Below are 72,089 nucleotides of genomic sequence, written 5' to 3'. Positions count from 1 at the left end.
ACGCTAATTTAATTAATTTCAAATAAAATTAAAACATCATTACTCATTATGAAATGTAGAAATGTATTGTTGGGTCAACTAAATAACTTGTTTTGATTGCTAATCCGATAAAGCAAAATAATCCGATATTTATAAGTTAGTAGTACTGTTTGGGTTTACAGTGAACGTTGTGACTCATCTCACTTTTTTCAGTGTCTCGTGCAGGGCTGCTGCGATTCTAATGTTGCTGCCTCACGGAAATGTCAACCTGCCCGGGCTGAGCACATATCAGGCTTAGCAGTTTAACTATGTATTTCCCATTGGTTAACAATACTATATTGAAGGCAGAGACAGTTTAATTATTTTAGTTTGACTTTAATGCATGATTTTATGATTTACGTATAGATCTACTTATGGTGCTATTTAGGCTCATACATTAGCTCACTGTGAACTATATTCCCTGCTATTTTGAGTGGTCTTTGACGCACATCCATTGCAACAAACATTCTTTATAATACATATAACCGAATATTACAAACTGTTACCATGCACATCCGTAGAGGTAGATCCTTTTGCTGAGTCTTAAAGCTGTCGTTTTATGTAGCTGACTACTATTTCCTTGCACGGCGGCTGGAACTCTAAAAAAATATAATGTTATATTTCCTAAAACAATTCTAAAAGTGAATTATTTAAAAAAAAATTCATGTTGTCATTTCATGATATCTAATGTTGAAATGGAATGACATATGTTTATAAAATTACTAGGGAAATGACGGATAAAATTACACCATGACAAAAACAATTCCAGTTCAACAGAGTGACAGATAATGATTATTTGTAGTGCAAATTCTGATTGGGATAGAAATGGGGAATAAAATAAAAACGTATAATCATTATAAGAAAATAACAATAATGTAATAATGGTTCGTTTATGCTGTTAAACGCTGTCTTATGGATCTCACAGAGCAATATCAATAACACCAATGTAATATTATAAATGTACAGTTTGTAATTTCATGTGTACTCAAATGTGGCAAAACCAACAGAAGCAGTGTGTGTGTATGTGTCTGTGTGTGTGTGTGTGTGTGTGTGCTGTGTGGAGACAGATTGCTCTTTTGCTTGCCTGTGACAGGGCAAGCTGTTAAAGAGCCTTCACATGCAGGAGAGCTGGCCATAGTGCATTGATTTGGAATTATCCAGGAAGCTGCATCTGTGCATTCAGTGCTGACCAGCGGTCAGGGGGGAGGGACCACACACACACACACACATTGCCACAGGCAATGTCAGCGATCGGATGTGATTATTGGTGGATGGGTCTCTGGGAAGGAACACGTTGATGTTGTCCAGGTCTGTGGAAGTCCAGAGCAGGCCAATCACTGCGCTCGCTCTGGAAGTGTGCGCTCTAAAGTATACTGCTGTGATTTTAGACACATGCTGCACAAGTATTATGGATTCGTTCTGAAGTGAGTTCTGAACACTGGCTGGAATAGATCGGAACCTTTGCGATGTGTCCGGGGACATTACACTGACTCATACACCACAAACATACACCACAAACAAAAACTACAATTAATTGTAAAACTAAACTAAAACTGACAAACACGGTTTGCAAAATAACTCAAACTAAATTAAATAATAATTTTAATTTGTAAATGAAAAAGAAAACAATTTTAAAAACTCAAAACTATTTTAGCCTTGGTCCTGTCCTCTGAGACATGGACAAACAACAGATGGCACACAGACTGCAAACACCAATACCTCAGAAGACAAAATTTGTGTTCAATAAGAGTACAATTCTTGTGGACTGCAGCTGTACAGCCCCTGTCAAACCTTGAGTTTTTTATGCAGCAAAAGTGTGTTATTGTCTAATAAGAGACTTGTGACCACACCATCTTAATGCGTGGGCATGTTGAAGGTCCTTCTACTTGTTTATGTAACAGTAATTGCAAGCTGATAGGACAGATGGGGGAGTCTCTGTTTTGCCAAACCTTTTAAAGTTAATCCAATGTTAGAAAAAATACCTGACCCCAAGCTTTTGCCCCAATCAACACAAGCCGATCATAACTCTCAACTGTCCCGTGCTTTTGCCCAAACCTGTCAAAATATCCTCCACTCTCTCTGTCAGACGTGTTGAGATGATGGCAACAAGACCTTGGCTGTAATTTCCAGAAATCTGTCGAAATTGCTTAAGTCTTAAATTACCTTTAATTGGCCCCTGAGTTGGGTTACAGGGAGTTGCTTCCAATCACAGCCACACGGACTGAAAGGCTCTACTCACTTCCAGCTGTGTAACAATGGCCAAACGAGTGCTCACCAACATCAGACCCATTGCCAAAGGTTACCGTGGACGTATTTGCCCACTGCATTGTTTATTTTGGTAAATGGTTGTGGCACAGCCCATCAGTACTGCTCAATAACCATGTGCCTGTTAGACAGTGCTGTCTTTTTAAGAGAATTCAACCCACTTATTAGGTAGAACATATCCGATAGACTTCTTAACTGAAGACACTGGAACAGCTGAAGCACATGGGAGCTTCAGGTAGGATATTTTCTCAAAGATTAAAGACAGAGGCCCTTTCACTTTTCACTCTGTTTTCACACTATAAGCTCTTTAACACCAGGCTCAACTGCTACCTGAAGCTCTCGAGTAACAAGTCTTTCAACTTATCATTGAAGGCTTGTGTTACCTCACTGCAGGGCTAGGCGATATAAAAACGCATATTCTTTTTCAGCCTTTTTAAATTTACATTTAAAAATTAAAAGTGACATTTATATCTTAAAATGTGTATGTATTTTCTGTGAAAAGTATTACATTTAAATGTAAAATTATTATTATTTTTTTTAAAACAGAGGATTTTGACAGCCGATAAGATTAATGATTTGCCAATACTGATTTTATGAGCTCTCTCATAAGTGGTTATGTATAAGATTTCTACTCACTGTTACTGTCCCTGTTGGTAATACCAAAGTTGTTGCCTAGTTTTTACTAACAAAAATACTGTAGGTTGGTTAACTGACAATCAAATAAACAAACATTCATAGCATTCATTAAAAAAAGAAAAGAAAAAAAGAAAATTCCAAGTAGGCCTTTAAAACATGTAGGATTGCATAAAAAGTTCTCTATATTAGTATAGATAGCCCTATAAAGAATAGAGTCTTAGTTTCAAATTGAAGTCGAACTGATAACCCATAGGTGCAATTAAATTTAATGTGACATTTTGGTTATATATTCATTGACACTAATCCATATAATATTATTATTCATTATTTTATTATTTATATTTTCTTTCTTTTTAAATTATTTAAATTTTTTATTAAACAAAATATGCAGTTTTTTTTCAGACTCGCAGCTGTACATCGTCATGCCATTTTTAAGTTAGCTCCTAGCCAATCATAGATAAGTTCTTACTTTAAATGTCTGCTTAAAACTTCTGAATTTGCTGGCAATCTCCACCTCCCCACTACCACCAGTTGAGACTCGTCCAGCATGGGACTGCAGGCTCCTCGCCCCCTGCATCCTACCTCTGGCACAATCTGATGATACTTTTCTTAAAGGAATAAATGAGTAACTATGGTAACAGTGTTTCACTTCCCTTACAAAAAAATCTAAACTTGTGGCAAACTTGCAGAAAATATGCTATTCATTATTTTCACATCAGGTGAGCTTTTGATTCCGCAAATGTTTGCCAGACGTTTGCAGCTCTTCACCGGTTGTGGTGAACAATGGACTATTTGCTGCAAGTTTGCAGCAAATTTGTCATGAACTCAATATATTTGTAAGAGTTTACCCTATGCTAAACCATGCCCCTAGTGTATGACGTGTTGCCAACTGCATCTATGGGCTTCACTCAGTTTTCCGCCAAAATAAAAGCTCCATGTAAATAAAATATTACAAAAATTAAATAAATATATCACTACTGTATAGTTTTGTTATATTCACTGTAATACTACTAATAATATTACTAATAATAATAATACATCAATAATAATTGTATTATACTTAAGTAATATCTTACATCTGTAATGCTCTGTTGTGCAGCATTTTAACTGATGAAAAACCTCATTATGTTGCATTTTGGATTGTGCTGTGAGGATCTACACTGCCTGATCAACAAAAAAAGTCAAACAACCAGATACTTAAGAGTCCATGATGTGATAATTATTGCAGTGATTAATACGTTTCAGCTGGCAACAACTCTTTTAACTGATGCAGTGTGTAGCTTCTCATTTCTTAAACAACCATGTCTGAAAACATATCCCATGGTCGTTGAAAAGATATTACTGTGTTTCAGAAGGGGCAAATTATTGGTCTGCATCAAGCAAAGAAAAAACTAAGGAGATTGCTGAAATCACTGGAATTGGGTAAAGAACTGTCCAATGCATTAATAAAACCTGGAAGAATAGTGGTAAACCATCAGCTTCACGGAAGAAATGTGTTCGGAAAAATCTTCGGAGATCACAAAAATTCTTGGTGAAGTCACATCTTAAAAATCGACAGTAGAACTCACGGCTATGTTAATAGTGAAAGTAAGAGTATTTCCATATGCACAAAACGTACAGGATTGGGACTAAACAGCTGTGTGGCCACAAGAAAGCCACTTGTTTGTAAGGCTAATCAGAAAAAACTACATCAATTTGCTGGGGAGCATAAAGATTGGACTATGGAGCAATGGAAAAAGGTCACGTGGTCTTATAAGTCCAGATTTACCCTATACTAAAGCGATGGCAACATCAGGATAACAAGGGAAGTGCATGAAGTGATACACCCATCATGCATAGTGTCCACTGTACAAGCATCCGGAGGCAGTGTTATGATCTGGGGTGGCTTCAATCTGTCAGGTGTATGCTCAGAAAAGTTATGCTGCAATAAACTGAAGTCAGCTGACAACCAGAATGTTCTGAATGACCAGGTTATCCCATCAATGGCTTTTTTTCTGAAATAATAAAAAAAAGGATTTCATAGGGTCCTATCTGTTAACAACCAATCTTATTCTGTTCATCTTCTGTTCATGAAAAATAGCATGACCCTTACATTTGCTAAATAATTCCTATTGAATGATAGCCTTAACATGTCGATTATTATAGAATTTCTATTTTACAAATAGTATTATTATTATTATTTTATACATTTTTTTTTTTTTTTAACAATGTCTTAGGTGACTGATAATGTCATAGTTGTAGTTAGTTGCTAAAACCAATAAAGTCAGCATGTCAGCGCTCTTGGTTTTGTTTATAGTGAATATTTTTATATAATTTTTGTATTTGTATTTGTGATATTTGATCATTTCCGACAGCTAAAAATTACTTTTTTATTATGTCTTTTTAGTGACAGTTGCTGAAACAAAATATAAATGCTGTCCTCAAATCATCAGAATTACAATATTGTATTTGAAAACGGCAACATTACAAAAAAGCAAAAAACAAAACAGGTACTGGTATCTGCGAGTACCAAAAAGGAAGTGTCGTGTCCCAAAAATGCTCTCTGGACATACCTAGTAATGTTTTGTATACTGTTTTAAATTAACACAAGAAAGATGTTGATTTTAAATTATATTATATTGAATGATAATATTAAAAAAGATGTATAAAATTATTATAGTATATTACTATTTTTAAAATTAATATTATATTAAAAATTTTTATTTATATGCACCAGATTAACAATATATAGTAATAAACAGCAAAATTTACTTATATATTTATTTTTCTTTTACATCCTTAAACATTTTCAAATGTTCCAGTACCCTGATATCGACACCATTCTGCCGAGTTACTGACAAGCAACCTTTCATCAATTCAAATGTGTTTACCTTTTCACAATGTTGTAGTAGTTTCTGAAGAGGTGGACATACTGAGGAATACATATGAAGAACAGACTGTTTGTAAAATGAGTGAAAAGAAATGGCTGTTGTAATTATAGTCCCACATGAATTTACAAAATGTATATCAGGGTAAGGGTATATCATGTATAGCTGGCATGGTGTACAGTGCACTACTAAGATTTATGGTATGGTAAACTGATGCTAAATATGTATTTAAATGTATAGATCTTAGACATGTTCTCATTAGCACATATCTTGTGTTACCATATAGCTTACGTAAGATGTAATGGCTATTTGTTTTATTTGTGTACTTAAATGTGCTTTTCTGTGTGTAGTGAAGTTGTTTTCCTACTTTTAAATGATTTGATATCATGAGAAAAAGGCACCACCGACAGCAGTAAAAGGCACACACACACACACATACACACAAAACTCGGCAAAAAAAGAAATGTCCCTTTTTCAGAACACTGTATTTTAAAGATAATTTAGCAAAATCCAAATAACTTAACAGATGTTTATTATAAAAGTTTAAACAATGTTTTCCATGCTTGTTTAATGAACCATAAACAATTAATGAACATGCACCTGTGGAACGGTCGTTACGACACTAAAAGCTTACAGACAGTAGGCAATTAAGGTCACAGTTATAAAATCTTAGGACACTAAAGAGACCTTTCTACTGACAGAAAAACACCAAAAGAAAGATGCCCAGAGTCCCTGCTCGTTTGCGTGAACGTGCCTTAGGCATGCTGCATGGAGGCATGAGGACTGCAGATGTGGCCAGGGCAATAAATTGCAATGTCCGTACTGTGAGACGCCTAAGACAGCACTACAGGGAGACAAGAAGAACAGCTGATCATCCTCGCAGTGGCAGACCACATGTAACAACACATGCACAGGATAGGTATATCCGAATATCATCTGAATATCACACCTGCGGGACAGGTACAGGATGGCAACAACAACTGTCCGAGTTACAACAGGAACGCACAATCCCTTCATCAGTGCTCAAACTGTCCGCAATAGGCTGAGAGATGCTGGACTGAGGACATCAGACATCACCGCCAACAATGTCACCTATGGGCACAAACCCGTCTTCGCTGGACAAGAGAGGACTGGCAAAAAGTATTCACTGACGAGTCGTGGTTTTTTCTCACCAGGGGTGATGGTCAGACTCGCGTTTATTGTCGAAGGAATGAGCGTCACACTGAGGCCTGTACTCTGGAGCAGGATCGATTTGGAGGTGGAGGGTCTGTCATGGTCTGGGGCGGTGTGTCACAGCATCATCGGACTTAGCTTGTTGTCATTGCAGGCAATCTCAATGGTGTGTGTTACAGGAAAGACATCCTCCTCCCTCATGTGGTACCCTTTCCGCAGGCTCATCCTGACATGACCCTCCAGCATGACAATGCCACCAGCCATACTGCTTGTTCTGTGCGTGATTTCCTGCAAGACAGGAATTCAGTGTTCTGCCCTGACCAACGAAGAGCCCGGATCTCAATCCCATTGAGCACATCTGGGACCTGTTGGATCAGAAGATGAGGGCTAGGGCCCTTCCCCATTCCATATATATATATATATATATATATATATATATATATATATATATATATATATATATATATATATATCAGGGTTTTTCCTGCATAGAGATTTATGAGGCGCCATCTCTGTCAAATTTTGTGCCGCCGCCGACTGTCAATGAAACTCATGTGCACAGATAGACCCCAAGTGGTGCTCAAGCACCCGCCCTCTTTTACAAGACAAAAGTGCCCTTTTTGCAAGTTTTTTTTTATTTTTATTGATATTTTAGTTTTTATTTAAATTTGGCCCTTGGCATCAATTCTCAATTAAACGTGTGCCCGATATCTGCATTTAAGTTGTAATTCTGCGAGACTACATGAGCCCCTCCCCCTCTTTGACATTCTTTGTTACAGCCTACACACAACATCGAAGTCTACCTGACCAGCCTTCATTTGTGACAGCCAGATAAGGATAATGTTAGCCCTAAACTTCGACATTGTTTTCCACTGCTGTGAAATTAAACCACTATAACAAAATCTCCATAGAACCAGCAGAACAGAGGCAATTGAAATATGTCTATAGCAGGGGTCGGTAACCTTTTTTCACTTAGGAGACAATTTTTTTTATTTTTGGTTAATGGATTTTTTTCAAAAGAGCCATACATACAAACAAATAATTTACTATTTTCAAAAACTAAAAAAATATGCAAAAATGAATAGGTAGCACGCGTTTGTGCGGGTTTCCATACAATTACTTAATTTTATAATTGTTCATGAAAAATGTAACTTCACTTTTGGGCTTGGCAGTAAGTAAAAAATATTTTAATGATAATCGCATTTAAAATATCACAATATCCGATTATATGGTCAACCCCCAAGTTCGGTGAATATTTTTGCATTATGCATTTTGCTCTAAAATTTTTATTAATTTTAACTTAAAATTAAAACTTATTAATGAATGAAAAGCTTAAAAGAAAATACATTTCTATATTCAAATTGCACTTTAAATGAAATGAAAAAAGCCATTTAAAATAACGAAGTGATTAAAAAATCTTCTATATAACCACCTCCCCAAATCCAAACATTTACCGTCGCCAACGACCCCATTTGACATCACAACAGGTGAAAATTTACTTATAGCCTACAAATTAAGAACTAAAGACAAATATAAGTGTAAAGATAATTTTAATAATCATCATAATAAATAAGCCTAATAAATTCCCTTGTGTTCCCAAATAATGTTGCCAAATGTGTGTTCTCATCGAATGTGTTTGTACTGTGTTTTTGTAATACAGTTTATACTGCCGAAAGAAAATGGAACAAAATTTTAGGTTCAAGGTGAACGTGTCGTATATTACGTTATGATTTCATCACTTTTGTCTTTGATACAAAGATTTCTTTATTACAAATAAACCTGTATATATTACTGAACCCGCAGAGTTGCGTTCACAATGTGGAAGAGTGAACTGCTCCATGGAAATAAAGTGAAACTCATAGCACCTCACGAGATGATCGGAGATCATTTGCAGCATTCTCATAGATTACATTATTCTTACAGTTTTCAGATGAATGAAACAGAGAAAAAGGAGTGATAACTCTTTACATGCTCTTGATCCATGAGACAGGGTCTTGCTGCATGCCTTGGAACAAACAACGAATCAGACACGAGCATTGACGGTGTAACGAATGAGCAGCGAAGGCAGACGAGGAGATGCGGATCCAGCTGCAGCTTAACTTTATTAAAGAAGACAACAGAATAAACAAAGGAAAACCCTCAATGGGGAAACAAACATAAAACAGCGAACATGGGCAGGGACAGCATACCAGGCTAAACAACATTCCACGATAGACAAGGACTGAACAAAGAACCAGGGTATAAATACATGAACATGGGACAAAGGGGCCAATGAACAAACAGAACTCAAAACAAGATAACAAGGTGATAGACAGAAACCAATGGTAAATTAACGAGAGCAGGTGAAAACAATGAACGGAGAACACGAACGCTAACAGGGAGACTGTGGAGCTACAAAAGGGACAAAAGTGAAAACTAAGGAATTACAAAAGTGACAAAAATGGTAAACAAAGGGCAACGGTGAAACAAGACAAGGTATACGTAAAAGAGCCCCCCCTCAAAGGATCGGATCCCAGACGATCCTAAAGAAAACAAAACCAAAGACAAGAAACCCACAGGAAACAAAATGCACAAGAGCAAGAGCAAGAAGGCAGTCCAAGGGGCACAGAGGGCAGGCAGGAAGTCCAAGGGGGCACAAAGGGCAGGCAGGAAGTCCAAGGGGGGCAACGAGGGGAAATGAGACAGTCCACGGGGGCACAAAGGGAAATGACACAGTCCACGGGGGCACAAAGGGAAATGAGACAGTCCACGGGGCCAATTAGGCAGTCCCTGGGGGCACAAAGGGACAGGTTTAGGGGGCCAGGGAGGTATCGACCGGGGAGGTGGCCACAGGACAGAGGCCGGTTTTGGTGGCCTAGGAGATGGCCGTGGGGCAAGGACAGGCTCAGGGGATCTGGGAGGTGGCCACAGGACAGAGGCCGGTTTTGGTGGCCTAGGAGATGGCCATGGGGCAAGCACCGGTTCAGCCGAGGGAGGCCTGGGAGGTGAAGCCGAGGGAGGCGATGGCTTAGGAGGCTCAGAAGGCGAAGCTGAAGGAGCCACTGGAGGCGGAGCCGGGGAGGCTCAGGAGGCAGAACCGAGGGAGGTTCAGGAGGCGGAGCCATAGGAGGGTCAGGAGGCGGAGCCGGGAGAGGCTCAGGAGGTGGAGCGGAAGGAGGCTCTGGATGCGGAGCCGGGGGAGGCTCAGGAGGTGGAACTGAAGGAGGCTCTGGAGGCGGAGCCGTAGGAGGGTCAGGAGGCGGAGCCGGGGGAGTCTCGGGAGGCTCAGGAGGTGGAGCTGAGGGAGGCGATGGCCTAGGAGGCTCAGTAGGCGGAGCTGAGGGAGGCTCAGGAGGCCGAGCCGTAGGAGGGTCAGGAGGCGGAGCCAGAAGAGGCTCAAGAGATGGAGCTGAAGGAGGTTCTGGAGGCGGAGCTGAGGGAGGCTCAGGAGGCGGAGCCGGGGAAGGCTCAGGAGGTGGAACTGAAGGAGGCTCTGGAGGCGGAGCCGTAGGAGGGTCAGGAGGCGGAGCCGGGGGAGGCTCAGGAGGTGGAGCCGAGGGAGGCGATGGCCTAGGAGGCTCAGTAGGCGGAGCTGAGGGAGGCTCAGGAGGCAGAGCCGTAGGACACTCTAGAGGCGGAGCCTTAGAAGGCTCTGGAGTCTCTGGGCGCAGAGCCGTAGGAGGCTCGGGAGGCGGGGCCGAAGGAGGCTCGGGAGGTGGAGCCGTAGGAAGCTCGGGAGGCGGAGCCCTAGAAGGCTCAGGAGGCTCTGGGAGCAGAGCCGTAGGAGGCTCTGGAGGCGGAGCCGTAGGAAGCTCGGGAGGCGGAGCCCTAGAAGGCTCGGGAGGCTCTGGGAGCAGAGCCGTAGGAGACTCTGGAGGCGGAGCTGTAGGAAGCTCGGGAGGCGGAGCCGTAGGAGGCTCTGGAGGCGGAGCCGTAGGAGGCTCGGGAGGTGGAGCCGTAGGAGGCTCGGGAGGCGGAGCCGTAGGATGTTCGTGAGGCGGAGCCCTAGAAAGCTCTGGGGTCTCTGGTTGAGAGGTGGAGCCCTGGAAGGCTCGAGATGCTCGAGAGGCAGAGCCTTGGGAAGCTCGGGAGGAGCTCTGGGAGGCTCGAGAGACTTGAGAGGCAGAGCCCTAGGAGGCTCGGGAGGAGGAGCCGTAGGAGGCTCTGGAGGCGGAGCCGTAGGAAGCTCGGGAGGCGGAGCCCTAGAAGGCTCGGGAGGCTCTGGGAGCAGAGCCGTAGGAGGCTCTGGAGGCGGAGCCGTAGGAGGCTCGGGAGGTGGAGCCGTAGGAGGCTCGGGAGGCGGAGCCGTAGGATGTTCGTGAGGCGGAGCCCTAGAAAGCTCTGGGGTCTCTGGTTGAGAGGTGGAGCCCTGGAAGGCTCGAGATGCTCGAGAGGCGGAGCCTTGGGAAGCTCAGGAGGAGCTCTGGGAGGCTCGAGAGACTTGAGAGGCAGAGCCCTAGGAGGCTCGGGAGGAGGAGCCCTGAGAGGCTCAAGAGGAGGAGCCCTGGGAGGCTCGAGAGACTTGAGAGGCGGAGTCCTGGAAGACTCGGGAGGCGGAGCTCTGGGAAGCTCGAGAGGAGCCCTGGAAGACTCGGTAGGCGGAGCTTTGGAGAGCTCGGAAGGCGGAGCTCCGGAGAGCTGGGAAAGCTCGGGAGGCGGAGCTCTGGAAAGCTCGGGAGGCTCGGAAGGCGGAGCTCTGGAAAGCTCGGAAGGTGGAGCTCTGGAAAGCTCGGGAGGCGGAGCTCCGGAAAGCTCGGGAGGCGGAGCTCCGGAAAGCTCGGGAGGCGGAGCTCCGGAAAGCTCGGGAGGTGGAGCTCTGGAAAGCTCGGGAGGCTCAGAAGGCGGAGCTCTGGAAAGCTCGGGAGGCGGAGCTCTGGAAAGCTCGGGAGGCTCGGAAGGCGGAGCTCTGAAAAGCTCGGGAGGCGGAGCTCTGGAAAGCTCGGGAGACTCGGAAGGCGGAGCTCTGGAAAGCTCGGGAGGCTCAGAAGGCGGAGCTCTGGAAAGCTCGGGAGGTGGAGCTCTGGAAAGCTCGGGAGGCTCGGAAGGCGGAGCTCTGGAAAGCTCGGGAGACTCGGAAGGCGGAGCTCTGGAAAGCTCGGGAGGCGTTGGCGCTTGGACGGTCATAGCTCCAGGCGCTGGCCCCGGGACGGTCGAAGCTACAGGCGCTGGCTCAGGGACGGTCGAGGCTACAGGCGCTGGCTCACGGACATCTGAGGCTATAGGCGCTGGCTCATTGACGTTTGAGGCTATCGGCACTGGCTCACTGACGTCTGAGGCTACAGGCGCTGGCTCACGGACATCTGAGGCTATAGGCGCTGGCTCATTGACGTTTGAGGCTATCGGCACTGGCTCACTGACGTCTGAGGCTACAGGCACTGGCTCGGGGCCGGTCGAGGGCTCAGGCTCGCTCACCGTGGCTGACGAGGACTCAGGCACGCTCACAGTGACATGTGTGGGCTCTGGCTCGCTCACAGTGACATGCGTGGGCTCTGGCTCGCAGACCGGGGCAGGCGTAGGCGCTGGCTCGCTGACCGTGGCAGGCGTAGGCTCAGTGACCATGGCAGGCGTAGAGAGCCCAGAGGCGGGAGCCGGGATCGAGAGAGGAGGTTCCCCGGCAGCGAATTCCTCCACGACGAGACTCACGTATTCCTGCCAGGTGTAGTCTCCAATCTCCGGCAAATCATAACACATAACTAAGTTTAGGTACACCAATCCTGTACAAGGTCTTCAGGAGGTTGTCATCCCAACCGGTGTGGCCGGCCACGTAGGAGAAACAGTGGGAGAACTCACGGATGAAAACGAAGAAAGCCGCTGGATCCATTTTGGTCTATCGTTCTGTAACGAATGAGCAGCGAAGGCAGACGAGGAGATGCGGATGCTCTGTTCATTTCTGGTGTTCATTTCAAACCTTCTTCACCAGGAGTAGGCAGTCTGACAAAAAAAATATCTAAACTGTGTCATTGACTTCAAGCTTTGCAATCGCACCCAAACTTTCTGTTGGAAAATTATCACTAGAAAGTTTTAAACAATCATGTGTTGGTGAATGGAGAGCCACCTGGCGAGCCACTTGATTTTTAACAAAGAGCCACTTGTGGTTCCCGACCCCTGGTCTATAGAAAGCTTGAAATTAACCAATTTGAAACCAACGAGAGGTTAAGTATTTCCCGATTAAGCTCATTATCGTTTTTGGAAGAAGACACGCTGTGAATTTACCTCATAAGAAAAGCTTTCTAACACAAAGAAGTGTCTCACAAAAGTTAATTTTGTGAGCGAAAACTGGAGTCTACAAAATGTGTAATGTGTTTCATGGCCTTATTTCAGTGACTTAAAAATTACTCAAAAATGCAAACATGTACTCGCTCACATATTATTGTTGCACAGTTTGTGCTGAATAGTGTAATCAGACTTTAGTCATTAATATGATATAAGTATAAGCATAAATATTTCCAAACAAAGAAGAACAGTGGTGTTTCATTCCCGATTCAGCATTTTTTAATGAATTGGGTGTGATTAAGACTGTGAAAGACTGTGACATGCTTCATTCATGAATGAATCACCTGGTTTGAATGAATCGGTTTAATGGATAATTCAATAACTCACTCATTAAGTTTTAGTTCTACATGGTTTTAGTTCATATTTATAGTACCATTTAATCAGTGATCACATTAAAGTAACTGATAGCAGAGACCGTAGATGTAGAAATAGTGAATGCTAAAGTATGCAAGTATTACTTAAATTTCTTAAAAAGTTTCCCTAAATGAATGTTACATCAAAAAAACTCTCCAAACAAGTGATCTGATGGTTTTACTGAACCTAAGATCTACTTGCATTTGTAAATGCCACAAAAAAACAGAAACATAATTACATATAATAAGTAACAAGCAATAAGATCCAGCACTGTTTCAGTTGTGCACATGGTAAATCAAGACCTGTCAATCTAAGCGATCAGTCCTTTCCAAGCTGTAAAACAGTGGCCGATTGGTCTTCACACATATATATATATAAATATATAGAAATACAGAAATACAGAAATATATATATATATATATATATATATATATATATATATATATATATATATATATATATATATATATTTCTGTCTAGCAGAGAAATACATTTACAGCGCAAATTAGGGTAACTCCAGGGATGCTTGTGCATCAGCATTAGATGCTGGAAATGGCCCTTACTGAAACAGAAAATATGATTGGTTAGCAAATATCCAACTGTGTCTGAAATGAACATTCTGATTGGTAGATCAGCTTAGTTGGACTGTCTGTTTGCCTGTGCCATCAGTTGCGTTCCTGCCTCCTGCTGCTCTGTGATCATTTAGAGAGAAGCTCTGTGCTCTTAATTTTTTTTAAATAATTGTCTCTACTGTGCTGCGGCATCGCATTATAAGACTGAAAAAGTTCCTGGTCAAAAGCCTACTCGTTGTACTGGCAGCCATATGTATCATCACTTATTTTAGGTGCCACAATAAAAATATATTGTTTCTGTACTTATAATCAACAAATTTAAATCAATAGTTTTATATTTTTCCATCATTTTTAAATCAATTATATGATTGCCGATGCTTCAGGGGATTGTAGAACATTCCCATATTAAACACATTAAGTACACAGTCTTGTACCTTTGTCTTTTTGTCTGATTTAAAAAAAAAAAAGTTTTATCTTTTATCTTTTAAACTTATCATTTCTTTTTATGAATAATCTTATTTTGTGTTTGCGTCCATCGAATGCCAAATAAAGAAAGTGAAAATATAAAAAAGTAAAGTATTTAAAAATATTATATTCTTTGGATTCACATTTTATTCTAGATTCACATACATCATTTTTTGCATGGTAATTTAATATATAAACAATTTTCCCAATATGGGTTTTAAAGCAAGACAATGAGAGCTACCTTACATTTTGCAACTCTGTTGAGCACACTGTCTTGGTTATCTTACATTACTCTGGTGTGTGTAGTTTTTCTTTATTAGTGTCCTTCCTATCTTGCACTGCTTTTTATTTCTAGGTGGGTCTTTCTCAGTGCAGCTGATGTCATGAGAATGGCCCATCTGTCTACTTCTCTCTCGCTCCTATCTCAATTATTTCTCCTCTCTGATGCTTCAGCAAACAGCATTGCCATGGCTTAATGATCCGATGGCCTCTGTGTTTCCTGTGTGTCCTGCAGTACTGCTGTAACTCAAGGGTCTGCCGTTTGGGTGGGCATGGACTGTTTTTATAGGAAGTGCCCGAGGGCTGCGGATAAGGAGCTGGAGCTTTGACAAAGCACCTTGACTGATCCATCACGGATCTGACACAATGATTTGTCTCAATGTTCTGAAGCTTTAGTGGCCTTAGGAAAGCAGATAAGAAATGTAGGTTTGTAGCGAGGTTTCTTTCCTAAAGTAAGTCCTATTAACATGATAAAATTTAAGTCTTGAATTAAAGTCTTTTAAATGAGTGTTATAATTATATTTGGTTATAATATTTATGTTTTTATTTTAGATTAGTTAAATCCATATCACATATATCAGAATTTGCTGAGAAAGGCCCCCAAATAAAAATAATTCAATATATAGCCTAATGATTATAATAATTATAAATAATACACACACATACACACACACACACACATATTGAGATCATTCAAAGAAATTATATTATTGTGGCTGACGAGTAAAGTACTGATTAGACAATACATTTTTATTTCAATATCATTGAGCATAAGCCTATCATTAGCTTACCGTCTACAGCTTTTAATTTAGCAGTTGAATTTGTAAACTTATTATAAGGGCTTTTCTAAGGACATTCTTTGCATTCCACACACATGTTTGGAACATCCATTTTCTCAATGGTTTTCAGCTTTGAGTCATAAACAGCATTTTTAGGATGTTGTGTCAAATTTAATGTTATTTAAGCATTTTGAGACCCCCAGGATTCAGAGTTGTGTGCTGTCCAGGTGTCTTTTAATGCAAAACCACGTCCTCATTTTGTGCTGCCTGCTTTTTTTTATTATATTAATTGCACTAAATTAACATGCTGGCGGTTGTGGGTTGTTGGAGATAAGATGGATGGTGGATTTCAGAGCACCGACAAGTTTGTGCGGTCGCCCCATGCCACCCCCAGCAAGATGCCGCCCCATGTTCTTTTCTTTTTTTTTTATTACATTTTTATTAAACATTTTATTGATTCATAAATATATAACTAAATAATTAAAAAAACACAGCATATATATACACAGAATCAACATTTAACATTTAACCTCCCATAACACCCCTCCCCTCCCCAATCACCAAATCCACCCTAACCCTCAACAGACACCCCTGTGGTCACAAATAGATACACACAAAAAAAACAAACATAATTATCACATATAATTAAAACTAAACATCTCTCTCCCCAGTCCCTCCTTGAGAGTCCCCCAAAACACAAAGTAATTACCCCACTTCCTGTCGAATAAATTCTGAACCCCCAGCCTTCTGCTTGACATTCCTTCATAATCAGCCACTCTCCCCATCTCTGCACACCACTCTGTAAATGAGGGTGCCCTATCTGACTTCCATCCCCTTAAAATGATTTGCCTGCCCACCATAATGCTGGTCAGAACCCAGTTTTTATTTGTTTATCCCCAAAAAGATGCAGTGTGAAATTTGAGTCCCTAAAAATTCACACGAAAACTCTGAACTTTCAACCAAAATTCCTGAATGTTAACACCACCCCAAAAAACATGGGCCGTGTCTCCATCTTCTGACTGGCATCGCCAGCAGGTGGGTCTGTCTTTAAGACCAAGCGAAGAGGGGGTCTAATACAATCTATGTAAAATCTTAAAGAGGATAAGGTCTCTAGATACAGACTTGACATTTTTTAGAATTCTAGACCACACTCCCTCCTCCAATACCAAGTTTAAATCTTTCTCCCATAATCTCTTGAGAGAAGTCGAAGCTCCATCTCCCAGACTCTGAATTAGCAGGGAGTAATATACTGATGCATCATGACCTTTTCCGAAGGCCGTAATCACCACTTCCAGAGTATCTGCCACTTTAGGGGTTTGTGTGCCACTCCCAAAAACAATAAAGAGCAGGTTGAATCAAAATGTCAAAAGATCTCAGCACTCCACTCTCATATAAGTCAGGGGGAGTCATGCTCGATTTTCAAGAGTGTATTAACCCCACTCACTCTGACCAGCAGAAATAGGACTTATAATACATAATTTAGGGCTCTGCCATATGCTTGAGGCAACGTTTAAAAAATGTCAGAAATAAACACTCTGGACATTTTAGTGAGAGATAACGGTGTAATTTAACTTTTCCGACTAGTTTGATAGACAGGCTTTGCAATGGCAAAATAGAACTTCCTTTTCAATTCAAAACCATAGAGGGGCTCTCTCTGGTGGAAGTGACCAATGAGCCTAATGTCTGAGACCAAACACATAATAATAAAAAAATTTTTTTGGGTAGGCCTAAATTTTGTCAATCGGTCTATGTAACTTATTAAAATGTAATCTAGAACGCTTACCATTCCAAATTAAGGACTACATTAGGCTATCAAATTGCTTGAAGTAAGAGAATTGGACATGTATAGGGAGAGATTGAAACAGGTAGTTACATTTTGGAATACAATTAATTTTAATAACATTAACCTTCCCAATCATAGATAAATGTAATGAAGCCCACCTGCCCACATCGCTTGAAAACCTTTTTTTATTAAGGAGTCAAAATTAACTCTAACTAAATCAGACACATTTTCTGGGAATAAAATAGCCCAAATACTTAATGCTCTGTTTGGGACTGGAAGGCGCCCAGCTGGAAAGCCATTACTGGGCAGTACGCTGTCAAAGCCAAAGCTTCGAATTTAGACCAATTGACTCTGTATCCCAAGAATTTAGAAAAAGAATTAATAATTCTGTGGATGCAAGGCATAGATCTAGTAGGGATAGAGACAAATAATAAAATATCATCTGTGTATCTTCCCAAATTTTTCAGCTTCCTGCGGGGAAAGATGTGTTTCTTGAAGAAACACTACATCGTATTTCTTAAGTTTAAGAAAAGAAATAACCTTTCTTCTTTTAATGGGGTGCCTCAACCCATTCACATTCTATGTGGAGAGAAACAATCCACTCATATTAACATTTGACATTTTGCCATATTAGAAAAAATTAATTGTGTGTCAAAAATAAAATTATAAAGACCACATTCCAACATTAGTGCCACAGTCAAACCCTTAACTTACCCCAGAACCAAACAAACAAAAGAAAAACGTGCACCTTATCCCTGCGCACGACAGCACCAACCGGCATCCATCCCTCTAAACTCAAACAGTCCATGTACGCCTACGAGAGTCAACGTGACAACTTTGCCATCAGATTGCTCAATTACGGTGTTCCTGTACAAATTTTGTGAGACAGATTTACATAACAGAAAATAATCTATAAAACAAACTCCAGCCCATAGGCAGAATAAACACAAATAACATGTAGATTCATTCACAAAAAAGAGTTCCTCCACAAAACAAATTACAGCCGCTTGAGGAACCAGCATGCAAAAATAAATAAATAATAAAGCCGTTCAGTTCCCTCGAACAGTCAAACGAATGTTCAGTAAGCCGGATGTTTCATGACTGCAGGAGATTGCCTAATTATTCCAATGTCCTGCAAAAAATACTCCACGAAACAAACTCCAGCCGATAGGAGGCATAAACACAAGGAATGAGCAGATTCATCCACAACTGTCATGAAGATGTTATTCCACAAAACAAACTCGGATGGTTAAATGTATGTTCAGTAGGTCAGTTCACTTGGAGGCACGTGAGAAACACACCATGACTTCCTCAGTCCATTGATTTTATGAAAGACATCGCTTGTTGTGGGCATGTAAATATTTTGCATCCATCCTTAGTATCTTTTCTCAATTTGGCCAGGAACTTGCCAGTGTAAAAGCAAACCTTCGCCGATGCAAACGTTTCTTGAAGGAGTGTTATTCCACAAAGCATACTCCAGCCGGCCGCAAGGTGGAACCAACACAAAAAGAAACAAAATGGCAAAATTTTGCATTCCTTGAATTGATCACATTTCTCTCTTGTTGAATCCACAAAGTCTGGGAACAAGAAGATGCTGTGATTCTTCCAAGAAAGCTTTCCTTTGCTACTTGCCTCGTGCAACACAAGATGATTTCAGAAATTTGGCCAGAATTGATCGGGGCCTGTCTCCTTCAGCCGATCTGTGAGCCGGGACTCTGTGAGCTTGCTCGATTTCCAGCTTATGGCCTGTTATGTCGAGCAGACTCGGGAAGAGCTTGCCTAGGTATTTCACCATATCTCTGCCTTCTTCATGCTCAGGAATTCCAAAAATGTGGACGTTGTTTCGCAGGCTACGATTCTCCAAATCCTCCAATTTTTCCAAAATGTGCTGCAAATCTATCTTGGCCGCTAGCCAATTAGCAGCTAATTCCCTCTCCGATGAATCCAGATAATCGATCCATCTCTCGACGTTCCCGATTCTTGTAACCAACTCAGAGAATTTTGTTTCCATTGCAGTAATCGATCAACGTATTACAGCAAGATCCTCTTAGTCAGTACAATCTGCTCGACAGTTGCCGCTGGATTTCTCCCACCGCACCGTCCAAACCAAGTCCCTGGTCTGCGGGCCTGTCAGAGATTCCAGCTTGAGCACGTAAGTGTACTTTATTATCTCCAGAGCCTGAGGATTTTGAATCCTTTGCCATGTTGACTTCAAAGAACAGATATGTAGCAGGGTGTATCGAATCTCACCGGTTTATGACATAAAAATAATCAAAAATTAGCAAAGTGCGCAGAGCTCACTGTTTAGATGTCTGTTCCTCGCCTGGCACCACGTGACTCCCCACCAAAATGCGTTCTTGTACTAAAAAATCTAGACACAAGGCTCACAACTGGAAGAGAACACATTCGTCTTGAAACACATTTTTAAAAGTGTACTTCCTTTTTTACCTGACACAGCATCTAAAAAAATGTGGCACTTAATTCAATACCAAAAACTGTGGTTACAAATAAACTATTTGTAAACAACATTCTCTCACTTCATCCGCCATGTTTTCTTTGTTTTGTTCCTCTGAGCTGCCTACATTTTGGAGCAGACATTGCATCATTAGCACACTTTTCCCTGTGTTGCCATAGCTTTGTTCACTTCTAATCCTGCTGTCTATTTATTTTGTTGTAGAGCACCCATGTAACAGCAAGAGTGTTTCAAATTAAGAGTTCCCTGCACCCCCACTGACAGACACATGTCCATCATTACAGCCTGATTACACACATGATGATGGCCAGATGACAGTGCAGCTAATTGTTGGCCTGTAGTGCTGCCATGTGATTATCACATCAGTTCTTTAAAAAGGGTCTTGAGTTTCTCCTTCTCATTGTTACATGAACAATGACTTCCAATTGATCCAGGTGAACTGATATTATTGCCTCTTTATACTTCACACTAACAGCTATGTGTTTATGTGACTGATTTGACATTATATAGGAAATAAATCTCATAGATGAAAATAGGACATTGTTATGCAGTTGCTAAGGTATTCTGAGTGGTTGTTAGCACATTGCTAGGGCATTGCTAGGTGGTTGCCCAGTACCCGAAGTGCCTTCTCCTTTACTGTAAGTATATGGGATTTTTTATTTATTTATAAATGTTTTACCTGTTGTATCATCTGCCAGCTGAAATCATCAGTTTGAACATAGAAAAAGTAAAAAATTGTATAGGTGTAAGAGGAAGAGGGCATTACTAAGTTTCCATGAACAATCCGGTAAACATCAATTAAGAGACCAAGACTCACTGCCCTTTGATATCATCCTCTGTCTCCATCAACCATGATCCATCATCACCTTTTCATTTCAACAATTCCCTCAATTTTGATCAACATTCAACATGAGATGTTGGTAAGTTAATCAGTGCTTCACTCTTTCGGCATTTCTTTTTGCAAAACAAAAATGTATTATTAAATTTATTTATAAAATAAGAAATTCAACTCTTATATGACTTAAGGTATGTGCTAATTAGCTAACTGACGTTGTGTCGAAGAAGCGACACTAGGGGTTTCTCTTGAGAGCCTTGCGCATCTCTGAACTTGAGAAAAGGCCAATGAGCAATTGTCAGACAGAATTTGCATGTCCTGCCCCCGGACATACGGGTATAAAGGGAGGGAAATGCGTCTTTCCATTCAGAATTTTCCTTTGGATCCGAGCGGTTGTGTGATCAGCTGTATTCACTGACTGTTCACTTCATCTCTACAGAGTGTATGCTTATGGATATACGGCGCATATCAGCGGCCTTCTCCTTCTCTGCACAACAGTGCAGCTTTGCCCCTGGGTGCTTCGACAGCGTTTCTAAAAGAGATTATTTTCCCTAAACAGAGTTTATTTCCTCTAAAAGTGCAATACACAGCTGGCGTTGAATGTCCTTTTCAGGACGCCCCTGTATTGTTCCTGGATGCGGTCGAATTTCTCTCCAGTTATGACGGTCATATGAGCTGCCTCGCGTGCCTGGGCTGCGATCACACGCAGGCAGTGTTTTATGAATGGTGAATGTTCTCAGTGTGAGAACATAGCCATGGCAATGTTGTGGTCGCGGCTTTCTTTCTTCATGAGAGAAAGCCACTTCAGCGCGGCTGGCGATGAAGCTGATTTGGGGCCTACAGCGGGCTCGGTTTCGCCGGGTAAATCCCCACGAACCACCCGCTCCCCAGCACGCTCGTTTGCTTCCGTTCAGGCTGCATCAGAGAGCGTCACAGCGGATTCTGTATCTGATGACTCGACTGGGCTGCCACCTGCAGGTCTGCTCGTCCAGTCTGAGCCTGACACACAGATCTCCGCTATGCTTGCACACCCCTCGCGCTAGTTGGCCAGGACCATACAAATCGGCTACGCGATTCAGTTCACCAGGCCCCCGCCTCCTGTCGCCGCCGTCCACTTTACCTCGGTGCACAGGGAAGACGCCAACACCCTGCGTATGGAGATTGCGACCCTTCTACTCAAAGACGTGTACTACCACGTCTCTATCTTGCCTTGACATCGACCCCTTCTACGGTTCGGGTTTGAGGACCAGGCGTACCAGTACAAGGTCCTCCCCTTTGGCATGTCCCTGTCCCCTCGCATCTTCACGAAGGTCGCAGAGGCAGTCCTTGCCCCGCTAAGGAAGTGGGCATCCGCATACTCAACTACCTCGATGACTGGCTCATCCTGGCCCACTCCCAAGAGTTATTATGTGACCAAAGGGACCAGGTGATCAGGCACCTTAGGGCTTCAGGTCAACTGGGAAAATAGCAAGCTCGCCCCGGTTCAGAGTATCTCTGTTTTCTCGCCATGGAGTCAGACTCAGTCTCAAAAGCACTGGATCCAGACTCGAGTCCCAAGATGGGCATGGCGCCACGACACGCACCGCATGTTTATCACCACCGCCTGCCGCCATACTTCCAACCCCTGGACAGGTCTGTTTTCTGCGGACAGGAATACCCTTACAGCAGGTGTCCCGATGCGTTCTGGTCAGCACAGACGCCTCCAAATAGGGTTGGGGTGTCATCCTAAGACTGTGAACAGGCTACGTGCCCAAGGTTCCCACGACCCCCTTCAGGGACCAAGTAGTGAACCTGCAAGCGAAGCTGTCCCGGGAGGAGGCAGGCCCAGCCTTTTCATCACTATGTCCGGTGCGTGCTTTGCGTACTTATGTGGACCGCATGCAGAGCTTTAAATGTTCTGGGCAGCTCTTTGTCTGCGTTGGTGGACAGCGGAAAGGGAACGCTGTCTCCAAACAGAGGCTTTCCCACTGGGTCGTTGATGCCATAGACCTAGGCCTAAAATAAGGTTTGGTGAGAAACAAATACAAATATTATGTATTATTTAATACAAAATATTTACTGAACATTGATCTCCTTTGCACGTTCATGATAGGGCATGAGAGCAACAGTTCAAGCAGCCCCCCCTGTGACATTGGGGCATTCAAGCGAAAACTTGTTTTGTTTATCTAAATACAGGTCCACCACAACAAAAGTGGCAACATAACACAACACACAAAACAGAAAACAGAACTTACTAAATAAGAGTTTTTAGTAAAATAATTGATGCATTCAAATGCCCATTCTTATTTTTTTTTTTTTAAGTTTTTGGCCAGTTCACAGTGATTGGATACCCGCACAATGCTGAAAATTGATAAAAGGGATCAATAGAATGTACCAGCGCTCGTCACTGCTGGTTAAGACAAAAACTCTGATTAATGTAGAAAAGATACTTTTTCTTGCATGCCGTTTTCTTCAGCATCTTTAATGTGCGAGTTAAAATGGCTCACTAATTGGTAAGTATTGATTGAAAGTCATCCTTTTATACATGCTGTTATAACACCATATCAATGATTTATAATGCATGTGTAAATGAATCATTAGCCATCAACGAATCCCTTTATAAACCATTAATAAAGGGAACATTAATGTAAAGTCTGAACAACATTTTTGTGGAAGATTTAGGATAAAAAAATTCAAATAAATTGTGCTGTGAAATATTGTAAAGATTTTTGTAGTTATTTTGCTTTTTAATAGTGTTAAATTGAATGATCATGCTTCAGCACACTGAAAGTATTTCTCTACGATTGGTGAAGCATGCCGTGATTGAGCTGTAATTAGCGAGCACACTGAGCTGTAACCAGCAGCTGTTGAGCAGATATCTGTATCAGTAAACAACAGGCCTCTGTTTAGCTCTTCAGCTCTATGAAGGGTTAAATGACCATCAAAGACTTCATGTGTTGCCCATTGCTGTTATCACAACAGGGTCAAAACACCTGTGACCCCAAACACGACTTTTCACTGCACATCCACTAAAGCTATTCACCTGCTACTGGTACCTGCTACATAATCTGTACTCCAGCTTCGATTTTTTGCCACTGTTTTACCATAGAAATTCAACATTTTAATATGACAGTTATAAAGATTAAACCGTAATAAAGATGCATATACTGTACATAAACTCCCACTGATTTGTCCTTTGTTTTTGAAATAAATAAATGATTGTTTAAAGGTGCATTCAGTATTTTTTTTCCTTATTAAAAAGTTGAAATAGTAAAGATTTGTAATTTTGCAATATATGTAGGAAATCATGACCACTCACAATAAAATGAAGACTCCAGTCATATCAGTGACTATACGATACAATAATAAAAAATAAAAAACAGTTAGTTTAAGCGAAACATTTGTTGCCACTAAGTATTTGACATAAATGTATGCATTTTAAATCTTAAATGACACAACAGTGTCTGACATTACCAACAAAAAGCAGAGCTCTATAATAAAGTAACTTAAACAACAACACTGCATTTTTCAACAGATTGTGAGGAAAAATTCAAATGAGCTCAAATGTTTTATTGGTTTTTTGGAGAAAAATACTAACTAGTCTACAAGGGAATGTTTTTTGTCATTTCTTTCTACAGGGGGTGGCATCCCCTCGCTTCTCCCCCTCAGCTTTCTGTTCTTTGCTGACAAAAGTGGCACCCGATGAGGTCATCTGTTGTTGTAGCCTATCCGCCTCAAGGTTCGACATGTTGTGCATTCTGAGATGCTATTCTGCTCACTAAAATTGTACAGAGCGGTTATCTGTGTTACTATAGCTTTTGTGTCAGCTCGAACAAGTCTGGCCATTCTCCGTTGACCTCTCCCATCAACAAGGTGTGTCCATCTGCAGAACTGCCACTCACTGGATGTTTAAATTCTAGCGACTGTTGTGTGTGAAAATCCCAGGAGATCAGCAGTTACAGAAATACTCAAACCAGCCTGTCTGGCAACAAAAAGTATGCCACGCTCGAAATCACTGATATCACATTTCTTTCCCCATTCTGATGGTTGGTGTGAACATTAACTTTAGCTCCTGACCTGTATCTGTATGAGGGGCAAACAGGAAATACATTTTATAAACCCTGAATATATTGTTAAAATTCTCAATATATATTTTAAATCCTGAAAAAAGTATAGTTGTAAATCCCATAATATGTACATACAGTATTACATAAATATATACACTTGTGCTTTTGCCAGATTTATGGAAAACAAAATCTAAATTTGTGGTCTTGCCAGTGAAGGTTTGATGTAAAACGCTTTGGAACATTTTATGCAACGTGGCATCTAGATACCTTGAGCAAATATTATGATTTCCACACTTTCAGACCCTTTAACTGTGCTGAAGTAAAACATGAGCCTTAAAAACCACATTGAGAAATGAGGGTCAAACTTCCAGAGTGGACTTCTTTTCCAAATGCAGTGTGAAGACCCCCACCTCCAAACACAAACACACACACACACACACACACACACACACACACACACACACACACACACACACACACACACACAAACACACTGCAGAGGACGAGCGCGGCAGCAGCACATAGCAGAAAGTAAAATCTTGCACTGCTTGAACATGAGAGTATAAGAGAGTGTTTGAGAAATGCAGATTACCCATGTGGAGTTATAAACCTCTCACTAATTGGCAGGAGAGCTTGACTTCCTGTCTGTGCTGCATCTACGCATTATGATGTGCAGTTAATGCACTGGCAGAGATCACACTATTCCCACACAAGTAGGTCTTACATGCGGCAACTATTTAGCTGATACACTTTTGGAATCCCATTTGCATGTTGCTATTTTGCAATTTTACATTTAACTTCCTGAGACATAAGAGTGAATTTTAATTTGTAACTAGTAGCACCTAATTAACAATAAATAAATCATTAAAAAAATAAAAAATTCTAGAGCATATAGTTTTCCTAAATATGTTTGTCCACATATGTGGACAGTGGGCCAAAGTTGTGAAATTTGAATTAAAACCAAGCTATAAATAATCAGTTTGTTTTTCATTAAACTGTTTATGTTTGCAGGGGTGTTGGCTATTCAAATTTTTTAGACATTACAGACATTATATCAGAAATTTGCATAATTTATTCTGATTCAAATAAATGGCCAGCATCATCCAATCACTGTCAACCATGTTAAAATAAAATTAGACAGTATAACATTATAAATTCTGAATCTACAGTATGTACTGATTACCATTGTCTCTTGTCTGTCAAACATGTTGAGTGATCCAAACATCATCTACAGCCTGAAACGTCTAGGTTACAGATGTAACCTCCGTTCCCTGATAGAGGGAACGAGACATTGTGTCGAAGAAGTGACACTAGGGGTCTCTCTTGAGCACAGAATATACCTCTGATCTATGAAAAAAGGCCAATAAGAAGTTGGCAGACAGAATTTCCATGTCCCACCCCCGGACATATGGGTATAAAGGCGGGGAAATGCATCTGTTGCATTCAGGATTTTTCGGAGGAGCCGGAAATGGTCCGGCCACAACAGTGGCTCAGCTCAGCGACGTCCATCAGGGAACAGAGGTTACAGCCGTAACCTAGATGTTCCCCGTCTGTCGCTCAATTCGACGTTGTGTAGATCAGCTATATCTTCCGCGTCCCATCAAGGGGCCAGACGTGGAGGTTCCAGAGGTCTGGGTGCGGATGCCAGAGCGTGCCCCGTCCCTGAGAAAGAAGGTCTTTCCTCAGGTTAATTTGCCAGGGAGGGGCTGTCGTGAGGAGTATGAGGTCTGAGAACCAAGCCCGGGTGGGCCAATAGGGAGCCACTAGAGTGACTTGTTCCTTGTCCTCCCTGACCTTGCACAGCACCTGTGCAAGAAGGCTCACTGGGTGAAATGCATACTTGCGCAGCCCCATGGGCCAGCTGTGTGCCAGTGCGTCTGCCCCAAGGGGAGCCTCTGTTCGGGCATACCAGAGCGGACAGTGGGAGGTCTCTTGGGAGGCGAACAGGTCTACCTGAGCCTTGCCGAACCATTCCCAAATTAGCTGGACCAACTGGGAGTGAAGCCTCCACTCTCCACTGGGCAAACGTTGTCGTGATAGCGTGTCCGCCACCGCATTGAGGTTGCCGGGGATGTGAGTGGCGCACAGTGACTTGAGTCGCTGCTGGCTCCAAAGAAGGAGACGACGGGCGAGTTGTGACATGTGGCTGGAGCGTACGCCGCCTTGGCGATTTATGTACGGTACCGCGGTGGTGCTGTCTGATTTGATAAAGACATGTTTGTACTGAACCAGCGGGAGAAACCTCCGCAGGGCAAAGAACACAGTCAACAACTCTATGTAGTTGATGTGCCAGCGCAGCGGGGCCCCAACCCAATTTGGAGGTGTTGGTCATGACCAAGACGCGTCAGAAACACCTGCTGCAAGGGGACTCCTGCCTGCAGAAAGCAGAGGTCTGTCCAGGGTTTGAATGTTTGGCGGCAGGCAGGGGTGACCATCACGCGGTGCGTGCCACGGCGCCATGCTCGTCTCGGGGCTCGAGTCTGGAGCCAGTGCTGAAGCGGTCTCATATGCATCAACCCCAGTGGTGCGACCGCCGCGGAGGATGCTATATGCCCCAGGAGGAAAAGTTTTAAAGGGACCGCAGTGCCTGGCCTGAAGGCAGTGGGTGAGGCATTCCAGCACTGACTGTGTGCACTCTTTGGTGAGGCGTGCTGACATTGAGACTAAGTCTAACTCCATGCCGAGAAAAGAGATGCTCTGAACCCGCTCTTTTCCCAGTTGACCTGAAGCACCTGGTCCCTGTGGGCGCAAAGTATCTCTCGGGAGTGGGCCAGGATGAGCCAGTCGTTGAGGTAGTTGAGTATGCCGGCTTCCCAGAGTGGAGCAAGGGCTGCCTCTGCAACCTTCGTAAAGACGCGAGGGGACAGGGACATGCCGAAGGGGAGGACGTTGTACTGATACGCCTGGCCGTCGAATGCTAACCGTAGAAAGGGTCGATGTCGAGGCAATATTGAGAAGTGGATGTATGCATCCTTCAGGTCTACCACTGCGAACCAATCTAGATGCCGGACGCGAGTTACAATGTGTCTTTGCATGAGCATTTTGAACGGGAGTTTTTGCAAAGCCCGGTTGAAAACTCGCAAGTCCAAGATCGGTCGTAAGCAGCCGCCTTTCTTGGGTATGATGAAGTAAGGGCTGTAGAAACCCTTCTTCATCTCGGTTAGAGGGACAGGCTCTATTGCGTTCTTGAGTAAGAGAGTCGTGATTTCCGCACGCAGGGATTTGGCATCTTCGCCGTGTACTGAGGGTAAAGCGGACGCTCCCAAAGGGGGGGGGCCTGGCAAACTGAATTGCATAATCAAGTCGAATGGTCCTGGCCAGCCAGTGTGACGGATTGGGAAGCGAAAGCCATGTGTCCAAGCTCCGTGCTAGGGGCACTAAGGGGATGATTATTTTTGACATACCCGGCAGGGCTTCGCAGCGGGGCGGAGTAGGTAATGCGGCGTCGGGAGGAAAAAACGCGTCCCCGGGCTTTGGTGCTGAGAGAAGTCTTGAAGCACTTACCTCCCTCCGCACACCCGGCAGGGGGCGGGTTATTGACTGAAGAGGAGGTCCTACGGAGTTGTCCTCTAGACTCGTCAGAACCGGCCAGCCAGGGGACAACAGTCGTGGGGCTGGAGGCGAGAGGTCTGCGTCCAATGTGCCAGGACTGTTGAGGTGTAGTGGCAGAGTGCTGTGAGAATGGCATTTGCGGGCCAGGTGACCCAGAGACAAAAGAAATTGCTCTTTTATTGATAATGTGGGTACAGGCTGCGGCAAAGTAAGTAAACTTAACTGAAAATTCTCCTCCCGGCCCTCCACCGTGGGACGGAGTGGTCTGCTTACCCGCTCCAGAGCAAACATCTTAGACCCCGTCTCAGGAATGCTTGGGAACCTTCCAGGTCCTCGAAGGGGTTCGTGAGACGGGGGGTGTGTGCCTTCTGTGGGGTGCTCGATGCTGGGACTGGGCCCGGGTTGAGGCGGAGCTGTGTGTTTCTTAGGCACCAGGCAGACAGGGCACGGCCCGCGCTGGAGGTGCAGCGTGGCATGATGTGAGATATGACCTCGGTCTGCTTTTTCACCGCTGAGAACTGCTGGGCGAAGTCCTCTACAGTGTCGCTGAAAAGGCCGAACTGGGAGATAGGTGCGTCGAGGAAGTGTGTTTTGTCCACTTCGCGCATCTCGACCATGTTCAGCCACAGATGTCGTTCCTGAGTGACCGCGCTGTGACCTTCGTGGCCCTTAGGGCGAGGTCGGACACTGAGCGCAGTTCCTGCAGCACGTCGGGATCAGGACTACCCTTGTGCAGATCTTTGAGTGCCTTGGCCTGGTGAACTTGCAGGAGGGCCTGTCCGGTGGCACTGTAGGTTTTTGTGGCCAATGACGACGTCGTCCTACAGGCCTTGGAGGGGAGCACAGGGCGACCCCGCCAGGTGGCGGCATTCTCGGGGCATAGGTGGATCGCAACTGCTCCGCCGTTGAGAGTAGTGAGAGCGGATGAGCGAGGGGCTTTGTGACGAGTGGAGAGGGTGCTCTCCATGCAGTCGTCAGCTCATCATGCACCTCCGGGAAGAAAGGGACCGGGGCTGTGAGTGGCGCGCAGACCCCAGGAGCCAATCATCCAGCCACGACGTCTGTGTGGATGACGGAGGTTCCCGCTGCCTCTTTCTAACTCTCGCTTTCCCCTTTGAACAAACGTAGCGATCTCTACTGCGATATTCTTCTGCTCAAGAAAAAGTGTGATATGGCCACTCTGTGCCCATTCTTGAGGGTGCTTGTGCTGTTTGGTGTCATTAAGTTTGTAGGCAGAGCTTCTAAGTGATAAACTTTAATAAAATATAAACATTGATCTCAGTATCATTGACATGTGAGCAAAAGCAAGAGAGAGATGAATATTTATTTTTTATTTGTGCAATTTAGAAATGCTGAAGTCCCTCGTGAGTCACACCTGTATTTTAATTTAACTCTTGCAGTAGTTATTTATCATAGTCATGGAGCCTGTCTTAATCAAGATGGACTTCAAAGACATTGGTCATTAATCTTACAGTTCAAACACAATCGATGTTTAAACACTGGCCATTAACACTTACTTAGTTTAATAATTTTAAACCATGACTTTAACTATACATGAGTAATATTGGCATTATATTCATGATGTTAGTCAGAGGGGAACTGGCCCCCACAGTGAGTCTGGTTTCTCCCAAGGTTATTTTTCTCCATTAATCTACATCTTATGGAGTTTTGTGTTCCTTGCCACAGTCACCTACATCTTGCTCACTGGGGTTATTAATACAATTATTATTTAATTATTTTTAAACACGATTAAGAATCGTATTTTATCTAATTACACAATGATGATTCATCGACTTTATAGACATTACAGTTTTATCGTCTGTTAATGCTGATCTTCTGTAAAGCTGCTTTGAAATGATGTGTGTTGTGAAAGGCGCTATACAAATAAAATTGACTTGACTTGACTTGACTTATTCCATTGTGGGCTAAATGGAAAGCCAAACAATTGGCGGACACACTATCGACAAGACCCACATCATAACCCTTTTAGCATGTAAATGGGAATCGAGAATAAAATAAGTAAACTGGACCACTTTGTGACAAATATTATACGTTCTAACAGGGAAGTAGAGATGGTAAAATAAATAATTAATAATTATTCTCAGCCTTTTATTTTTTTTAATGGCTTATATAGCTATATAATATACACTTCAGAAAATTGAGTACACAACAATTTCTGGGCTTAAAAGATGCAATAACCAAATAAATGCGGAAAATTGTCTCTCAAAAAGAGTACAATGCGGCCCCCAAATGCTCTACTTAAAACTAAATGTGGCCCCTGTACAAAAATTTTTGACCTTCCCTGGTCTAGAGTCTTGTGAACAGTATTCATTCGGATTTAAATTAATTTAAATTATGAGTTGCTTATAGCACAGCCAAAATACAACAACCACACATGTGGACATGGGTTGCATGAGGTTGAAGAAAACATTCCTTAATATATAAATATATATATATATATTCGTTTTTTTTTTTTTAAACATAATTTTTACCAAACAAATACAAGAATTCCCAGCTTAGGCATAAAAATAATTACCTTCATTTTAATCATGGTTTTTTAATCTGTAAATTATAGTAAAACTCTGTATAATGTTTGTTAGGCAGGGTTAGGTTTAAGGGTAGGGGTTGGTGTAGGTTGTCTGTAAATACCATAAACATTCTGCAGTGATGTCCCTATACTGTATGTTAGTATTTATTAGGAGTGCAAATAGTATCTGCCACTATTTGCAAATAGTATCTGCCACTATTTGCACATAGTGCAAAGATGATGTTTCTTGTTGCAATTCACACTTAGTTCAAATAACATCTATAAATAGCCTATGCCATTAAATATGGGTAAAAACTACACTTAACAATAGGTGACACTCTGAACTGTATCACAAATAGGGCTGGGTATCACTAGCCACCTCATGATAGGATATGTATTGCGATACACGTCACAAATTGATATATTGTGATACATCACGATATCATGTTTCAATTTCAATTAATTTGGGTATAGTTCAGTTATAATTATATATAAGTACATTTTGCTTGCAGACAGTATGAATGAAATTATCTTTCAGTTAGTGCTGTTTTTCATTTTATAAGGAACCTTCTAACTTGTTAAATTACAGACATATCAATTTAACAAATTTGATTTATAACTAGTTTTTCATAATTTTGTTGACATTTTAGCTTTTGTTAAATGTAGTCCATGTATTACATTAATATCATTAGTGTAGTCTAGGGCATAAGCAGGCATACGCCGTATGCCCACCTATCTTTCAAAGGATTTTGCGAATGCCCACCTTAAATTAGTTATGATACATATGACCGCGAGAAAAGCGAGGAGGCTTTTGACCCATAACTTTTAATCATACTGAGATGATTCCGTGCACCGTTGAGTGAATTGTGATTACTATTATTATTATTATTTTTAATAAGCGTATAGAGATTCTCTGCACAGAGCTGCTGGGAGAAGGGACCGCAACTGCAGGCATGGGCAAAATAGACAGTTTGACTCAGCTGAGCTACCGATCGGAACGTTAGTTTTAGATGCGATTGGATATTTTTTAACCAATAATTTTTTCCATTTCAAAAATCAGAATGAGCATTATTGCCAAGTTTTCTAATGTACACAAGGAATTTTTTTGGTGATAGGAGAAACAAGTGCACACAATAGTGAGACAGAATATAAAACAAGGTAAGAGTATAAATAGACATACAAATAATAGGACATATTACAGAATGGCGTATGTACGTACATGTACAAGTGGTAATGTATGTGCAAGGTAGGGGTATGTACAGTTATTGAATTAAATATGTGAATTTACATATTTACATTAGATACACTGGCAGCCAGTAGTTTAGAATAATGTACAGATTTAGCTGTTTTGGAAGGAAATTGGTCCTTTAATTCACCAAAGTGGCATTCAACTGATCAAAGTATAGTCAGCACATTAGTGATGTAAAAAACTGCACCATCACTATTTGAAATAAGTAATTTTTGATAAAATCTAGAAAGGCCCCATTTCCAGCAGCCATCGCTCCAACACCTTATCCTTGAGTAGTCATGCTAAATTACTAATTTGGTACTAGAAAATCACTTGCCATTATATCAAACACTGCTGAAAGTTATTTGGTTTGTTAAATTAACCTTAACATTGTCTTTGTGTTTGTTTTTGAGTTGCCACAGTATACAATAGACATGTCTTATTGGCATGTCTTAAGGTCAATATTAGGTCAAAAATGGCAAAAAAGAAACTGCTTTCTATAGAAACTTGTCATTGTTACGAATCAGACGAAGGCAGACGAGGAGTGGGGATCTAAAAGCAGCTTTTTTAATGAGTGAAACAAGACGGTGAACAGGATAACTTAGAATGAAACAATACGGGGAACAAACAAAACATCCACGTGGGGAAAACAAAACAAACACTAAAACATGCAAGGAGAACACAGGCTGGGGAAACATCCAAGGAGAGCAGGAGAACACAAATCATTAGAACATATACCTTTACATTTACCAACATCTACATTCAACGACCGACAGGGACTGAACAAACAACGGGGCTGATGATCAAACGAGACACAGGTGAGAACAATAACTGACAGGCAATGATGAGGGCAGGGAATTATGGGAAGTGTAGTTTTATGAGAGGTGACAGGTGAAACACTGAGCAGACAACGGGGAATCATGTCATAACATAACCCCCCCTCAAAGGAGCGGATTCCAGACGATCCTAAAAAAAAATAAATGCAAAACCCACAAAAACAAAAAACAAAATAGTCCAAGGAGTGAAGAAGGGTCTGGAGCTAGCACAAGGGGCAAACAGACAGTCCAAGGGGGCACAAGGGGCAAAGAGACAGTCCAAGGGGCACAAAGGGGCAGACAGGCAGCCCAAGGGGGCACAGAGGGCAAGCAGGCAGTCCACAGGGGCACAAGGGGCAGACAGGCAGTCCACGGGGGCACGGAGGGCAGATAGGCAGTCCAAGGAGGCCACAAGACGGGGACTGGGTCAGGTGGCCTGGGAGGCGGCCACAGGACAAGGACAGGTTCGGGAGGCCTGGGAGTCGGCCTCAGGACCACAGCCATGGGGAACTCCGAGGGCAGAGCCGTGGCAGGCGGAGCCTTGGAAGTTTCTGGTGGCGGAGCCATGGAGGGCGGAGCCGTGGAAGACTCAGGTGGCAGAGCCATGGGTGGCTCAGGAGGCGGAACCGTAGAAGGCTCTGGAGATGGAGCCGTGGGAGGCTCAGGAGGCAGAACCGAGGGAGGCTCAGGAGGTGGAGCCGTGGGAGGCTGAGGAGGCAGAGCTGAGGGAGGCCCTGGAGGCTCAGGAGACGGAGCTGTGGGAGGCCCAGGAGGCGGAGCCGAGGAAGGCCTAGGAGGCAGAGCTAAGGGAGGCGGAACCATGGAAAGTCCTGGGGGCTCAGGAGGCGGAGCCGAGGGAGGCTCTGGAGGCTGGGCCGGGGGAGGCTGTGGAGGCTGGGCCGAGGGAGGCTCAGGAGGCGGAGCCGAGGAAGGCGGCGCCATAGGAGACTTTAGAGGCGGAGACGAGGGAGGTAGCGCCGTAGGAGGCTCTAGAAGCGAAGACCTGGAAGGCTCTGGAGGCGGAGTCATAGGAGGGTCTGGAGGCGGAGCTGAGGGAGATGGCGCCGTAGGAGGCTCTAGAAGCGAAGACCTGGAAGGCTCTGGAGGCGGAGCCGAGGGAGGTGGCGCCGTAGGAGGCTTGGGAGGCTCAGGGTGCTCGGGAGGCAGAGCCGTAGGAGACTCGGGAGGTGGAACCGTAGGAGGCTCTGGGGCGGAGCCGTAGGAGGCCCTGGGGGCGGAGCCCTGGGTGGCTCGAGAGACTTGAGAGGCGGAGCCCTGGGTGGCTCGAGAGACTTGAGAGGCGGAGCCCTGGGAGGCTCAGGAGGCGGAGACCTGGGAGGCTCGAGAGACTTGAGAGGCGGAGCCCTGGAAGACTCGGGAGGTGGAGCCCTGGAAGGCTCGAGAGGCGGAGCCCTGGGAGGCTCGAGAGACTTGAGAGGCGGAGCCCTGGGAGGCTCGAGAGGTGGAGCCCTGGGAGGCTCGAGAGACTCGGGAGGCGGAGCCCTGGAAGGCTCGAGAGGCTCGAGAGACTTGAGAGGCGGAGCCCTGGGAGGCTCGAGAGACTTGAGAGGCGGAGCCCTGGAAGACTCGGGAGGCGGAGCCCTGGAAGGCTCAAGAGGCGGAGCCCTGAGAGGCTCGGGAGGAGGAGCCCTGGAAGGCTCGAGATGCGCTGGCTCTTGGACGGTCATGGCTACAGGTGCTGGCTCTGGAACGGTCGAGGCTACAGGCGCTTGCTCACTGACGTTCGAGGATACAGGCACTGGCTCCCTGACGTTCGAGGCTATGTCCAGGAAGTCCCTAACGTGATCCTCCACCGGGCGGCTTCATTGCCTCAAATCTAGGAGGCGGCAGCTTGCCCGAAGATCCGCTAGATCCATTGAAGTCAGTCGTTCTGTTACGAATCAGACGAAGGCAGACGAGGAGTGGGGATCTAAAAGCAGCTTTTTTAATGAGTGAAACAAGACGGTGAACAGGGTAACTCAGAATGAAACAATACGGGGAACAAACAAAACATCCACGTGGGGAAAACAAAACAAACTCTAAAACATGCAAGGAGAACACAGGCTGGGGAAACATCCAAGGAGAGCAGGAGAACACAAATCATTAGAACATATACCTTTACATTTACCAACATCTACATTCAACGACCGACAGGGACTGAACAAACAACGGGGCTGATGATCAAACGAGACACAGGTGAGAACAATATCTGACAATATATCTGGCAATGATGAGGGCAGGGAATTATGGGAAGTGTAGTTTTATGAGAGGTGACAGGTGAAACACTGAGCAGACAACAGGGAATCGTGACAGTCATTCAATAATTGTTTTGAGGAATGAAGAATATACAATGCTTGAAATTGACAAAAAAACTGAAGGTTTCATACAAAGGTGTACACTACAGTCATCAAAGACAAAGGACAACTGGCTCTAACAAGGACAGAAAGAGATGCGGTGACCGTTGATTGTGATTGTGTGTGAAGCTGAAGAAATTAAAAACTAACCTTGAACCTGCTTCACTGACTCCTGACTCCTCCATTGCCCCGAACGAAGAGCTTTTTACAATGTTATATTATTATATTATAGCTTTCCTATTCAAAAATATAAATTAAGATGATTTAATATCACAAGGAAAAAAGGCACCACTGAAAACAGTAAAAAACTGAAAATAATGAAATTTGATACAAATGACTCCAGCGCTGCAGGCACATCATCATTTCACTGTAGAAATGTCCCGCTCCACGATGGTGACGAGTCAAAATATTGTCAAAAATGTTTGGCTAACCAATTAAGGTTTGGCTCTAACAGCATTCTGCCCAGTAACAGCTTTTCAGCCACGCACCTTCCAGTGGCCCAAACATGGTATTAAGTATTTGGGTATTTTATTCCCATCAAATTTGTGTGGTGAGTTAATATTGACTCCTTAATAAAACGTTTTTTGAGCGATGTGGACAGGTGGACTTTATTACATTTATCTACGATTGGGAAGGTTAATGTTATTAAAATGAATTGTATTCCAAAACCCAACTACCTGCTACAGTCTCTCCCTGTAGATGTCCCCCTCTCTTATTTCAAGCAGTTTGATAGCATAGCGAAGTCCTTTTGGAATGGTAAACGTCCCAGATTGCATTTCAACAAATTACATAGGCCGATTGACAAAGGTAAGATAGGCCTACCCAAGATTTTGTTATACTATTATGCATTCAGTCTCAGACATTTGGCTTTTTGATCGCATACCCTGGAAGTAGTGATTACTGCCTTTGGAAAAGGTCATGATGCATCAGTGTATTATTCCCTGTTAATTCATATTCTGGGGAACTCCTCTCAAGAGAGTATGGGAGAATGATTTAAACTTGGTATTGGAGGAGGGAGTGTGGGCTAGGATTCTAAAAAACATCAAGTCTACATTTATAGATGCAAGGGTGCGTCTGATGCAAAAAAAAACATTCCCCTTTTTTCTGCCAATTTGGAATGCCAAATTCCCAATGTGCTTTTAAATGCTCATGGACATGTAGTGATTTGTCTCAATCCGGGTGTCAACCTGCACATCTTATCACGTGGCTTGTTGAGTGCGTTGCCACGGAGACTTCATGCCATCCACCACGTTATCAATGCTCAACTCATCACACATCCTACTGAGAACGAACCACATTATAGTGACCATGATGAGGTTACCCCATGTGACTCAACCCATGTTTTTTGGGGGTGTGTAAAGATTCAAGAATTTTGGTTGAGGGTTCAGAATTGTATTTGTGATGTGTTGGGTGCTCAGGTTGTATTTTGCCCCAGGCTCTGTGTTCTAGGCGATGGGACGGACATTGATGTAGGGGATGGTTTCATGAAGAGTTGGGTCCTGGCTGGTGTCATGATTGGAAGGCAGGTCATCCTTAGGGGATGGAAATCAGCTGGAGCACCCTCGTTTCTGGAGTGGTGCGTGGAGTTGGGCAGGGTGGCGGCTTTTGAGGGGATGGTTTGTAGAAGGCTGGCAACATGGGATTATTTAATAAAAAATTCAATTAATTATTTAATTAAGCATAACAGCTTGCCAAAGTCACAGCTGACACATTTGCTAACACTTTTGGAACAAATGTATACATTTTCCAAATAAGTATAACACCTGGAAAATTATTGCATTCCCTAAAATATTAACAGACCATTTTTCTAAGTGTAGCAAAAATGCAACACTGGGCATTATTAGTCAAACGTTTCACACTATGCAGCCTATTCTGCATCACACTGTGCAAACCGTTTTAGGCCCTTAATATACAAATTATCTGAATTATTTTCAGCTGATTTCTGTGCTGTTCCACAATAATAATATTAATAATAAATTATATATATATATATATATATATACTGCTTGTAATAATGTTTTTTGTCATATACTTTCTGTGTTGAATTGTGTTGTGAATTCAGAACGTTCACTTGCTGTCTATTAACAGTGGTGTGATTTGCAACCTCAAATGCCCAGCTTCACATTTTTTAAACGTTTACAAAAATTCACCCCAAAACAAAATATGTATAAAATTAGTGGTTTCCTAAAAACAAGTAGAAGATTAATTTTTTCCAATATCAATGCTTGGGTCTATGATGGCTAAAGGAAATTACATCAAAGTATTTAGCAAATTATGTTCTCAACCACTATCTTGCTGGACCATCAATCTCTTTCTGTCGAGAACTCATGCAGAGTGTGAATGCTTCCTGATCAAATCTGTCTATCAATAAACTGATAGTTTGAGTTGTCCTGTAACTGCCAGTGTTCTTGATTAATCATGAAGTGTTTCCCGTACAGAAGAGCCACTAGCTCCAGGCATTTCCACATTCATCCAGATAAAGCTTTTATCCAGGTGTGGATCTCACTAAATGTCCCCTCAAATTTCCTTTCTTGGCTGGAAGAATGTTATCAGGTGGTTAGCTGCTGCTCCTATTGTTTCTCTCGGTCTCATTTGGGGTGTTAGACTGGTTAGTGGTTACCTCTTGAAACAGCATGGTATAGAGGGAAAGGTCATGCCCTTTGATTGGAGTCTCCATACAGGGTCATCTCAGAACTCAACATGCCCACAGGGCAGCAGGGACAGGTCCCAGATGCTGAAGCCTTCAGGACATGCAGTCTTAATTACTCTGCCTGATTCAGCCTAGCAGGTGATGATACAGCTCCAATCCTGCCCGAGCCGTAAAGCAGCAGTCAGCGCTCATATCCACTTAACTGCAGTGGACAATTGCATATTAATATAAATATTCTTTCTACATAAGATCAACTGAAGACTTGTCATTTTGCCAACAGTTCCTTCAGCAAATAATCCAGCACTTTGAGAACAATTTTCCCAAAGACAAATTGGCTGTGTAAGCAGAGAGTAAGTGTGCTAGACTGGCCTGCCTAGAGTCCTGACCTGTCTCCAATTGAGAATGTGTGGTGCAATATTAAGCACACCATCTGGCAACAAAGACCTCGCACAATTGTGTAGCTAAAGACCTACATAATGGATGAATGGGGGATAATTCCACTTTCTAAACTTAATTTAACAAACCCAACTTTCTTGAAGCGTGTTGCAATCATCTGATTTGAAATGACTGTACATTAAATAAGCTATGAAATTCACAGGGTAAAACATATAATGTGAAGTTGTAGAGCTTTGTATATAGCAAAGGGTGATTTACAATTTACAAATCACTCATTTTGTTTGTTTTTTAGCATTTTTAAAACTGTTCCAACTTTTTTGGAATTTGGGTTGTAGCTGACAGCAGCGTTTCTCCCCAGCATATCTCCAGAGAAAAGCTGCAGAGCTTAATCAGTAGAAGATAATTTCAGGTATCATGGTGATAAGCTCTGTCTGATCCCTCTGTCCCCAGACTGTGTTCAAAGCAACCTGTTAAATGGTTAATGGTCTTATCACCCTCCTACTGGTGTGAATAGTCAGTCCAACTCACCCTCAGGCTATAGATGTTCTCATGGACAAGACATCATGCTGACCTCATCAGTAATAACCCTCACACACATCATCTCTGTAATTCATGTGATGCTGCTGATCATGTGTGTACATGTCTTAAAATCTCTAAATATAAAGTTTTCCTTAATTTTGCATTATATGATTTTCAGATCAGCATACTGCTTCATGGTCTCCTCCGTTATTGGGGAAGTTTTGTTCATTGCAGCATCAATATATGGATTGGTGCTAGAAGGATTTCTAGAAAACCATAGAATATCAATGGTTCTCTTATAGCATAATGGGAACTTAAAAAGTTCTCTAATGGCACCATGAGAACTTCTACTTATATGGCACCATAATGTTCTCCGGTGTCATCAAAGGATCTTAAATAGTTTTTTCTATTACATCACACTGTGCAACCCTTTTTAGGCCCTTTAGTTTCAACATCAGATGGGAAGTTGTCATGTTGCTGCCATATATTCCAGTAGAGTTACTGACAAGCGTATTCTCCCATCAATTTTTTTTTGCATCAGTTAAAGTATGATTACCGTCTACTGTGGCGTGTTTGACAACACATTCCATCGGCATCCTCAGAGACCTGGGTTCTTGTCCTGTGTTGAAACCACGAGGTAATTGCATTTGTATAATTAATGTTGAGAGCAATTCAGAGGTTCCATTTTCCCTACAAGTATAGATTTTTATTCCACGGTTAGGTTTAGGGTTGGAGTAAATAAAATATGCATTTCTCTTTACTGCATTACATCATTTACAACTCACTTTTGGAATCCCTATGTGGACATATCTCCTGAAAAATGTAGCTAACTCGTGCCCTAACTTAAAAAAAACACTTCTTGCTTTAGCCACTTGGGGCAGTGGTTTGAATTACGGTAAGCTCAGACAGACCAATTTTATCGATCTTCTGTGAATGCATTCAAAGGAGCCCCTTAGATCAAAACATTTTTTTTTTTTTTTTTTTATAGATTTGCATACCTTCTCAATAATTTTTGCATGCCCTCTCAATAGTGTTGCGTTCCCCTGCAAAAATTTACAATAAAATACAGTTGAAGTCAGAAGTTTACATAAACTTAGGTTGAAGTCGTCAAAACAAATTTTTTTAACCACTCCAAATATGTCATATTAGCAAACTATAGTTTTGGCAAGTCATTTAGATAATCTACTTTGTGCATAACATGAGAACATTTTCCAAACAATTGTTTACAGACAGATTGTTTCACTTTTAATTGAATATATCACAATTCCAGTGGGTCAGAAGTTTACATTCACCAAGTTAACTGTGCTTTTAAGCAGCTTGGAAAATTCTAGAAAATTATGTCAAGCCATCTAGCCTTTAGGCAAGCCTATCAGAAGCTAATTGGCTAATCAATTGGAGGTGTACATGTGGATGTATTTTAAGGCCTACCTTCAAACTCAGTGCTGCTTTGCTTGACATCATGGAAAAATCTAAAGAAATCAGCCAAATATTGTGGACCTCACAAGTTTGTTTTATCCTTGGGAGCAATTTCCAAATGCCTTAAGGTATTAAATACATTAATCTGTACAAACAATAGTACGCAAGTATAAACACCATGGGACCATGTAACCATCATAACACTCAGGAAGGAGACGCATTCTGTCTTCTGATGAACGTAGTTTTGTGCAAAAAGTGCAAATCAATGTTGTGGGGGTGCTTTGTTGCAGGTGGGACTGGTACACTTCACAAAAAAGATGGCATCATGAGGAAGAAAAATGATGTGGATATATTGAAGCAACATCTCAAGACATTATTCATGAAGTTAAAGCACAGTCGCAAATGGGTCTTCCAAATGGACAATGACCCCAAGCATACCTCCAAAGTTGTGGCAAAATGGCTTAAGGAAAACAAAGTCAAGGTATTGCAGTGGCCATCACAAAGCCCTGACCTCAATCTGATAGAAACTTTGTGGGCAGAACTGAAAAAGCGTGTGCGAGCAAGGAGGCCTACAAACCTGACGCAGTTACTCCAGTTCTGTCTGGAGGAATGGGCAAACATCCAGCAACTTCTTGTGAGAAGCCTGTGGAAGGCTACCCAAAAGTTAAACAATTTAAAGCCAATGCTACCAAATAGCATTTGGTAGCATTGGACAAAGTGTATGTAAATTTCTGGCCCACTAAGAATGTGATGAAAGAAATACAAGCTGAAATAAATAATTCTCTCTACTATAATTCTGACATTTCACATTCTTAAAATAAAGTACTGATCCTAACTGACCTAAGACAGGGAATGTTTTTTATGATTAAATGTCAGGAATTGTGAAAAAATGAGTTTAAATGTATTTGGCTAAGGTGCATGTAAACTTCTGAGTGTAATTTACTATGTTTTTTTTACAGTTACCATATTTTAACCATGATATTCATATTGAACCCATAGTGATAATACAGGAAAACGAAAACTATGGTAATAAAAATCATAATTTTGTGGTTATCATGTTTTTACTACACAAATACCATAGTTTAAATATGTTTTTATAGAAATATTGTAGATTGTATTAACAATAGTTTTTGATGAACAGTTTTTGGTTAACCATGTTTTGTTTTGTTTTGGTGGAAACTATGGTTTTAATTTAGTATACTGTATCTGTAAAGTTTTTACAATAGATTAACCATGGGTAATCTTGTGGTTACTATGATTATACTACAAATATTCATTGTAAAACCATAATAAACACAAAATTATGATTTTTTATTAACATAGTTTTTGTTTTCCTGAATTATAACTATGGGTTCACCAGAATATCAAGGTTTAAACGTAGTTATTGTAATAATACAATGGTAAAGTTATTGCGAGAGAATGCAAAACGTATTGTGAGGGCACGCAAAACTTATTGCAAGGGAACGCAAAACGTATTGTGAGGGCATGCAAAACTATTTCAGAAAATAATACCGCCCCTAAGGGGCTCCATATAATTCACAGTCTGTGCCATTAACTTTCATTGCTGTGGTAAATCATTTTGGGTTTAGGGATATGCATTTTGTTGGTTGTAGATTTACAAACCAACACAAGTGAAACACATACTTCACAAGTTCTTCCTTTATTTGTTTGTGAGCAGACAGAATTAGCTCACTGAACCTGTTAAATTGTTTGAGGAACTTGTGTAGCTTAGCAAATGTCTAAAGGCTAAAGTGCCAGTGACTCCAAAGCATAGGTCAAAGAATCTCCAAGGTGGTGTAAACACCATGGCAACCCAGAGAGCTTTGAGTATGAAGAGGCATAGACAGGATCCAGTAGAGGAGATAATGCTAATAGAGGACTCATAGGGTGAAACAAAATGGCTTAATTATATTGAGTTCTTCCCAAGAAAGGCTCGGGGAGGTTACGCTCACACATGAGGCTTATCCGTAATTACCAAGTAAAGGCATCTTCTCATGGGAGCTGAGGGCCGTCCGCACTGCACAATTCACGCATATCTTTAAGGAAGTATCAATTCCGTACTAATTCCGTCACAAAAGCTATACAAAACCACATTTAGGGCACCATTGTTGGGGCATACAGCTCTGATGAACATCTACAGTGGTGGAAGAAAGGCTCTTTCATATGCAGGTCACTGTTAATGTCAACTGCGGAGAGCTGAAACCATACAATGCCACACTGAGCTGTAAAGCCGGCTATAAGTTGGCAATATGTGGCAGAAATGTGTTGTGTGCTGTAGTTTTTTGGAGGTCTTTTGAAATGTCTCAGTCAGAGGCCATTGAAATCAACATTGGCATTCTCTCTCTCTCTCCCTCTAGCTTTTGACAGGAAGCTCATGATTTTAACCGTACGCCGCATGCATAATGCATCAGCCGACACAATCACATACAGGATGTGCGAGCCAGCAGACGCAGAGAGCACCTGTGTCGAACAAAGATGGCCTTTCTGCCATGGATCTGCCCTGGTACCCGCTGTCACTGTTTGCCTGAGCTGATCCCAGCTGCGCCGCATTCAGCCTGACACGCATTCATCGGAACCGACAGCGCTCCAAAAAGTGACACAGGCTGCTGCTCATAAAGAGCTCTTTATTTTGTTATTAACGATAGTAAGACGGCCCTTGACAAACATTTTGGGAATGAGTTTGTGATTGTGAGGCTTGCACATGTGTGAGATGCCAGTGGTTGGTGCACATGCAGTGCCATCCCCGTTTGTCATTAAGATGTCATCTGTCAGAAGTGCTCTGAGAAGGCTGTCCTTTGCTTCACACACAACTGTGTGCTGTCTGTTGTGGTCTCTAGTGGTTCTGATGAGGTTGGATGTGGTCTAATGTTGTTTGAGGGGTCTGAAGTGGTCTAATGGTGACAGTAACCCAAATAACCATTTCAACCCAAATAGAAAGCATTTCTGAACATACGACGAACATTGAGGCGGATGGGCTACAGCAGCAGAAGACCCCTCAAGGTACCACTACTTCAGCTTAGAACAGGAAACTGAGGCACAGGCTCACCAAAAATGGACAGTAGATGATTGGAAAAACATCACCTGGTCTGACTAAGGCTGGGAATCGATTCCAAAAATAATTGATTCCTCGATTCTGAGGCGTTGGGAATCAAGAATTGATTTGAAACATTGGAATCGACTCAAAAGCTGGATTCGATTCCTTCCGGGGAAACTGGTTTGTATTTTCGGACTGTTTATTTCCTCGACTACTGAACTACTACACATTTTAGAAGCCTAACAGCACTAATACAATTTACAAAATGATTATAAAATGACTGCATCTTAACGATCATCGATCTGACTCCAAGTCAAATCTGCTTAATTTTTTCATCTTTATGAAGTAATCCCATAAGCCCTTCAACACATCTGCTTTCCACAACTGGATAGTCTGCCGCTATTTTACTTTGGATTAAACTAATAATCAAGAAACATTTCAAGTAAATTGGCATACAGTAATACGTAACTTCCCCGATGTTACAACACAAGTCTGCAACAAGAAGATGGCAGAATTGAGTAAGCTTCCCGGTTCATATCAATAAATCGGTACGTTAAAGTTTAAGTTATCATTATGCTGCACTTATAAAAACGAGAATCTAACGTTGCTCCACTCATTCCCAACATTTTTACAGTGTTTAAAACCTTTTGCTTATATTTATTATTTTACATTAAAATTATATATATATACAAAAAAAATTATAATTCAAAAGCAAAAAAAAAAAATAATAAAATAAAATAAATATATATATATATATATATATATATAATTTTCATTAATTTGGATAAACCAGTACAACAATGGAAATGTATTGTTTGGACATTATATTCAGTGTCCAAAAGGTAGTGGACAATTACTGTACATTCTAATGTAAATCTCTTTCTAAACAAGAACTCATGAGTGGTAACGGACTATTTACATTTTAAATGGTGCTTTTAAGATTATTATCAATAGTTCTTGGAAATACAGGTGCATCTACTCAAGCTTCCCTCAAGTTTATTCCATGGGATTGAAGCATCGCACTTTGGTATATGCATACAGGCCATGATTTACTTATGAATGGATCTATTAATAGTAAATGTTATTCATGCTGTTATAAAAACTTCAAATAACGCTTTGCAGTGAGCTGTTTATTATAAGATTTCACTTTGCCTCCCGTTTTTTTTTAGAATAAAAAATTATCGATTAAATGGGTCTGGAATCGACTCTTGGAATCAATTCTAAAGATTCCAAAACCAGGAATCGGAGTCGATTCCCAAATTTCTGGAATTGAACAACCATGAACTACAATGGTAGGCCCACTTCAGCCTCAGTTTTCTGTTCTTTGCTCGCCTACAGAAGTGGAACCCAATGTGGTCTTCTGCTTTTGTAGCCCATCCGCCTCAAGGTTCGACATGTTGTGCTATTCTGCTCACTACAATTGTACAGAGGGGTTATCTGAGTTACAGTAGCCTTTCTGTCAGCTCGAACCACTCTGGCCATTCTCCGTTGACCTATTTCATTAGCAAGGCATTTTCGTCCACAGAAATGCCATACACTGGTTGTGTTGTTTTTCGCATAATTCTCTCTACACTCTAGAGAGTGTTATGTGAGAAAATACCAAGAGATCAGCAGTTACAGAAATACTAAAACCAGCCTGTCTTACACCAACAATCATGCCACTGTCTAAATCACTGAGATCACATTTTTCCCCATTCTGATGGTTGATATATGTATGATTTTATAAATGACACTGCTGCCACATTATTGGCTGATTAGATAATCACATGAATAAGATGTACAGGTGTACCTAATAAAGTGGCCGGTGAGTGTATATACATTATGTATATATATATATATATATATATATATATATATATATATATATCTAGTCCGTTACCACTCATGAGTTCTTGTTTAGAAAGAGATTTACATTAGAATGTACAGTAATTGTCCACTACCTTTTGGACACTGAATATAATGTCCAAACAATACATTTCAGTTTTATAAAAAAAATCCATTGTTGTACTGGTTTAAACAAATTAATTAAAATTATATATATATATATATATATATATATATATATATATATATATATATATATATTTTTATACATATACATACATACACACACACACATACAGTATATTAACTGATGAGCCAAAACATTATGACCACCTGCCTAATATGCTGTTGGTCCTCCACGTGCTGCCAAAACTGACCCCTGAAGGTATCCTGTGGTATCTGGCTCAGCAGCAGATCATCATCAGCAGATCCTTCAACTCCTGTAAGTTGCGAGGTGGAGCTGCCATGGATCGGACTTGTTGGTCCAGCACATCCCACAGATGCTCAATCAGATTGAGACCCAGAGAAACCCAGGGTTTCCCAGCAGAACATTGTCCAGAGCTTGTTGTCTTCCCACAATGCATCCTGGTGCCATCACTTCTCCAGGTAAACAGCACACATGTAAACGTGATGTAAAAGAAAACGGGACACATCGGACCAGGCGACCTTCTTCCACTGCTCCAAGGTCCAATTCCAATTCTCCCGTGCCAATTGTAGGTGCTCTCAATGGTGGACAGGGGTCATCATAGGCACTCTGAATTAAAATTGAATTGAAATCAAATATTATAAATGCTTTGTGTCAACAACAACAAATAATTTGCGGTAAGTCATTGCATCCGCTCATGTTATTTCTTCACGCATTGCATGTCAAATGTTTACAATAGCCTCCTCCGTCAGTAGTGAGGGAATCACATGTGATAAATGTAAGGAATTAGTCAGGCTGACGGAGAAGGTTAATGAGTTAGAGACTCGCATCCGAATGCTAGTGGAGGTCAGTGAGAAAGAGAAGCCGGAAAATACGGTTTCGGATGCGAGTAGTACAGAGAGCAACATACACACTATGGTTTCAGCTGTAGAGCCCCTGCAGCACGGCATTTCGCTCAGCAAAGAGACACCACTCTCCCGTTCCTGTTTCCAATCGATTCTCTCCACTCAGTGATAAACCCACTGAGAATCACGTTGAAAGAGCTCTTGTTATGGCGATTCTATTGGAAGGAAAGTGGAAATAGAGACTCCAGCCACTATTGTTAATTGCATTTCAGGGGCCAGAGCGTCTGACATCAAATCAAATTTACAAGTGCTGGCTAATGCTAAACGTAGATTTTCTAAAATTGTTATCCATGTCGGTACTAACAATGCCTGGCTTCGCCTGTCGGAGATCACTAAAGATAATGTTAAAGAGGTGTGTGAATATGCAAAAACTAGGTCAGACACTGTAATATGCTCTGGTCCCCTCCCTGCTCGTCGTGGTGACGAGGTTTATAGTAGATTAGTGTCACTGAATGGCTGGATGTCTGAGTGGTGTCTGAAGAATAAAATAGGATTTATAGACAATTGGAAGAGTTTTTGGGGTAGACTTGACCTGCTAAAGAGAGACAGGCTCCATCCCTCCAGGAAAGGTGCCGCTCTCCTCTCTAGCAATTTGGCTCATAGTCTTAATAATGATAGTATTTGACTAACTAGGGCCCAGGTCAGGAAGCAGACAAACCGGTTAATCCAAACATCTGCTAGCTGCCTTGAGACGTTACACAGGTCACATAAACTACAACACATAGAGACAGTATCTCCTAGATATCTCATAAAGACTGTGTCTGTTCCCCGAACTACCAAACACAAAACCCTAACTAAATCGTTTACAAAAAATTTGATTAAGGTCAAACTTGAACAAAACAAACAAATTAAAGATACACATCATATAAAAATAGGGCTACTAAACATTAGATCTCTTTCTACCAATTGTTAATGAAATGTTTACAGATCATAGATTGGATGCGCTCTATTTGACTGAAACCTGGCTTAAACCGGATGAATACATTCGTTTAAATGAATCTACTCCCCCAGGTTATTGTTATAAATTTGAGCCTCGTCTGAAGGTTCGAGGAGGAGGTGTTGCTACAATTTACAGTGAACTTTTTGGTGTTACTCAGAGGACAGGATATGTGACACCGTCAGATATAAATAAAACATCTCGTCGTCTTTTGTCCTTACTACATTGTATAGATCACCCGGGCCTTATTCTGATTTAGTAGTTACTGTAGATAGAGATTTAATTGTTGGTGACTTCAACATTCACATAGATAATGAAAATGATTAATTGGGATTAGCATTTATCGATATTCTCGACTCTCTTGGAGTCAGACAAAATGTAACAGGACCAACTCATCGCCATAATCATATGCTAGATTTAATTCTGTCATATGAAGTTGTCATACCTCGTCTCTTGTATGCTGCAATCAGCTAATGTAACTGACGCTATCCACGCTATCGTTCAGGTAGAACTATTCTTTCGACCACTAAAGATAGATCTGGAAGATTATTAGTGAAGCTATCTCATACACTCAATAAACCCCAAAGCCTAGAAGAACTTGATGAAATAACAAAAAATATAAATGCAGTCTTCTCTAGCACTCTTGATATTGTCGCCCCACTTCGATTAAAGAAAATGTAAGAAATAAGCCCTGCACCATGGGACAATGATCACACTCATGCTCTCAAGAGAGCAGCTCGGAAAATGGAGCGCATGTGGAAAAATACATAATTAGAAGTATTTCATGGTGCATGGAAGGATAGTGTCTGTAGCTACAGACAGACACTAAAAGCTGCCAGGTCAGCATATTTGAGTAAACTCATAGAAAATAACTACAACAATCCTAGGTGTTTATTCAGTAATGTGGCTAAATTGGTTAGGAATAAAGCCTCAACAGAACCAGATATTACGTTGAAATAAAATTGGAATTATACAATCATCTGTCATAGCACATCAGAAAACAGTGTCTAATAATTTTCCTCACATGCAACTTCAATCCTTCACTGTCATAGGTCATGAAGAGCTAACAAAATTTTGAAAAGCCACAAGATGTTTGTTAGATCCTATACCAACTAAGCTCTTAAAAGTGGTATCTCCTGAAATTTTAGAACCTCTTCTTAATATTATTAACGCCTCGCTATGCTTAGGACATGTCCCAAGAAATTTTTAAATGTCAGTCATCAAACTGCTTATTAAGAAGCCACAACTTGATCCTGGAGAACTGGCTACTTATAGACCGATTTCAAATCTCCCGTTTATGTCAAAAATACTAGAAAAGGTAGTATACTCCCAAATATGTCAATTTCAACAGAGAAATAGTATATCCAAATAATTTCAGTCAGGATTTAGGCCTCATCACAGTACAGAGACTGCACTTATCAGAGTTACAAATGACTTGCTCTTATCATCTAATCGTGGCTGCATTTCTCTTCTAGTGCTTTTAGATCTTAGTGCTGCATTCAACACGATAGATCACGACATTCTCTTGAATAGGCTAGAGAATTATGTTGGCATTTGTGGAGTTGTATTAGCATGGTTTAGGCCATATTTAGACTGTTAGTTTGGAATTGTCAAACCAAACAAAAGTAAAATATGGAGTGCCACAGGGATCAGTTTTAGGGCCTCTCCTTTTCTCCTTGTATATGCTTCTCCTGGGAGATATTATCAGGAATCGTGGAATAAGTTTCCACTGCTATGCCGATGACACACAACTTTATATTTCTTCAAAACCTGATGAGATTTCACAATTCTCCAAATTAACAGAGTATATCAATGAAATAAAAGATTGGATGGCCAGAACTTTTTTCTACTCAATTCTGACAAAACAGAGGTACTAATTATTGGACCAAAATCTCTAAAAGTAAGCCACTACAATATAATTTGACTCTCGATGGATGTACTGTTACATCATCTTCAACAGCAAAGAACAAACAATATTTGTAGAACAGCATTTTTCCACCTAAGAAATATTGCTAATGGCACATGCTCTCTGTTGTTGATGCCGAAAAACTAATGAATGTGTTCATGACTTCAAGACAAGATTATTGTAATGCATTACAGGGATGATGTCCAGCAAGATCAATAAATAAGCTTCAATTGGTTCAAAATGCATTAGCCGAGTGCTAACGAGAACCAAGAAATATGATCATATTAGCCCTGTTTTATCATCGTTACTTTGGCTACCTGTTAAATTCCGTATTAAGTTTAAATTTCTGTTAACTACTTACAAATCTTTGAATGGTCTAGCTCCACATTACTTATGTGACCTTCGACCACACTATATTCCATCACGTTCATTACGATCTCAAAATGATGGCCTGTCAATAGTTCCTAGAATATCAAAATTCACAAAAGGAGGTAGATCCTTTTCATATTTGGCTCCTAAACTATGGAATAGTCTCTGTTCGAGATGCAGACACTCTCCCTCAGTTTAAGTCTAGACTAAAGACTCATCTATTTAGCCAGGCATACACCTAATTTATCCTCCAACCTGCAATTAGGCTGCTTTAGTTTAGTCTGCCGGAACCAGAAACATTGATCATGATCTATAACTCTGCAATAAACTGAATGGCATCTATGCTTATATTATTTTATTTGTTTCCCTGTCTCAACCTCGGGACTCCTATACTGAGGTCACCAGAACCGGCTCGATCCAGCACCAACCCTGCTTTGTGTTGGACTCCACTGCTTCATGTCGCTGAATGATGATGACTAAATGCAGCCGGTGCCAGCCAAACATCACTTCAGTCTATTATGATGGACTTCAAAGGATGAACTGATGCCAACTCCAACCATAAGACATGGGATACTTCATATGCCATTGTCTGAACCTTGGATTTTGGATGGACCACACTGAACCTCACCGAAATGCCTGTCCAGGTTGAATTGCGTTTCACATCCTTGATCTCTGCCTGCATCACCTCGGTCTATTGATGGACTACGATCTTGAATTGGAATGCATAGACTATCAATTGCCAACAAAAGCCTTCATCAGCCAATTAACAAGGACAATTGCATCTATGTGAACTTCTGCAGTTAATCCAGGATGGACTTCAAAAGATATTGGTCATTAATTTTACAGTTCAAACACAATCGATGTTTAAACACTGACCCTTAAAACTTACTTAGTTTAATAATTTTAAACCATGACTTTAACTATACATGAGTAATATTTACATTATATTCATGATGTTAGCCAGAGGGGAACTGGCCCCCACAGTAAGTCTGGTTTCTCCCAAGGTTATTTTTCTCCATTAATCAACATCTTATGGAGTTTTGTGTTCCACAATCACCTTCAGCTTGCTCATTGGGTTATTAATACAATTATTATTTACGAACTTATTTTTAAACACGATTAACAATCGTATTTTATCTAATTACACAATGATGATCCATAGACATTACAGTTTTATCGTCTGTTAATGCTGATCTTCTGTAAAGCTGCTTTGAAACAATGTGTGTTGTGAAAGGCGCTATACAAATAAAATTTACTTGACTTGAATTGAGCTTAAGAACCCTCCTTACTCTTGGTCAAATCAATGTAACGCTCATCCTCTCGTGACTCTCATGACATTGCATTAATTATTGCACATGTTTTTACCTAGGGTGACCATATGTCCTCTTGAAAAAAGCTTCCGCCTGGGATTTCAAAATTGCCTGTAAATGTCTGGGATTTGGCTTTGCCTTAATATTGATGTGCTCTCTACATTTGACATCTGATCTGATCTTTTCTGTTTTTATGTTATGTTGTTGTCTTTTATTTTATGTCCATTATTACATTTAGTAATGTTACTATTAATTCCATTTGTCTAAAATGCAAACTGAGCAAAGGTCAGGGATGAATAAAACTGAACAACAAACAGTCTCAGACAGACTCCTTCATGTGCAAGCATGTTTGTGTGCGTCTGTGTGTTATACACATGCACATGCACATGTGTCTGTTGGCATGCTCTGTGTGGCCAGTATTGTGTGAGCATGCTTTACACATGCACAAATCTGGACACATTAAAAGAGCCAGCTGCACAAGCAACAAAACAGCCACCCAGCTGCAGACATGAGACAAGACAGTCTCTGTCTCTGTCTCTGTCTCTCTTTCACCCCAGGTTTACTGCCCTGAAGCCCACATGTCCACAGGCTTGTTGTGATGCTAATGACTTTGCTGAAGAGAAAAAGAGATGTTAATTGTTAACTGCAGTCAGAACATAAAAGAAAGGAAACAGTGGGGGGCACAGAAAGACTATCAGCACAACATCATTACTTACATGCATCACATGACAATAGGTTTGATATCCATCCACATACCAGTGAGCCATATCATGAATTCTGGGAATGTTTGTGGAAATGCAGAGCTCACTAGACTTGTGATAAACATTTAACTAGCAAGTAACTCACCAAGAGATTTGGTAAGATGTTTCGTTTCTGCCTTTTAAAGGTTTTTACAAAATTCAGTTTGGCTTCTTAAAGGATAAGTGTCATAATTTGCTCACCCTCATATCATTTCAAATTTGTATAACTTCAGTGAAACCCAAAAAGAGACATTTAGCAGAATGTTAGATTCAGTGACAGTTTTATCTATACAATGAAAGTGAATGGTGACTGAGGCAAACTTTATGCCTCACACCTCCTTTGGGTTCCACAAAAGAAAGAAATTTATACTGGTTTAAAAAACATGAGGGTGAGTATATAATGACACCTGAGCTGCTCTGGCTGTGTTTGTTGAGTGGAGAGGTCCAGAAGCCATTATCATTTAGAAATATTTCACCTTTAAAAGCTTCCTCTGCCCATCCAATTAATTTTCTCATTTAGTGATATTCATCTGTGGCATCAGGCTGGGACACTGTGTATACTAGCTGTCTAAATAAATGTCCCACTAACTGGCCTGCAGAGAGTGGCATGTTTGTATTTGATAAAGCTGGATTTCTTTACTAGGTGAGCACTTAAATGTTTGGCCGCATATAGCACTTGCAGATGAATAATTGTCAAAATTTGAGTTTGAGATTCTGTTCCGTTATCCCTTGAAAACTGACATCATCAAGTGCATCCATGGGTCAAAGTAACAAGGTTAAAATTGGCAAGGAGGAGGAGGGAACCGGCTGAACAGTCATATTAATATTTAATGAAACAAAAAGACTCAAAACACAAACACACACGTGGCAGCTGCATGTGGCTCTCTCTCTCTCGAACTGCCTCAGCCTTATCCCTCTCCTCGGCTGATTAGCCCAATTGGGGGCCGGCCATGGGCACTCACGGCCCGGCCCCACCCTCCTCCTCTTTACAGTCAGCAATTATTAAGAGATTATACATGCCACACAACAACTAACAAATGTGTTTTATGTATATATATATATATATATATAGAGAGAGAGAGAGAGAGAGAGAGAGAGAATTGCAGTATGTTTTTAACCAAGGAAGTCTTAGAACACCAGCCCAAATTTAAAGTACATTGTGGGTAAAAATATTTGTGCAATATTTAGCAGTATGATCTTTTTATCCAAATCCAGGTTTTGGTCAATTGTTTTTAATTAAAAGCTTAATGCTGAATATATATATATATATATATATATATATATATATAGCTTTTATATATTTTTATAAGCTTTTTCCAATGCAAACAGCACTTAAGAAGCTTCCATAGACTCCCAGTGTAGCACAGTGTTCGGACGGATTTAAAGGGTTAGTTCACCCAAAAAATTTAATTCTCTCACTATTTACTCATCCACATGCCATCCCAGGTGTGTATACATTTCTTTCTTCGGAAGAACACATTTGATTTTTTTTTTTTATATATATATATATATCTTTGCTCAGCAGGTCCTTAAAATGCAAGTGGATTGTGATCCGACCTTTTGAAGCTCCAAAAAGTACAGACAGTCAGCATAAACGGCATCCATACGACTCCAGTGGTATGAAACTATCACTTTTGGTACGAACAAGATCAACATTTAAGTACTTTTAGCTAGAAATCATTGCTACTGGTCAGCAGTAGTACGCACGTTTGACGTAATCATGTTGACACGTTCACATGAGTACAGACGGACATGCGACACACCCGGAAGAACAGCGCTGTTTACAACTGAGATGGAGGAACACTACAGAAGCTTTGTTTGATTTGGGGACAACACTAACCCAATTAATCCTGGCCTCGGCTATAACTACGTTTGTTTGAGGGCAGGCCAAAGTAGCCCTTAGGCAGGCATAATGCAAATGTGTTACATAGTGGCGTAGATACTTTACGGGAGAAATGTCTGGACTACACACAGCCCTTTTCTTGTAGTTCATGAGCAGTGTTGTCTGTGGGAGAGTATAACTCCCTTTTGCATGGACTTTGTGCTTTGTAAATTTGCAGAACGTTTACATGCACAAAGAGCTATTTTACACACTAAAGGAAAGGTAAAATCCCAAAAAGCATAATAGGGCCTCTTTAAAAGATTCAAGGAATCTGGTCAAATCTCAGTGCATAAATGGCAAGATGAAAACCACTTCTGAATGTGCGTGATCTCTGATCCCTCAGACATCCCTATCTTCAAAAATGCCATTCATCTGTAATGGATATTATGAACATGGGCTTAGAATAACTTTAGTAAACCTTTATTAGTCAATACCACTCAGTGCTAAAGTTAAGACTTTACTATGCAAAGCAGAAGCCCTATATCAACACTGCCCAGAAGCACTGCTTACTTCTCTTTTCGGTCTAATCTAAGATGGAAAGTAGAAAAGTGGAACATTTTAAAATGTTATTGAAAAAAAAAGCCAAAGAGGAAAAGGATGATCCAAGCTGTTATACTGCCAGTGTTTGTATTGGCAAGGGGTGTGTCTGTGCCCATGGCATGGGTAACTCACACATCTGTGAGAACACCATGAATGCAGACAGATATGTAAACATTTTGGAGCAACATAATGTATACTGCCAACCAGCACCATCATTTCCAGGGACATCCATGCATTTTCCAGCAGGACAACTTCAAAACACATCCTGCCCAGATTACAAGTGCATGGCTGTGTAAGCAGGGAGTAAGGGTGCTAGACTGACCTGCCTGCTATCCTGACCTGTCTCCAGTTGAGAACGTGTGGTGTATTATTAAGCACATTAGATGGCAAAGAAGACCCCATACAATTGTGCAGCTAAAGACCTACGTTATCGTTGAATGGTGGGGGTGGGAGGGGGGTCCACTTTCTAAACTTAACACACTTGTGTCTTCAGTGGTTCGTCAGCTTCAACAGAGAATGAAACTGGAGCTGTTAAACGTTGTGCACCATATTTGCATTATCAGAATCAGAATCAGCTTTATTGCCAAGTATGCATACACATACAAGGAATTTATCTTGGTGACAGGAGCTTCCAATGTACAACAATACAAACAATACCAAAAACAGCAGCAAGACATAGGTAATTAAAACAACAACAAAAAAAAAAAGAATAAAAAATAAATAATAAATAGTAATATTCATACATACCCACATACACAAACGTAGAACAAAAACACAGTATATTATGTACAGAGCAATGTAAGTAATGGCAGAAGTGGATATGTTGGATAATATAAATTAAAATTAAAATTAAACTGTGTAATGCACATAAATATTGCTCAATGGGGCAATTTAATTGTTCATTAGATGGATAGCCTGAGGGAAAAAACTGTTCCTGTGTCTGACAGTTCTGGTGTTCAGAGCTCTGAAGTGCCAGCCAGAAGGCAACAGTTCAAAAAGGTAGTGGGCAGGGTGAGTGGGGTCCAGAGTGATTACAGCCTTTTTCCTCACTCTGGAAGTGTATAGTCCTTGAAGGGGGGCAGGGGGCAATCAATAATCCTCTTAGCAGACGAACTGTCCTTTGTAGTCTTCTGATGTCTGATTTCGTAGCTGCACCAAACCAGATAGTTACTGAAGTGCAGAGGACAGACTCAATGACTGCTGAGTAGAATTGTTTCAGCAGCACCTGTGGCAGGTTGAACTTCCTCAGCTGGCGAAGGAAGTACAACATCTGCTGGGCCTTTTTCACAATGGAGTCGATGTGTATCTCCCACTTCAGGTCCTGTGAGATTCACAGGTACCTGAATGACTCCACTGCTGCCACAGTGATGTTTAGAATGGTGAGGGGTGACAATCATCTCCACCATTTTGAGCATGTTCAGCTCCAGGTTGTTTTGAATGCACCAGACAGCCAGCCGTTCAACCTCCTTTCTATATGCAGACTCATCATCATCTCAGATGAGGCCGATGACAGTGGTGTCGTCTGCAAACTTCAGGAGCTTGACAGAGGGGTCCTTGGTGGTGCAGTCATTTGTGTAGAGCGAGAAGAGTAGTGGGGAGAGCACACATCCCTGGGGGGCACCAGTGCTGATGGTAAAGGTGGTGGAAGTGAATTTTCCCTGCCTCACTAGCTGCTGCCTGTCCAATCCACTGACAGGTAGAGGTGGGAACAGGGAGTTGGTTTAACTTAGTCCGGAGTATATCTGGAATGATTGTGTTGAAAGCCGAGCTGAAGTCCACAAAAAGGATCCTTGCATATGTCCCCGGTCTGTCCAGATGTTGCAGGACGTGATGCAATCCCATGTTGACTGCATCACCCACAGACCTGTTTGCTCGATAAGCAAATTGAAGGGGATCCAGAAAGGGTCCAGTGATGTCCTTCAGGTGGGCCAACACCAGTCTCTCAAATGACTTCATGACCACAGATGTCAGGGCGACAGGTCTGTAGTCATTAAGTCCTGTAATATTAGGTTTCTTTGGGACAGGGATAATAACTGAGCGTTTGAAGCAGCATGGGACTTCACACTGCTCCAGTGATCTATTGAAGATCTGAGTGAAGATCTGGGCCTGGAGCCTTCCTTGACCTCTGCTTCCGAAAGACATGGCACACATCGTCTTCACAGATCTTGAGTGCAGGTTGTGTAGCAGGAGGGGGGAGGTTGCAGGAGGTGTTAATGTTTGTGTGAAATGAAGGTCCGAGTGCGTGTGGGGTGTGAAATTGGGCCTTTCGAATCTGCAATAGAACACATTCAGGTCAGCCAGTCATTGGTCTACCACAGGGTTGGGGGTAGGAGTCCTGTAATTAGTAAGTTGTTTCAGGCCACTCCACACTGATGCAGGGTCGTTAGCTGAAAACTTGTTTTTCAGCTTCTCAGAGTAGCTTCTTTTAGACACTCTGATTTCCTTATTCAGTGTGTTCCTGGCCTGATTATACAAGATTCTATCCCCACCCCTGTAAGCATCCTCTTTGGCATGACAAAGCTGTCTTTAGTTTTCCAGTGAACCATGGTTTATCATTGTTGAATGATAAAAATGTCCTAGTAGGGATGCACATACCCTCACAGAAACTGATGTATGATGTAACAGTATCTGTGAGCTCGTCTAGGTCTGTAGCTGCAGCTTCAAAAACACTCCAATCAGTGCAGTCAAAGCAGGCTTGTAGTTCCAGCTCTGCTTCATTAGTCCATCTCCTTACAGTCCTTACAACTGGCTTTGTTGATTTTAATTTCTGCCTGTAGGTCGGAACAGAGCGATATGCATCCTTTAATGTTGTATAGCAGTGATCCAATATATTCCTGTCTCTGGTGGGGCATGTAATGTGCTGTCTGTATTTGGGCAGTTTGCGTGTGAGATTTGCTTTGTTAAAGTCCCCAAGAATAATAATAACTGAGTCCGGGTATTGTTGTTCTGTGTCTGAGATTTGATCAGCCAGCTTTTGCAGCGCTATGTTCCCAGACACGTTTGGAAGAATGTAAATTCACTCACCAGAATAAATGAAGAAAACTCCCGCGGCGAGTAGAACGGCTTACAGTTAATAAAGAGCACTTCCAGATTAGGACAGCACATCCTCTTTAACGTTGTTACATCTGTACACCAACCTTCGTTGATGTAAAAGCATGTTCCACCGCCTCTCATTTTCCCCGTTAACTCCGCGATGCGATCCGCTCTGAACAGCTGAAAGCCCGGCAGATGTAATGCGCTGTTCGGAATGGCTTCACTCAGTCAGGTTTCAGTGAGGCACAGTGCAGCAGAGTTTGAAAAGTCCTTATTAGTAGGTGTGAGGAGATGTAGTTCGTCAGTTTTGTTGGGAAGAGAGCGGAGATTCGCGAGATGAATGCTCGGCAGTGCTGTTTCGAATGCCGCGCTGACAGAGTTTAACCAGCGCGCCAGCTCGTCTCCCTCACCTGTGTCTTGTAGCACGTCTAAACAACACAGCCGCGCCTCCAACTAAAATGTCCAGCAAAATGTCTGAATATTCAAAAACCGGGAAAAGATTATCTGGTATGTGCTGCCGAATGTTCAGCAGTTCGTCCCTGGTAAAACGTACTGGTAAAAGAATACTAAACACAGGACAAAAAAACAAAAACAACAAAAGAATTGGAGAGCTCCACACCGAGGCGGCCATCTGCGGCGCCATCGTATTCATTACATTAGGGTTAAGGGGGGTGCCAGCGACACACCAAGGGGTCGCAATTGGGACAACCCGCCAATTTTGGAAACATTTTTGGAAAATAATTTTGCTGAGAGAGCCCACAGTACAGAAAGGTGTGTCAGGATGTGAGTTTGTCAAAGGTCTCATCAGTGCATAAGTGTGCGGCTTTTTACACATTCAGTATCATTACTGTGGGTGGCCATGCAGAGAGATAGCCAGCATGTGCTCACACACACTCTCATTTATGTGTAAACACATAGGAATAAATGTTCAGGCACATAGACATGCACATACTAGCACACATGCACAAACAATCACATACACACGCACACAACATTAATAATTTGTCTCTTGAGGCTCTTGTGTTTTGTGGTGCATTTCTGTGCTCATCTTGGATGTCTCAACCAAGAGAAAAAATGTGAGACTGACTTGGCAGGTTCGTACAGAACTCTCCCACCCATATATGTCACCTCATCGGGTGATGTAATATCAGCACACACTCCTCTCAAAGCCGTGAGTGACAGTCATGATTTGGCATGCCAAACTCTTTGCATTGGCTGCAACCTAACCACAAGCTGAGAACATCACTACTGTACTTTTTCTGTAAGAGAGTTAGCAGAGAAGAGCTGGAAAAACAGGGTCTGATTTGGATGACTCTCATTGAAAAAAAACGGCAATGTTCTGAATGTATTCCAAAGTCACTAGCTACTCATAATTTTCGTTAGCCAAAATCAAAACCCTTCCCGCTTCATTTCTGGACCTGCAAAGACCCCAAAAGAGTTAACTGCAAAAATGCTGCAAACTTAACACAAATTCGAATTTTTGCCAAAGTCAAAACACAATACACCGATCAGCCACAACATTAAAACCAACTGCCTAATATTATGTAGATCCCATTCATGCCGCCAAAACAGCTCCAACCTGCATCTCAGAATAGCATTCTGAGATGGTATTCTTCTCTGTTGACCTCTCTCATCAACAAACATTTCCATCCACAGAACTGCCCCTCACTGGATATTTTTTGGTTTTTGGCACCATTCTGAGTAAATTTTAGAGACTGTTGTGCATGAAAACCCCAGAAGATCAGCAGTTACAGAAATACTCAAACCTGACACAAATCTGGCACCAACAATTATATAATCAGCCAATCGTTTAGCTGCAGTGCATAAAATCATGCAGATACAGGTCAGGAGCTACAGTTAAATATGCATGCATACACCCACAAATAGCGCAAACTCTCTGTGTGGGCTGCCAAAAGCTGCGTGCTTAGGACCCGTTGTGGTGCCAAGAGAAAGTATAAACAAGGCTTTAGCCCTCTGAGCTACCTAGGCCCTCATCCATTGTTTGAAGGAGTAGTTCACCAAACATGATTATTCTCTCACCATTTACTTACCGTCTCAAACGCTGTATTATCGTATTACTTTCTTCTGCGGAACACAAAAACTACAATATTTTGATGGAGAAATTATGTGAATATATCAATACAACCCAAGTCAATTGGGTCCAACAATTCCAAGCACCGAAAAGAACCAAAAAATAACTCTAGGGTGAGAAGCAGACCAAAATGTAACTCGTGATCATGATTTGAAGCTCTGTTACACTTCCTCGCACTTGATGCATGTGTAGAGAGCGTTTACAGTATGTTTACATTCATGTATAGCACTCCACATGCGTCAAGCGCAAGGAAGTGTAACAGAGCCTCACATTTTTTTTAATCGATATTAGCCTTTCACAGACATATCAGTATCGTTGCATATGTTTACCGATAATCGAAGATATGAAAACTTAATTTCAGAACATATAATGCAGAAAACAGTGCTTTAGAATTGGTGTCATAATGTAGTTTGCCAGCAGAGTGTGCTCCGACACAGAGCTGAGCTGACAGTGGTTCTGCAGACAGAGTGGAGTTAAGCGGTGTCTTTGCGTTAAGTTGCTAACTAGTTTGTAAAATACTGGAAAGGTAATAAACAAAGACCCCATCATTTTCCCTTTACAGTAAACCTGTACCTGGCAACCATGTCAGAAGACAATGGTGCGGTGGTGGATTGTGTCTGTTGAGTGTTGATTTCATGTTACGTTATTGCAAAAAAATACAATTATTTGTATTTATTCTTTATTTAAATGGTCACCAACTGACTGATACTGAACATACAGTACTGATGTTTATTTAGCTATAATTGTAATTTATTAATTATTTAAATGGTCAGCCATTGACTAATACTAAATATACAGTATTGATTTTATTTAGCTATTTATTGCATTTAGTTATTATTTAATTAAATGGTCAGCAACTGACCAATACTTAACATACAATATGCTTAAGAAAGCAGCCATCTGAGTACCTTTGCATAGTCATATCAGTGCAAAATCGGTGCACAATCCACATAGAAAAGGTATTTTTTTATTCCAGCTAAAATATTTCCTATATCAGCCAACATATCGGTAATCGAATTTCCCGCCCTCAAAACGTTGTATTGTATCAGTCTCAAAAATCCCATATAGGTCTGGCTCTAGTTAAATTACTGTAATCTAAAGTAAATACCATAAGCTTTGATATTCTATATAAGATATAATTGTCTCCAAATGCATTTTGGAAGCTGAAACCAGTAGAAATGTCAAAATATTCCTTAATACCATGATGCAGATCATATTGCTAAACTATAACTGTTTTTCTCTTGTATTCTACTGAACACACCGTTCTTCTTTTTAACAAATCCTTCTGATGCTTTTAATCAAATAATGAGAAATAAATGCCCTTCTTAAATATTCCATGATGAAGGACTGATGTTCCAACTCAAAGAGCTTCATGATGACTGCCAGGGTGTAGTCACTTCATTGTGTGAACTATGCCTCACTAATTACAGGACTCCTACCCCCAACCCTGTGGTAGACCAATGACTGGCTGACCTGAATGTGTTCTATTGCAGATTCGAAAGGCCCAATTTCACACCCCACACGCACTCGGACCTTCATTTCACACAAAGGGTGGGTTTGCATTCATAACCCTCTGCTTTAGGGCAGTGCTTCTCAACTTGATTTTTCATTAGACATAAAATGGTGACCATGCACACTACCAAATTTTGCTTTGTACAAAAGTAAACAAAATTGTCCTTAAAATCATACTTGGAAATTCATTAATATTACAGGGATCTGCATGTCTATGGAATACCAATACGATTAACAATAGTATTAATATAGGCTGAATAAGACAACTGAAAATGTTATAAATGCATAAACAACAGCAGAAGAGTGGTGTTTGAATCAGAACAGACCTGCAACCCATTTTGGGGTTGCAACCCACCAGCTCAGATGTGAGCACTGAAGTTACAGCTCATGATCATGACGCAAGCTCTTACCCATCACCAGAGCCAAGGAGTTTAAAGTTTAAATATATGACTCGCTGTGTTGCTTTATCAGCTGACTTTTCTAGCCTGCCTGATATTTATCTGAGTGTATTAAAAACACACACACACCCAGGCTGAAAAAGCATATGTCTAGGTTACGGATGTAACCTCCATTCCCTGATGGAGGGAACGAGACGTTGTGTTGAAGAAGTGACACTAGGGGTCTCTCTTGAGTGCCGTTTGCATTTCTGATCCATGTGATCCATGAGAAAAGGCCAATGAGAAATTGGCAGACACAATTTGCATGTCCCGTCCCTGGACATACAGGTATAAAGGAGGGGAAATGCATCTGTTTCATTCAGGATTTTTCTGAGGAGCCGAACAGTGGCTCTGTTCAGTGACGTGGCCGGGAGGACATAACGTCTCGTTCCCTCCATCAGGGAACGGTGGTTACATCCGTAACCTAGACGTTCCCAGTCTGTCATTGTGTCGAAGAAGCGACACTAGGGGCCCAATTTAAATCACGCCATGCACTGAGCCGTGTACGTGTACTACTGACACAGGAGCAGGCAGGTCATTTACGTGCCAAAGCGACCAGCTGTGTCAGACTGCACATACCCTTCCCCCACGCCTCATAAAATCGTCAGAGCCTTCTGGTTCTTTACAACAACAGGGGGGAACAAGGCGACGTGCCAAGCATGGGAGCAGGTCGCGCCAGCTGTGCCTTTTCTCTCTCTATGTTTCTCGCATAGAGTTAAAGCGGCTGGTGCCATCTTAACGCTACCATACGCATCGGGGAAGGCAATCTTTCCCAGTTTTCCTATTCTTTCAGGGGTAAAAGACCCTACCAATACCACACCTGCCCAGACTGGGGGAGGTAAAGAGTGGTGATACACATCACATGGGCTTTTAGGTCACATGTGGAAAATGGCACGATGGTAGATCCTACCTCATTGGGAGGGAGGAGTTGCTACAAACACGGCGACCGGGGGTCCGTGAGGACTGCCCAAGAGAGACGCGGAAAATAGGGGAAAATACACACAGAGGGATAAGTTCACATAGGGGCCCGTCCGTGGAGCACCTATTCCAGTACAGCGTTGACTGAGTACCCACATTGGATTCAGTCCTCTGCTGAATTCGCAGACCAGAGGGCTAGGGAGGAGTCATCCAGGGAGCTGAGTTAGTGGGATCTCCTGGGATAAGAGCGCACGATTTTACTTTAATGGAGGGAAAGGGCGCTAGGAGCAAAGCGATCCACCCAGTCAGTTGTCAGCGCGTTACCGAGTTCTACCGGCTTGGACCTGAGAAAACACGGGATAAAACCGACTCAACCCTGAGATTGTAAAATCTCGCAAAGGTATTGGGTGTTGCCCAACCAACTGCTCTGCATATGTCTGCTAGGGAGGTGCCCCTGGCCAGTGCCCATGAGGACGCAACACTTCTTGTTGAGTGTGCTCGGACCCGCAAGGGGGGGGGGGCATAGCCTTGGTGTGTAATGGCATCAACTACCCATTGGGAAAGCCTCTGATTGGAGACAGCGTTCCCTTTTTTTGGCTCCACCAAAGCAGAAAAAGAGCTGCTCAGAACGTCTAAAGCTCTGCGTAAGGTCCAAGTAGGTACACAAAGCACCTTGGGCACGTAGCCTGGTCGCGGTCTTAGGATCACATGAGTGTCTGTCGGACTGAACTCCAGGCAGGTGTCACTGACAGAGAACGCTTGCAGGTCCCAAACCCTCATGATGGAAGCGAGCGCGATCAGGAGGGCCGTCTTCAGGGAGAGGGCCCTGAGTCTGACTGATTCTAGCGGCTCGAAGGGAGGTCTCTGAAGGCCCGAGAGGACCACTGAGAGATCCCAGGAGGAGAACAGTCTTGGCCGGGAGGGATTTAACCTCCGGGCACCTCTTAGGAACCTGATAATTAAGTCGTGCTTACCCAAATCAGCTGGACCGACTGGGGGTGAAGCCTCCACTCTCCACTGGGCAAGCATTGTCGTGATAGCACGACCGCCACCACGTTGTGACATGTGGCAGGAGGGTACGCCGCTTTTGGCGATTTATGTATGCTACAGTGGTGGTGCTGTCTGATCGAATCAAGACGTGTTTGCCCTGAACTAGTGGGAGAAACCTCCACAGGGCAAATAGTACAGCCAACAACTCTAGGCAGTTGATGTGCCAGTGTAGCGGGGCCCCTTTCCAACGGCCCACAGCCGCGTGCCCATTGCAACCCAATTTGAAGGCATCGGTAGTGACCACACTGCAAAAAATTATTTTCTAGACAAGTATTTTTGTCTTGTTTTCCTGTCAAATTATCTAAACGTTCTTAAAACATGATTTATTTACTTGTCAAGCAAAATGGGACAAGATATTAAGTCTTGTTTTAAGATAAATCTGACTAAATTTAGTCAGATTAAAACTTTAGACTCAAAACAAGAAAAAAAATCTGCCAATGGGGTAAGCAAAATAAACTTAATTTAAAGAGAAAACAAGTTTATTTTGCTTACCCCATTGGCAGATTTTTTTTTTTCTTGTTTTAAACCATGAAAATAATTGTTCCCAAATTTGAACGCTCCAGCTGGAAAGGGATAAAGTACCAATTCTTTCGGAAACTGCAAATTCTGTACATTATTCCAAACTTTTGACCACCAGCATATATACGTTCCTAAAACAATGACAATTTTTTTTACAAAAACTAAAGTTGACCAAAGCGATACTATATTTTAAGTATTTAGAAATATTTCGATATCTAAAAACATTTTTATGTCATTAATATAGTTTTAAAGCCTTAATATTAAATGTTATATCCCAATTTATTTTTTGAATTGTATATTTGAAATATAATATTTATATTTAAATATAATATAATATAGTATATTTATTAAATATGTAAAAATTTATTTTTAAGATGTATGAAGCACACTTACGCCTTAAGAAATATGACAATTTATATGATAATTAATTGTGAAAGCCCTAAAGGGACAATTAATCATTATAGCCCTGAAACAGAAAATTAATCATCATAATCGCAATTATTTGTTTGACAATTAATCATCAGCCAAATTTCATAATCATGACAGCCCTATCCACATGAATGGAACATTGCCCAGAGAATCATACTCTGGGCAATCCACCGGCTTGTTGTCTTCCCACAGTGCATCAGGAGTCATTATGGACACTCTGACTAGTCGCCAGCTATGCAGCCTTATACAAAGCAGGGTGCAATGCACTGTGTTGTGACACATTCCTCCTGTAACCATCATTAAAAAATGTTGTGACTTGTACCACAGTTGACCGTCTGTTGGTTCAGACCAGACAGGATATTTGCCCTCGTATGTCGATGAGCCTTGGGTGCCTAACACCCTGTCACTGGTTTGTCCTTCCTAGGACCACTGTCAGTAGGTACTCCCCACTGTTGTCCGGGAGCACCCCACAAGCCTTAGTGTTTCAGAGATGCTCTGACCCAGTCGTCTGTTCTTAAAAATGTTGCCCTTGTCAAAGTCACTAAGATCTTTAGTCCTGCCCATTTCTACCTCATTCAACATGTTGACTATGAGAACTGATTGTTTGCTTACCATCTAATCTACCCAGACCTTGACATGTGGCGTTGTTAGGAGATAATCAACGTTATTAGCTTCACCTATGAGTGGTCATAATGTTTTTCCTCATCAGTGTATATCGGATGTTTTTCAGTGAGGTAATTTGTTTGTAAAGGTCATTGTACAGGTGTTCAGCTCTTTAAGCTAATGCAGCTCAAGCGCAGAAATTCACAACATATCATGACTGGACTATTTGGAATAATTAATTAGATACTTTTTAGATTATCTGTCTTAAAAATTAAAACAGTGTTAGTGCATTGTTAATACAAGTTTTTTGTCTAGTTTTTCTCATCAATAATATCAAAATTAATTCAAACTTAATTTGAAGTGTTTGATTATCAGTATGGTGTGTCTTTTTCATCTCGTCTTTCAAAATTCCTATGTCAACCTACATCAGTCATTTAGAGATTAACACTGGAATTCTGCATCATGATTTAAATTTCCTATTATTGTATTATGATGATTTACCCACCTCTGAAGGTCACTTTACCTGTCGGTCAGAGAAACACTTCCTACGTGTGTAGTTCCTAAATAAGATTAAGCTGCCCTGTGGAGACAACTTAATGCTGATAGTCAAAAGTCTTGTGTGAAAGGATGAATATAATGCAGCTTATATTTGTCTCTATGGATCATATACTCATGTGTAGAGTCTAATCAATGAGAAGATTATTCACACAATGTTTTTTCAAGAGAGTACATAAATATATCAAGACATCATATTAAAGACTGACATCATAATGTAGATTAGTAGATTTCTTTGAAGATGCTTATTTTACCTGCACTAGCCTTTCACATTCTGTTTTCGACATGTCCGGAGCAAGAACTCAGACACTGCAGCAACTGCATTTAGATTTTGTGTAGCTTCCTGTTCACAAGGAAAGTGTGAGAGGGCTGTCTGCAGTTGGACATTCTGGTTAGTCTGCAAGCCTTTGGTGACTATTCAGTGTATGGATTTATGAAGAACACACTGCTGGCTACCAGTTGTACTTTTTTTCTGTTGTAGAAATGAAAAGAGACTATAGCTCCCTGCTCAGCACCCTCAAGAGGAGGAGGCAGCTGACTGCTGATGAGCATAGGTTCATAGCAGAGGAGGACAATGCTCAGGAGGACATGAGCACACAGGAGAAAGATCTGCTGGACCAGGAACTATTGCAGGGTCACCCGGAGCACGAGGATATGGAGGATGGGATGGAACCCGATCCCCGGCCAAGACCATCAACGCTTCCCTGACTCTGTTTCGTATCCCTCGTATTCTGACATCAATTCACAGGCACCAAAACCTCTCCCATTTAAGCCTAGCCATCCATTCGATATTGACTTAGGTAGTGTGTGTCAGGCTGTGCGGTCAACCTCCAATATGATGTTGTGAGAAATTTATTTTTTGGGGAACCAAGCCACTTCAGGGCTCGTGGGCGAGGGAATTTTTGTTGCGTGACCGCTACAAGGCTCTTTTTGCAGCTCTACATGTTATAGACCCTACCACAGAGGATAATCAGGATCGCCTTAGGAAGTTGCGTTATCTTATGGACCACCTCAAACAAAAATGCCAGCAGCTCTTTCAGCCTAACCAAAATCTTGCAATAGATGAACGTATGGTCAAGTCTAAAGCCCGGTCAGGATTTAAACAATACATAAAGGGCAAGCCTACTCAGTGGGGTTTTAAATTAGGGGTAATTGCAACATCAGACGTGGGGTATACTCTCGACTTTAATGCTTACACAGGTAGTCATGATGGGTGTGTCACTGACTTGTCCACCAAAGTAGTTGAATCTTTAGTGCAGCCATTCAAACACCAGGGCCACAATGTTTGGTTTGACAACTTTTACACATCCCCTTATGTTTATGTTGTTAGAAATGGGAACTAATGCCTGTGGGACATGCAGGGTGAATTGTGTTTCCTGCAGAATTTAAAGACATCAAAGATGGGAATGCAAGACAGCTTGTGGGGATATGAGGTGGTGTAAGATTGAGGGGAATTTACTTGTAATTCGGTGGAAGGACACGTGTGCAGTTACATTCCTCTCCAATTTCGACAATGCGAATGGCTCAAACGAAATTACTAGGTTTGTAAAACATTATGGCGACTGGACAAATGAAGTAGCCCTCCAGCCCACTGTCATCAGCAATTATAACAAAAACATGGGCGGTGTTGATAGGTCAGACCAAATGATGAAATCTTACAATGTCCTACAAAAAAAATATATTCAGTGGTGGAAGACTCTTTTTTTACACTTCATAGACATTGCCATCGTCAATAGTTGCATATTGTTTAAGGAATGGCAATCATACGGCACAGGGGATGAGCTTAGACCATTGAACTTTACCCAGATAGATTTCAGAGAAAACCTGGCTTGTCAGCTGGGAGGTATCGATATTCACGCAAGTTTCCCATTGCAAACACTAAAGCCTGTAGTCCCTCCTTCATCATCACTCCACACAGACCATTTCCCTAAATTTGAAGAATCCTCTAAGAGATGTTAGCTATGCTATTGGAAAAGTAGGACTGAAAATAAAACTAAAGTAGCTTGTTCCGGAATGTAATGGCAAAAGACATGCTTGGTTCCCAATAGGAACTGTTTTCAGTCTTTGCACTCAGCTGAGAGTGATCAGATTCTCGAAGAGGGTTGGGATGTGTTTACTGGTGTTGTAGTCCTCCCCTCTTTTCTCCCTCTCTTCTCTCCACACGTATTGCAGTTGTTGAGTATTTATTAATTTATATATATTCTGTTTTAGAAGTGGTCATGTGAAATGTATCTTAACATTCTAAATGCTTGTAATTAAAATGGTTGAAATTGCAGTTGTCTGATGAAGTATGGTGGCCGGAGAAGATTTTTGTAAAAATTGCTGTGTGAAATCTTATTGATAAAGGATAATTTTGTGCTCAAATATGGCTGCTGCGTTGCGGGCTCTGTCAAAACACTGCAGTTTTGCTTTGTTTACAGTTCTGTGTTTTTTTGTCTTGGATGTTGTCTGCCTTATTGTGTACGACAATTACACACTAAAAACCGGACTTCAAATTCCTCAACGCCGACCCGCTGTTTACAAACACACCAGCGGAGCCCTTTGTCTGGGCTGTCCGGCCGCGGAAACGCAGAAGGAAAAGGGGAAAAAGAGCCGACGTTCTCATCAGAGTAAGACGTCGTGCAAATCGACCCCCGCTACCCAGTATGCAACTTGCAAATGTTCAGTCTCTGGACAACAAGCTTTGAGAGCGCGGATCTCTTTCCAACGAGAGACAAGGGATTGCTGCGTTATATGCCTTACAGAAACCTGGCTGGCTGCGGAGATTCCAGACTCGGCCATCGAACCCGCGGGATTCTCCGTGCACCGAGCGGACAGAGCGAAAGACCTCTCAGGTAAAAGCAGAGGTGGTGGTGTATGTTTTATGATCAACAAATCATGGTGTGATCAGAGGAACGTACATTTTATCAAGTCTTTCTGCTCTCCTGATCTCTCATGCTTCTGTGTCGACCATTCTGGCTACCGAGGGAATTCACAGCGGTCATTATCAGAGCTGTGTACATCCCCCCAAAAGCCGACACAGACCGGGCACTCAGGGAACTGTATGGGAGTATAAGTGAGCAGGAAACCGCACACCCTGAGGCTGCGTTCATTGTTGCAGGGGACTTCAACAAAGCCAATTTTAAAACAATAGCACCAAAATACCACCAACATATCAGCTTCAACACACGGGGAGGCCGGGTCTCTCCGGGATGGCTACAAATCCCTCCCCCGCCAACCATTTGGCAAATCGGAACATTCTGTCATTCTGCTTCTGCCCGCTTACAGGCAAAAACTGAAACAGGAAGCACCCACCCTCAGAACGATCCAGTGCTGGTCGGACCAATCAGACTCTGCGCTACAAGTGTTTTGATCACGTGGACTGGGAGATGTTCCGGTCCGCCTCTGATGACGACATCGAGGTTTACGCTGATAGCGTAACGTGTTTCATCAGGAAGTGCGTAGAGGACGTTGTGCCAACGAAAACAATACGGATCTACCCCAACCAGAAACCATGGGTTAATGGCGTTAACGGCACTACATGCTCATTTCATCCTTTAAAAGTATATTAAAATTATGAGCACCGCAATCAGCTGCGTTGTTTGTAGTAGGCTTCACACACCCATAAAACATATACACTGACCACAAAGGGCTGAGGCTTACCAGGAGCAGGAAGGCTAGCCAGGGGCAGCAATTCCCAGATAAAGACAAGTCACCCACAAGTGTACACTCACACACACACACAAACACAGTTAAGTAAGATGTTGAAACACAGCACTCCACAGGTGAAAGGGGCACTACCACCATTTAGCGGGGAAAGGCTTGCCCCCTGCACTGGGCCTTCAGCTCCTGAAAACACAGAAGGGAACATTAACTAAATACTCATACAATTAAAAACAAAAACAAAACTGATTTTTAACATACAACACATAATATGTTAGTGTGAAGGGCAGGGAAAAGCTAATGACAATTCACCATACCAGGACCAGCTTCACAAACAATAACAAAATAAAATGGTTTCAATTAATACAAAATAACACCATTTCCAAACTCTAATGATGATCTCTGTGGCTCAGGATATACACAGAGCACGGATCCCACTTCTCTCTGTGAGAGAGGAAACAGCACTTCTGGAGCCAGAGACAGAGTTTATAATGTTAACATACCAAAACAAAAAACAAAACAGCGTTCAGCCCTTCAGATTCCATCCAGACAGACACCTTCTGGTGAGCAGATTAGATCATCTATAAAAGAGCAAACTATTACAAAAAACTAAACATGAAACCCACACAAGTTTCAATCACCATCGTATTTAAGGCGTTCACATACCAAAAGTGTTGAAGCTACAGCCGTAATTACGGCCGCACACACACGGCTGTATGGAACGGCTGACTGAAGGAAAGCCGCAATTGGCCAGCGGAGCTCGATACAAGCCTCTCACAAACAAACACTAAATCACATACAACGAAACTAACATTACAGTTTTTCTCAATCGATTTGGTACATTTCTCCAAACTCAGGTAACTGCTCTCAAAACAGTTAACACAGCAAACTAAACACACTATTATGTTGGCGAAACAGTTAAGTATTCACTGCACAATGAAACACAGCATTTTATTCTAGTAATGCATTTATTAAAATTCAATATTAACACCAAAACTAAAAGTGTGTTCTCTGTTGATTTGATAACAAATTCAGCTGAAGATACACAAAGAAATAAATGCAAATACATGTTTTTCATTAAGTTCTTTAATGATGAGTCCAGGTGTATTACAATGAGTTGTCACCCCACAAAAAAAAAAAAAATACAAAAAGTACATAGGTTTAAAAAAAAAAAAAAAAAAACTGCATTCATTGAATCAATTAATTTATTGATCATGCCTCTCAATTACATCTGGCCAGAGAATTTCATCAACATCACAGCAAATGTTTTCACGAGTCATGCATCGTGGGAAAAACGCCTTGAATGCTGTATCCATCCTTGACATGCTTGTGCCCCAATATCTCCACAGGCCTCTTCCATCGCTTGAAGAAGACTTACTTGGTTGTAAGGGTTGCGGTCATGTACTTTCCATCTCCAAGAGGAGAAGAATTCCTCAATTGGATTCAGGAAAGGAGAATATGGTGGAAGGAACACCATCCTGAAACGTGGGTGATTCTCAAACCACTCTCGCACTAGTGCTGAATGGTGGAATTGGACATTGTCCCAAACAACTACAAAATTCCGCACCATTTGCTCCTGATCACCCTCGTGGAAAGAGGATTTCATTGAGGAGATTTAAAAATGTAGGAGCCTTGCTGTGTTGTATGGTCCCAAGACAGCATTGTGTGCCACAACACCAGTTGTAGAAATTGTGGCACAGAGAGTGATGTTGCCTCCTCGTTGTCCAGGGACATTGACTGTAGCACGACGGCCGATCACATTTCTCCCTCTTCTCCTTTTTTTGTGAAGATTGAAGCCTGCTTCATCAATATACAGGTACTCATAATGAGTTGCACTGCTATCCAACTCCAAGATTCACTAGAGTAAAAAGAACACAAGGTACAATACAGTAAGTTAGTGTTTTACAGTAATGGCATTGATTGCAGTCAATACTACTGTGAAACTGTTGCTGAAGTTTGAGTTCACACTTTGACGCTAGCAGTATACATAGATATGCCTAAATCTTTTCACTTACAGTAGCATGGAATAGTTTGACACATACTTAAAATTCAGAAAAAATATATCTTTGTTTTGACAATAAAAGTGCAGTAATTGGGTTGCACATACTTGAACAAACTGGAATCGCAACTCCTTCACTCTAACGGAGTTCCTCTCAAAGGGCACTTTGTATACTTGCTTCATTCGGATTGAATTTCTCCTTAGAACACGATCAATTGTGGAGAGACTGCATTGGTGGATATTGTGGAACAGTTGATTGTCCTGTGTTATCCTTTGCTGAATTTCTTTGAGGCGGAGGGTGTTGTCTGGACCACCATGTCAACAATGGCATGCTCTTGTTCAATTAAAAGAAGTCTTGTTCGTCCACCTGAATGTTCTCGAACTTCAATTCTGAAAAATGTTTGGACAAGCAGGAACATTTACTGTAGAAATCTAGACCTATGTCAAACAAGACTACATGGACTATCATTGTAGAAGTAGAATGATATAGTTACTTACTGGTTTTCCCTCTGAAATTGAAGCCACTGTGGATCTGTTTATATTGGGCTGAACTCTCTGCCCAGCTTCTCTCAGTGAGAGACCATGATTTATGACATGGTCAATCAGTGTGGCTCTGATTTCATTTGAAACACGCGTGTACCCTATCCTTCTACCTCTCCTCCCTCCTCTTACACCTTGCCCTCCTCTTACACCTTGCCCTCCTCTTACACCTCGCCCTCCTCTTCCTCTCTGTCCATCTCTTCTTAAATGTTCTACTCTTTCTCTTTCCACTATACCATTGCCCTCCAATCTATCCATCTCTTCTTCCTCTACTCCTCTCTCTTCTCCTCTTCCTACATCCTCAGCTCTTCTTTCTCTTTCATCCTCAGCTCTTCTTTCTCTTTCTCCTACATCCTCAGCTCTTCTTTCTCTTTCTCCTACATCCTCAGCTCTTCTTTCTCTTTCATCCTCAGCTCTTCTTTCTCTTTCTTCCTCAGCCCTTCTTTCTCTTTCTCCTACATCCTCAGCTCTTCTTTCTCCTACATATTCAGCTCTTCTTGCTCCTTCTCCATCTCCTCTTCCTCTTCTTTTCCCTCTACCCTGTCCACCACCTCTCACTCTTACACCTCTTCCTTTTCCACTGCTCATTCTTTTTATTGTCTTTTCTCCTCATTCATCTTTGTTCTTCTTCTCCTCCCCTTTTTTAGTTGTTGTAATTAAGACAGCTGTGTGAACAATTAGGAAATTGGCTTTTTCTGTGTTGAGTGGATTATTAACTCATCAGATATCAATTTGGGGTTAATTGAGGACATAAGGTGTGCAACTGACTATTTTACAATTCATAGAGTTTTGTTTGTTGTGTTTTGAAAATGGTACAAAAACGCTTGTGATCTTTGTGAAGACCAATGAAAAAGCTGCAAAAGTTTTTCCTGGTATATTAAAGATTTGGTTGGCTGTATGAACTGCTGTGATAA

Source organism: Xyrauchen texanus, chromosome 12 (assembly GCF_025860055.1).
Source record: "Xyrauchen texanus isolate HMW12.3.18 chromosome 12, RBS_HiC_50CHRs, whole genome shotgun sequence".
NCBI classification, from domain to species: domain Eukaryota; kingdom Metazoa; phylum Chordata; class Actinopteri; order Cypriniformes; family Catostomidae; genus Xyrauchen; species Xyrauchen texanus.
The sequence above is the reverse complement of the archived record's forward strand: the minus strand, read 5'-3'. Positions refer to the sequence as shown.